General features: G+C 40.5%; 1 protein-coding gene across 1 annotated transcript; it reads right to left on the bottom strand.

The window, feature by feature from the left end:
• Nucleotides 1–27,391: 27,391 nt before the first annotated feature.
• Nucleotides 27,392–57,533, bottom strand: MTMR8 (myotubularin related protein 8; the record flags this gene model as incomplete). The annotated part of the gene is given in 8 exon segments (XM_081081635.1): nt 27,392–27,463; nt 28,019–28,122; nt 28,125–28,143; nt 37,857–37,966; nt 40,911–41,043; nt 46,168–46,349; nt 47,623–47,785; nt 57,420–57,533. Coding segments are annotated over 8 exon segments (897 nt in total).
• Between the last annotated feature and the right edge of the window lie 14,556 nt (nt 57,534–72,089).

The raw sequence follows: 72,089 nt of genomic DNA on the forward strand, positions 1-72,089 counted from the left end.
TGTGTCCAGCCTGTCTTGCTCAGTCCCAGTTGGCCAGACCCCAGCAGCAGGCTAACCTCCCAGTTGGAGCATCTGCCCCCTGGTGTTCAGTGGACATCATAGTGACTGGTCAACCAGTCGACTGTCTGCCCTCTGGTGGTCAGTGCACGTCATAGGGAGTGGTTGAGCGACCTTAGCATATCATTAGCATATGCTTTTATTGGTTGAATGGCCAACCAGATGACTGGACACTTAGCATATTAAGCTTTTATTATATAGGACTAGAGGCCCGGTGAACAAAAATTTGTGCACTCGTGGGGGGGTCCCTCAACCCGGCCTGTGCCCTCTCGCAGTCTGGGACCCCTCAGGGGATGACCACCTGCTGGCTTAGGCCCGCTCCCTGGTGGATTGGGCCTAAGCTTGCAATCAGACATCCCTCTGGCAGAATGGGAGGCCTCAGGGGATGTCCACTTGCCAGTGGGGAGCAGGTCTAAGCTGCAGTAGGACATCCTTAGTGCTGCTGATGAGGTGGGAGAGGCTCCCACCACCACCCCTGTACTGGCAGCCATCAGCCTGACTTGTGGTTGAGCAGGGCCCCCCCTGTGGGAGCGCACTGACCACCAGGGGGAAGCTCCTGCATTGAGCGCCTGCCCCCTGGTGGTCAGTGTGTCATAGTGACCAGTCATTCCCAGTAGTTCTGCTGTTAGGGTCAGTTTGCATATTACCCTTTTATCATATAGGATAGAGGCCTGGTGCATGGGTGGGGGCCGGCTGGTTTGCCCTGAAGGGTGTCCTGGAACAGGGTGGGGGTCCCGCTGGGGTGCCTGGCCAGCCTGGGTAAGGGGCTGATGGTGTTTGCAGGCTAGTCACACCCCCTTCAAGGTGGGGGTCCCCACTGTGGTTCTTGGCCAGTCTGAGTGAGGGGCTGATGGCTGTTTTCAGGCTGGTCAAGCCCCCCCCCCCCCCGAGTGGGGACCTTCACTCCATGGAGGTTTGGCCAGCCTGGGTGAGGGGCTGATGGCTGTTTGCAGGTTGGCCACAGCCCCTTCAGGGTAGGGGTCCCCCCTGGGGTGCCTGGCCAGTCTGGGTGAGGGGCTGAGGGCAGTTTTCAGGCTGGCCAAGCCTACCAGCGAAGGAAGCTCCCAGCCTCTCCTTTTATTCTTTTTTTTTTATTATGAGATTTATTTACCTTCTGTAATTGAAACTTTGTTCCCTTCAGTGGAGCTCAGAGCCCGCCAGGATGGGCGGGAAGCTTGGCTTCCTCCATCACTGGAGCAATGAAGCCTCCTGCTCGCTCCAGCTCTGTGGCTGCTGGCTGCCATCTTGGTTGGGTTAATTTGCATATAGTCGCTCTGATTGGCTGGTGGGCGTGGCTTAAGGCATAGCGAAGGTAGGGTCAATTTGCATGTTTGTCTTTTATTAGATTAGATATGCATAGCCCATGGACACAAACAATAAGGTGGTGAAGACCTGGGAGGGTAAGGGCTGGGTGGAGAGGGCTAAAGGCAGGGAAAATAGGAGACAGCTGTAATATTGTCAATAATATCATAAAATAAAATTTATTCCTAAGTATGTTATTGTTTTTTATGCTGAATTATTTATTTTTCATATAGTCTAACATAAGTGTACAGAAAAGCAGCTAATTTTTCTGTTGATTTTGTATCCTAAAACTTCACTGAATTTGTTTATTAGTTCTAACACATTTCTGTGCAGTCTTTAAAATTTTGTGTATACAAGAGCTTGTCCTCACCAAACAGACAATTTTATTTCTTCCTTTCAAATTTGAATGCCTTTTATTCTTTCCTGAGTCTCTATGGCTAAGACTTCTAGTACTAACGTTCAAAAGGAGTGCTGAGAGTCAGCACCCTTGTCTTGTTCCTTATCTAAGAGAAAATATTTCCAACCTATCACTATCTATCTATATAAAAGGCTAATATGCTAAGTGTCCAACCATATGGGTAATGACATCACGTAGCAACACCCAGCTTCTTCTCCCTAGCAACTAGCCTCCTTGCAGTTTCTTCATCCCAAGAACATGACTTGCTTTATAGCCAGGTAGAAACATTTCACACTTTAACCAAATGTCTGTGAAGTGTTTTCCCATGCCTCATCTCATTTGATCCTCACACAAGTCCTGGTGTAGGTAGATAGGCGACCTGGTGAAATCCTATTTTCTTTTCACTAGCCAGAAAATGGAGATTTAGAAAGCTTAGAAACTTGATCCGACTGAAAAGAAGTAAGAAATGGTGGACTTTGACAATTACTTCAGGTTTTCTCACTGTACAGAATATAGTCAAACACTACTGCATTTAAAAATTTACCTTTTGTTCACCCTGCATGATCTACAATAATAATCTGCTTCCTGTTGATATTTACTGCTGTGTTGCTGACAATTACTTGAAAGAGAAGTTGGGGTGCTTCCCTGGGCTGGAAAAAGTTTAGCTACATCAGAAAGCAGGTCTAATTAACCAAGTTTATTCTATATATATAAAAGGCTAATCTGACTCACGCATGCGCTATATATATAAAGCTCTCACTGGCACCAATCGCTCGCGTGTGTTTCCATCTGTCATTGTCAATTGTGAATTTTGTTGACACTTCTATTATAGAGAAAGGGCGAATAGAGATATTAAAATATTTCTTCTAGTTAGTTTCCTTTCAATGTGCATGAATCCATGCACCAGTCCACTAGTTTAATATATTGTTACCTGTGGGCCATTATTAAGTTGAGATATGTTCTTTCTATTCCCATCCTGTTGACAGTTTTTATCAGGAATGAATGTTGAAATTACCATATCTGTTGAAGTGATCATAGGGTTTTTGTCTTTCATTCTATTAATATGATATATTGCATTTATTGTTTTGTGTATGTGGAAACATCCTTGCATCCAAAAAATAAGTGCCATTTGATCGTAATTTATAAGACTTTTCATGTGCTGTTGAATTTGATTGGCTGGTATTTTATTGAGAATATGCATCTGTATTCATCCGGGATAAAGCCTGTAGTTATCGTTTGGTTTAGTATCCTTACCTGACTTTAGTATTAGGGTATTGCTGCACTTATTAAATGAGTTTGGGAGTGTTCTCTACTCTTAAATTTTTTGGAAGAGAATGAGAAGAATCTCAGTAAATTATTCTTTAAATGTTTGGTAAAATTCACCCTTCAAGCATTCTGGTCCTGTGCTCCTCTTTGGAGGTTTTTGATTACTGATTCAATCTCTTTACCTGTTATTGGTCTGTTAAGATTTTTCTGATTCAGATTTTTTTCTCCAAGTACATGTATAGTTTATTTTTTAAGTTTATTGTTGAAAGTATTGCAGATGTCCCTTTTTTTTCTCCCCACTAACCCATCCACACCATACATGTCCCTTCCAGAGGCCTTCATCCCACTAGTGTCTGTGTCCATGGGATATGCAGATATACATATAAGTTCTTTGATTGATCTTTTCCCTGTCCTCCCATCTATGACCTCCTGAGAATCCTCAGTCTGTTGGATGGTTCCATACCTCTGAATCTATTTCATTTGTCAGATTACTTGGCTCATTAGATTCCACAAATAAGTGAGATCATGTGATAGTTGTCTGTCTCTGACTGGCTTATTTCACTTAGCATAATACTTTCCAGGTCCCTCTAAGCTGTCTCAAAGGTTAAGATACCCTTATTTTTTTTATAGCAGCATAGTATTCCATTGTGTAAATGTACCAGTTTTTTAATCTATTCATCTATCGATGGGCTGTTTCCAGATCTTAGCTATTGTAAGTAATTCTACTATGAACATAGAGGGGCATATTTCTAATTGGTGTCTCAGGTTTCCTAGAATATATTCCTAAAAGTGAGATCACTGGGTCAAATGAAAGTTCCACTTTTAATTTTGTGAGGAAATTCCAGTTTTCCTTTGTGGTTGTGCCAGTCTGCATTCCCACCAGCAGTGTAATAGGGTTCCTTTTCCTCCACATCCTCCCCATTTGATTCTGACAGGTGTGAGGTGTTATCTCATTGTCGTTTTAATTTGCATCTCTCTGATGATTAGTGACCCTGACCATTTTTTTTTTCATATGTCTCTTGGTTATTTGTATGTACTCTTTGGAGAAATATCTATTTAGGTGCTCTGTCCATTTTTTTGATTGGATGGTTTGTCTTTTTTTTTGAGTTTTATGATAACTTTTTATAATTTGGAAATTAACCCCTTATCAGGTGTAACATTGGCAAATATGTTTTTCCATACAGTGGGTTCCATTTTCATTCTGATGCTGGTTTCTTTTGCTGTGCAGAAGCTTTTTATTTTAATGTAGCCATGTTTGTTTATTTATTCCTTTGCTTCTCTTGCCCTAGGCATTGTATCAATGAAAATTTTGCTATGTGAAATGTCTGATATTTTGCTAACTACTTTTTCATAAAAGATCTTTATGATTTTGTGACTTATATTTAAATCTTTTATTCATTTTTGAGTTTATTTTTGTGTATGGTATAAGGTGCTAGTTTAGTTTTTTTTTTTTTTGCATGCACATGTCCAATTTTCCCAACACCATTTATTGAAGATACTATCTTTACTCTATTGTATATTCTTGCCTCATTTATCAAATATTAATTGAGCATAATGGCTTGGGTCAATTCCTAGGTTCTCTGTTCTGTTACATTGATCTATATGTCTGTTCTTGTGCCAGTACCAGGCAGTTCTGAGGACAGCAGCTTTATAGTATAGCTTGATATCTGCTATTGTGATCCATCCAACATTGTTCTTCTTTCTCAAGATTGCTGCAGTTATTCGAGGTCTTTTTTTTTTATTCCAGATGAATTTTTGGAGAAATTTGTTCTAGGTCTTTGAACTATGCCATTGTTATTTTAATGGGGATTGCATTGAATTTATAGATTGCTTTGGGTAGTATGGACATTTTAATGATTTTGATTCTACCAATCCATCAACATGGTATATTCTTCCATTTATTCATGTCTTCTTCTGTCTCCTTTTTTAGCATCCTGAAATTTTCTGAGTACAGGTCCTTTGTCTCCTTGGTTTAGTTTATTCCCACTCTGATCTTTATTATTTCTTTACCTCTGTTCACATTGGGCTTTTCTTGCTGCTCTCTTTCTAATTCTTCAAGTTGCAGAATTAGATGTTTTATTACCTGTTTTTCTTGTTTTTGGAGGAAGGCCTGTAATGCTATGAACTTCCCTCTCAGGAATGCTTTCACTGTGTCCCAAAGATTTTGGATTGTTGTGTTTTCATTGTTGTTTGTTTCTAGGTTATGTTTTATTTCTTCTTTGATCTCTTTGGTAACCCACTCATTGTTTAATAGTGTGCTATTCATCCTCCAAGTGATTGAATTTTTGTGATTGTTTTTACTGTAGTTGATTTCTAATTTTATGCCATTGTGATATGAGAAGATGCTTGGTATAATTTCAATCTTCTTGAAATTGGAGAGACTTTGCCTGTGACTTAGTTTGTGACCTAACATGTAGTCTATCTTTGAAAATGTCCCATGTGCGCTTGAGAAGAATGTATATTCTGTAGTTTTGTGGTGGAATGTTGTAAAGATGTAAATTAAGTCCATCTGATCTAGTGATTCATTTAAGATTGATGTTTCTTTGCTAATTTTTTTGTCTAGAGGATTTATCCAGTGATGTTAATGGGGTATTAATGTCTCTTACTATGATTGTGTTGCTGTCAATCTCTTCCCTGATGTCTTCCAGTTTTGTTTTTTTTATGTATTTGAGTGCTCCTGAATTGGATGCATAAATGTTTACCAGAGTTATATCCTCTTGTATCGATCCCTTTAGGATTATGAAGTGGCTTTTATTGTCTCTTGTTGTGGTCTTCACTTTGAGGTCTATTTTGTCAGATATAAGTATTGCTAGCCCAGCTTTTTTTAAAATTTCCATTTGCCTGATAGATATTTTTCCATCCCTTCACTTTCAGTCTGTCTGAGTGTCTTATTCTGAGGTGGGTCTCCTGTAGACAGCATATATATGGGTCATGTTTCTTATCCATTCACTCACTCAATGTCTTTTGATTAGAGCATTTAATCCATTTACATTTAATGTTATTATTGATAGGTACTTGTTTATAGTCATTTCTGTACTTTATGCCTGTGTTCCTTCTTCTCATTCTATTTCTTCTTTTTATAGCATTCCCTTTATCATTTCTTGAATTGCTGACTTGGTAGTGATAAACTCCCTTAGCCTTTTTTGTCTGCAAAGCTCCTGATTTCCCCTTCAATTTTGACTGGTAGTCTTGTTGTATAGAGTATTCTTGGATTCAATCCTTTGCTTTTCATCACTTTGTGTACCTCTTTACATTCCCTTCTAGTTTGATGTGTTTCTGTTGAGAAATTATTTGATAATCTGATGGGGGATCCTTTGTAAGTAACTCTCTGTCTCTCTCTTGGAGCCTTTAAGATTCTCTCTTTTTTGTTAACATTTGCCATTATAATTATGACGTGTCTTGGTGTGCGTCTTTCATCTTGCTTGGGACTCTGTACTTGTGTACTTCCCCCACCACCCCCATATCCGGGAAGTGTTCTGTCATTATTTCTTCAAATAGATTCTCTAATACTTCCTGCTCTTCTTGTCCTTCTGGCAGCCCTATTATATGTATGTTACTTACTTTTTTTGTTGTCCCAAAGCTCCCTTAGGCTCTCCTCCTGCTTTTTAATTTTTTTTTCCAGTTTCTGTTCAGATTGAGCTTGTTTCTCTACCTTATCTTCTAACTCACTAATTTGGTCCTCCACTTCTTCTAGTCTACTGTTGAAACCTTCCATAGCGTTTTTGATTGTAGCTATATCACTTTTGATTTCTTCCTGATTTTTGCATAAGTTGATTTTCTCATCCCTCCGGTGTATGAACTGTATGACCATTACTCTGAATTCTTTTTCTGTCATGTTGCATTCCTCCACGTCCCTTATTTCCTTTCTTGGCAACTCCTCATTTTCTTTCCTCTGGGGATTATGTCATCTCCCCATTCTGTCTTTCAACAGAAGGTTCAAGCGTTGAGTTGCGAGGGCCTGGGCCATGTTCAGTGGGAGCTTCAATGGGAGCTTCACACCACTCGAGTGTCACTGAAGAGCTCCAACACCAAGATGTGTGGCTGCTGTGGGTTGGTGGCAGCCATGCTCGCCTAGGATCAGAGTCACGGGCACTCAGTGTGGCCTTGTGTGTGCACCTAGAACAGGGGTGGGCAAACTTTTTGACTCGAGGGCCACAATGGGTTCTTAAACTGGACCGGGGGGCCAGAACAAAAGCATGGATGGAGTGTTTGTGTGAACTAATATAAATTCAAAGTAAACATCCTATCTAATAAAAGAGAAACATGGTAATTGGCGTACGACCGCTACCCTTCCCATTGGCTAATCAGGGAGATATGCAAATTAACTGCCAGCCAAGATGGCGGCTGGCAGCCAGGCAGCTTGAAACTAACATGAGGCTTGCTTGCTTCAGTGACGGAGGACTCCAATGTTCCCCGCCTGCCGCTGCAGGCCTCTGAGCTGCAACTCTAAGCAACTATGTAACAAATATAGAAGCTAAATAAAACCCCAGAAACCTGCTTTAGTCCCGGGCTTCAGCCAGCAGGATCGCAACATTGTAAACAAAGGCCAGAAACCTACTTTCAGCAGCGAGACCTAAGAGCTGGAGCCAAGCCTCAAAGCTAAAGCTGGCCCAGAATAAAAAAAAAGAAAAAGAAAAAAAGGAGCAGTTGGGAGCTTCAGTCACCCGCCAACCTGAAAACAGCCCTGAGCCCCTCACCCAGACTGGCCAGGCACCCCAGTGGGGACCCCCACCCTGAAGGGTGTGTGACCAGCTGCAAACACCCATCATTCCCTCACCCAGACTGGTCAGGCACCCCAGTGGGGACCCCCACCCTGAAGGATGTGTGACCAGCTGCAAACAGTATCCCCTCACTCAGGCTGGCCAGGCACCCCAGTGGGGACCCCCACCATGATCCAGAACACGCTTCAGGGCAAACCAGCTGGCCCCCACCCATGCACCAGGCCTCTACCCTATATAGTAAAAGTGTAATATGCCTCCCAGCACCGGGATCAGCAGAGCTACGAGGCCTCCCAGCACCGGGATCAGTGTGACAGGGGGCAGTGCCCAAACCCCCTGATCTCCCTGCGGCTCTGTGTGTGACAGGGAGCGGGGCCACAACCTCCCTATCGGCCGGCCCTGCTCTGTTCCTGACAGGGGAAGGCGCCCCAACCCCCTGATCAGCCCTGCTCTGTGCCTGATAGGGGGGAGCTCCCCAAACCCCTGATCGTCCTGCGGCTCTGTGTGTGACAGGGTGCGGTGCCCCACCCCCCACCCCCCACGGGCTCTGCTCTGTGTGTGACGGGGTAGAGCCATAACCTCCCCATCCGCCGTGCCCTGAGTGTGAGAGTGGCGGCGCCCCAACCCCCTGATTGGTCCTGCTCTGTGGGTAATAGAGGGCGGCGCCCCACCCCCTGATGGGCCCTGCTCTGTGCGTGACAGGGGACAGCGCCCCAACCCCTTGATTGGCCCTGTGATTCTGTGTGTGTCAGGGGGTGGGGCCACAACCTCCCTATCCGCCCTGCTCTGTTCATGACAGAGGAAGGTACCTCAACTCCCTGATTGGCCCTGCTCTGTGGGTGATAGAGGGTGGCGCCCCAACCCCCTGATGGGCCCTGCTCTGTGCGTGACAGGATACAGAGCCCCAATCCCCCTGATGGGCCCTGCTATGTGAGTGACAGGGGGCAGTGCCTCAACCCCCTGATTGGCCCTGCTCTGTGCACAACAGGGAGTGGCGCCGCAAACTCCCCATGGACCCTGCCTTGAGTGTGACAGGGGGTGGTGCCCCAACCCCCCAATCGGCCCTACCCTGAGCGTGAATGAGGGTGGCATCGTAACCTCCCAAATCCACCCTGCTCTGTGCATGACAGGGGGCGGCGCCCCAACTCCCCAATCAGCCCTACTCTGAGCCCGACCAGGGGCTGCACCTAGGGATTGGGCCTGCCCTCTGCCACCCGGGAGCAGGACTAAGCCAGCAGGTTGTTATCTCCCGAGGGGTCCCAGACTGCGAGAGGGCACAGGCCGGGCTTACGGACCCCCCTCCCCCCCAAGTGCACAAATTTTTGTGCACCGGGCCTCTAGTCATTACATAAAAGGGTACGGTCTTTTTTTTTTTTTTTAGTTTTATTCATTTCAAATGGGCCGGATCCGGCCCGCGGGCTGTAGTTTGCCCACGGCTGACCTAGAATCAGGGACCCCACCTACGCTGCGCCAAAACAAAGACTCCGCTGGCAGGTGCCAAAAATCAGAGTTCCCTAACACATGCCAGGAGTCAGAGTTCCCCAAGAATGGAGTATCATAGTCTCTGTTGCTTGGTGCAGCCTCGCACCAAGAATCAGGGTCCTTGTGTGTGCTTGCTCTAAGAATTTGAGTCACTGGCTCTTAGTGCGAATGCATTGGGAATCCGGGATCCCAGGTACACACCATGAGAAACAGAGTCAAGTCACTGGTGCTCAGTGCTGCCTCTCCCATGGAGAATCAGGGTTCCCCTTCTGCTTGGGGGACCGGGTTTCCCAGTAGCACTGTGTTGGCAGTAGGTCCACTCCTGTGCTGTGGAAAACAGACTTCCGTGTGCACTTGCCCAGAATTGAAGTCAGGTGGCACTGCCGCCCTGCGTGGGTGTGGGGTTTGGTTGCCCGATTGCATTGTGGGGGAACAGATTCCCAGTTTCCGCATGTCTAGGCTCAAATTCCTGTGTCGGCGTTGAGGCCCTGTGCGAAGGGTGGGTCTAGCAATTCCTATGGTGCTGCCAAGAGCCTACGGGGAGGGGGATGGGCTCTGTGACTCACAGAAATTTGCAGCTGGGATGTCTGGATTCTTGGTGTCTGTGGGTCTGCAGCTGTGGTCACAGGTCTCTGTCCCCAGTGGCTGTAGGGTCCCGGTTTGCATCTGAGACCAGACTGGGTAGTGCTGAGGCCAGGATCCTAGTCTCAAGCAGCTCTGTTTTTCAAGATGGCATGGTCTCTGCACCTGCGCAGACCGCCCCCAGAATGTCCGCGGTGGCAGCATGGCTCCGCCGTCTAAGCCTGCCCGGTTTGGCCACCCTTTGGAAGACCTGCAGGATCTAACTGTCCGTAGCTCATACACACACATACCACACACATCCACACACTCCTCTATCGCTCCCTCATTCTCTCACACTCTCTCCATCCCTACCTTCCTGATGGTTGCCATCTTCCAACTCCTCTTAGTTTCTATTTTTGAGAGTTAATTATTGCTATATAAAAATGACAATGATTTCTGGGTGTCAAATTTGTATACTGCTACACTTTCAAAATAATTTATTAAGTCTAGCAGTTTTCTGGTGGAGTCTTTAGGGTTTTCTATGTCAATATGGTGTCATCTTTGAATTGTGAGTTTTCCTTCCTCCTTTCCAATTTGGATGCCTTTTATTTTTCTCTTGTCTGGTCGCTGTGACTAAGACTTCCAGTATTATCTTAAATAGCAGTGGTGAAAGTGCACATCCCTGTCTGGTTCCTGATCTTAGGTGAAATGGCTATAGTTTTTGTCCATTGAGCATGATGTTGGCATTTATTATGTTGAGGTATGATCCCTCTATTCCCACTTTGCTGAAAGTTTTTATTAAAAATATGTTTTGTATTTTGTCAAATTCTTTTTCTTATCTATTGATATGTGGTTTTTGTCTTTCAATTTGTTTATGTGATGTATCATGTTTTTTTATTTGTGAATATTGTACCAGCCTTGCATCTCTTGGGTTTGTGTCTCTATGTCTTAGGTAGATCTACTATGACTCCCAGTCTCTAGTGCAGAACAATATCAGATGCTGTTTGTGACTGGCCCTGAGTACCCTGTTTGGAGCTATCAGCAATTGACAATTTTTGGCTCCCTCTGCTGGGGATGAGTGCCTTTGGAAAGGACTAAGATGTGTACCAAGGTTTTTCCTTTTCCTGGGTCCAGAGGAAGACCAGGCAAGAACTCAAAGCCTCCAGAGATCCACCTCTGCCTATAGTCTGTTATTCTCAGTCTTAATTAGCCTCAAGCTATTGATCACAGCAAGGCATAGACTCCACAGGGTGGGGCAAGATGTTTTACAACAGGGTGGGGCGATTGTTTCCCACCCCAGGCAAAAGCTGCCCAGATGGTAACAGTCTGCCTGACAAAGGTCCTCTGTAGTATGAGGGAATGACTCAGCTCAGGAAACCAGGGCAGCTGGCTTCCCAGCTCTATCCCTAGAGCCCCAACCCTGGGTTCTCCTCACACAGCTCTAGTTAACTCTGCCCTTCCTCTGCTCGAACTCAAGGTAAGTGGCTGCACACCAAATTTTGTGCATTGGCCCTTTAAGAGGGTGCCTGCATTTCCAGCTGTCTCTCCCTGGCAGACAGCAACCCTGCTGCTTTTCACAGCCAGATATTATGTGGGCACCTTTCTAAGTTCTTGTATTCTGGGCTGGGGATCCCAGCTTAGGGTTTAGACCCCAGAGTTCTCAGTGGGTGCCCCCCATGCTGAGATATCCCTCCTTAACTTCAGCTGCTGTCTATGGCAGCCTAGCCAGCCCTTTCACACCTCTACACTTCCTACCAGTCTCTATGCTATCTCCACTTTCTGTCCTTGGTTATCAGGGTTCTCTCCATATAGTCTTCAGTTGATTATTCAGGATGTTTTTTCTGTATTTTAATTGCAATTCCAGTTTAGTCCTGGGAGAGTGTCAGTGTAGCCTCCACTTTCTCCACCACCATTTTGGAACTCTTCTCTAAAAGAATTTTAAAATCTTAAGATGGATTCTCTTCATCTGAATGCCCAAATGACTTGTGAGACCAGATACTACTAAAGTTAAACACATGTACATATATAAACACTCTTACTATAACTTACATTCCAAAAGGACTAAAGTTGTCAGGTATTCCTAAACCCAAGGAACTGTTAACTATAATAAAGGACATGCTCTATATCAGAACTAAGATATGTGATCTTGTTCCTACTTGCATTCACAAAATACAAAAACAACCCTATCTGCAAATGTAGGTTAAGTGGAGACATGGAGATACTTATGTGAATCAGTGTGGCCAATTGCAAGTGAGGAGGGATCACCTAGTGACTTCAGTGTATATATTCCACCCAACTGATGAGTCAAATGATGTTTTAGCTACAAAGAAGGAGCTTCGTACTCATCTGCCTTATGGACATATTAAGGGGGGGGGGAATGTTATCCACCATCCTTGACCCTTTAAAAGAAGAAGAAAAAAAACATGATCACATACCCTAGCTGAGAAAGTATTGACAAAGAAAATATGCAACTCAGAGCATTTTTAAGGAAAAATTTTCCATCAGTGTAAAGAAGTCTTAAAAGAAAATATATAAGCCATACTACTTCGTGAAAAAGAGAGCCAAGTTTGGACCTTATTGGAGCACATGGAATCTTAAATAACTAGAATGTTCATCATCCTAAACTGGCATATATCCCTTTGCTTAACTGGCCAGATGCATTATTGTATTACCTTCTTTTCCATCCTGCTCTCGTCCCACATCCTCCACAACTGGGATTCTGGATTTGTTAGAGAGCCCTACATCACCCCTCACAGAATCCCAGTTGTGGAGGGGTGATGTAGGGTTCTCTAACAAATCCAAAGCCATGAAAATGATTGAAAGGCAACACAACTTTGGAAGAGAAAGAGGCTTTTAGTTCAGCACCAAAACTTTAGAAAACACCAAGAAATAGGACACTGAACTTAACATGGAAGCTGTTGGCTTCATACAGGCCAACTTCTGAACATGTTTTTGTTTAGTCCCAGAAAGTCACACGGGCCTAAATTAAACAACTGCCTGCAAAATACACTTGTCTTTTGTGATGAGAAGTTACAAATCAGAGCATATAACATATTTTATTTGCACTGACATCTCAACAAGATGTGAACTGCTGTGACTGGTGACAAATCCAATGCCTCCTATTTAAGGGCAAAGACAGACTTAGTCTCTCAGCCAGGGAATCAGGGAAGATATATTCTGTATGGCTTGAAATTACTTTTTTTTTTGCCTTGGATAAACTTCTATGATGTCATTAAATGCTTTGAAAATAGAAATGCCTTTAAAAGGACAACCCCATCCTAGCAAGTTTGGCTCAATGGATAGAACATCAGCCTGCAGACTGAAGGGTCCTGGGTTCAATTCCAATCAAGGGCACATACCCAGCCCTGGTCTGGGCATGTATGGGAGGCAACTAATTGATGTGTCTCTCACATTGATATTTCTCTCTCTATGTGTCTCTTCTCCTCTCTTCCCCTCTCTCCAAAAAATCAATGGAAAAATATCCTTGGGTGAGGAATAACAAACAAACAAAAAGACAACCCCAAATATTTTTTCCCTTTTTCTATATATATACTAGATTCCCAATGCACGAAATTCGTGCTAGGGGCTTGGCCCTCACAGCCTCAGCCGGCCCTCGCAGGCCCTTGCAGCCCCTCGCAGCCTCGGCCAGCCCTTGCAGTCCTGGCTTCATCCAGAGGGTCGTCTGGACGGTCATCCAGAAGGATGTCTGGACGGTCCTTCTGCTGTCTGGTCTAATTAGCATATTAGCTCTCACAGGAAACCTTTAAAGCTAAATTCATATCTACTTATTAATTGTTTTTTAATATTTTTATTGATTTCATATAGAGCAAGGGAGAGAGAGAGATAGAAACATCAATAATGAGAGAGAATTATACATTGGCTGACTCCCACATGCCCCCTACTGGGGATCAAGCCAGTCCCAGGCATGTGCCCTGACTGGGAGTCGAACCATGAACTCCTGGTTCATGGGTTGAGGTTTAATCTCTGAGCCACACCTGCCAAGCTTATTGTTTGTTTTTAAATGTGTATATCTAAAGACAGATCTAGATTGAGCACTTACAAGAAAGCAACTAGATTTTGTTGGAATCATATCTTCCTGTATCATACATAGAATTCTGGGAAAAAGAAGTCTGAGAGTGGTGGAAAGATTAGGTACAACAGATATCACTAAACCATACACATTGGGAATTAAGAGAGAAATTGAAAACAATCTTCCCAGGTATAAACCAATCTGAAGTATAGTATATCCCCTTTGAGAGAAGTATTTTTATTAAAGATAATTTACATTTCCCTATACAACTCTGAAAAAAAGGCCACTTTATAAAATTCTCTCATAGAAAGATTTCTCATTCAGATGGCAAATAGACATATGAAAAGATACTCATCACTAATCATCAGAGAAATGCAAATTAAAACCACAATGAGATATCATCTCACACCTATCAGAATGTCTATCATCAATAAATCAACAAACAAGTATTGGTGAGGATGTGGAGAAAGGAGAACCCTTGTGCACTGTTGGTGAGAATTCAGATTAGTACAGTCACTGTGGAAAACTGCCTTTTGACCTAGCTACTATCCCACTTATGGGAACATATCCTAAGAATCTTTAAACACTAATTCTAAAGAATATATGCACCCCTATGTTCACTGCAGCATTACTTACAATAACCAAGATTTGAGAGCATCCCAAGTGCCCATCAGTAGATGAGTGGATTAAAAAAAAAAAAAAAGCTGTGCTACGTTTATATAATGGAATACTACTAGGCTGTCAAAAAGGAAATCTTATCTTTTGCAACAGCATGGATGAACTGGAGAGTATTATGTTAAGTAAAATAAGCAACTCACAGAAAGATAAATACAAATATGATTTCAGTTATATGTGCAATCTAATGAACAAAATAAACTATCAAACAAAATGGAAAAAGACATAGATACAGAGAACAGGCTGACAGTTGTCAGATGCGAAAGGTGTTGTGGGGGCTGGTTAAATAGTGAAGGGATTAAGCAAAAGACAACAAAAAAGAACATTTCTCAGTGGTATATCAAAGCTCAATAGCATCAAGAAAAGGTGTGTTTCATAAAAGCCAGTAAGTAACAAAGATCTGATACCATTATTAAACTTCTCTTTCTGCTAAATTCAGGCCACATTAAATATTTACCAATTTGGTTTAAAAAGCACTTCTTTTTTTATGATGATGCAAAACACATAACATACAATTCTCCATCTTTTTTTTCCATTATAGTTCACATTCAATATTATTCTGTATTGATTTCAGGTGCACAACATTGTGGTTACACAATCATATGCTTTACAGAGTGGTCCCCCTAATATTTCAAGTACCCCTCCTGGCTCATACATGGCTATTACAATATTATTATTTTTTTCCTCCATTGACTTCTTTCCAGCCACTCCCACCCCCCAGCACATGCCCTCACTCACCTAGTGACTGTGTCCATTGATAATGCTTATATGCATGCATACAAGTCCATTGGTTGATCTCTTACCCCACTCCCTCTTCCCCCTCTGCCCCCGCCCACTGCCTTCCCTCTGAGGTTTAACAGTCAGTTCGATGCTTCTCTGTCTCTGGATCTGTAGAGGGCCGCCTGGGAGGCACCTAGGCATTTTCTTATATTATTGTCAGCTGAACTCAGAGCTTAGGCAGAGCCACGCCCTGGGAACATGCTTCCCCAATAAGGCTGGACATGTTAATCAGGCAGGGGCGGAACTAGATATGTAAATCTAGGCCTTTAAAATAAACCTGCTGTGTGTCTCAGCCCGCTTTTTGCCGCCTCTCCATCAGAGAGGATGGCGCCCAACTGGCCCCAGCTTAAAACCTATTTCTGAGTCTTGGTCTTTCTTTAATTTCTTAATCCCCAGCTCCTCCACTCAGCAAATGGACTGTTTCCTTTTCCATGCGGGACATGGAAGAGAGAGAAACAGCCCCCCACAGGATCTATTTTTGTTCATCGGTTTATGTTGTTCACTTTATTCCACAAATGAGTGAGATCATGTGGTATTTATCTTTCTCTGATTGGCTTATTTCGCTTAGCATAATGACTCAATTCTTTCTGGTTGGAAGAGGTAAAGATCTTACTTCAGTGAAGTGTGAGGTGTGTCTCATATGAAAGTGTCCATGCATGGTGACAGCCAATGACAACAGACGTGGTAGTTATTGAACACAATTTCTGGAGTGACTTTCCAAGGATACATGTGCTTAATACATGCACCATAAGCTTTATATTCTTGCCATTTTAGTTCCAAATAGAGTTTCAGTTTTTCTTTCATAGAGCAAACCCTATCCCTGAACTTCTTTGAAAAGTCAGACTATTAGCTGTTACTTAGCTTTGTTATTTAGGATTGTTTTATTATTACCACGAGGAATTTGTCATTCTATTAACTGATTTAATAATTAATTAGTTTGTGAAAAGGTGTCCATACATAATTTCTCCCACACGCATGGTCACAAACACAGACACAGAGCCTGCCTCATGCTTAGAATATAATAAGCAATAATTCCAGGCCTGTGAAACTTGTGTTGGAAACAGGCAGATGTCAGATTACTGGATGAGAAAGTGACAGGTGGTTAAATGCCTTCCTATTTAAGTGAAGCAGTCACATTAGAATGGAATTTCTACTCAGTGAACTGGAAGGGTAGGACTGGGGCAGAGAGAGTCACATTTCTTTTACAGCCTAGGTGCTATATGAGGCTATGACATGAAAGCCATTAATAGATATTTTTTTCTAGTACACCGAACAACTTCTTTCTATAGTTTATTCTCTGTCACTAGGCTCCTGACTAAAGACAGCTACTAGGTTTTTATAGTGCATAAATATTTTGATCCTACTGAACTTTTTTTCCTCTCTCATATTTTCAAATTCAACTGTAAAACAGGGTGGTATTAATGAAAAATGTTGAAAAATAAAATGAAAAACAGCCAAACAAGTGACCTCACAGACATTTAGGCTGAAATTGATTCCATGGGGTTAGTTTGTCAACAAAATAAGATAGTATTTTTAAATTTTGGTAATATCAGTGTTGTTCCTTACCAATTCTCAGTTTAGAACTATATTGAAAAGACCTTGGCACAACTGCTTAATTTTGTTTTAGATTTAAGAAATAAGGTTTGGTACTCTGTACTGTCCTTGTTCATGTCTGTAAAAATACATCTGAATAGATCCAGAGACAGAGAAGCATCAAACAGACTGTCAAACTTCAGAGGGAAGGCAGGGGAGGGGGTGAGGTGTAAGAGATCAACCAAAGGACTTGTATGCATGCATATAAGCATAACCAATGGACACAGACACTAGCTGGGTGAGGGTATGTGCTGGGGGGTGGGGGTGGCCAGGGAGAGGTCAATTGGGGGAAAAGGATACATATGTAATACTGTATGTAATACTTTAAACAATAAAGAATTTTTAAAAAATACATCTGAGACTCTTAAACTATTTATAGGACTTTGAAAATGACTAAGTTTTGCCATTTGCCTTTTTCCTTTCCCTGAAGAAAAAAATTAACACACTGTATTTAGAATATCATTCTGGTTAACTGACTGTAAAATTCATATTGAGATATAATGCAAGACCCTGGGTATAAGTAAGACACAGAATAAACTTATTTGTGGCAGATGATTGGTACTGTCACCCTCTTTGACATCTTCCTTCACAAAGCCAGATTAGATGGAATAGTCAAATCAAAATTACTTGTAAAAATCACATTTTTTCCCCCTAAGTAAAAAGTCAAATGAGTTAACTGGGAAAAAAATCTCCTGATTTAGGTTATATAAGCCAATGAACAAATTGTGGAAATGTAAGGACCAGAGAAGATACAATAGAAAAATCACCTTATTGCTTTAAAACGACAGGAACAAGGCAACTACGGAAAAGAGGTAAAAATGGTCCCTACTTATAAATGGAAAAAATTCAAATGAAGTAGTTCTTTAAAAACACAGAATTTAAAAGATATCAAGAAGTAAGTAAAAGGGACACATTTACACATTAAAAAGAGGGTCAAAAGTATTTAGTGTTCTTTCTCTAAAAAGGAAGGTTGTTTGGGTCTATAGTTTATCTGTGTATGGTTAAGTAATCAAGGAGCCATAATGTCTCTTCTCTTCAACTTCTAACACTTAAATCAAAAGGCCACTCCTTCTTACAGAGAAAAGTAACTAAAAGGCGAGCCATTAGAAATGTCTGTGTTGACAACTGAATCTGGTAATACCAGAGATGACTCTTTCACTAAGATATCTCATTTTTTTAGCTTAAACCAGGCATACAGTATTTGGAATAGACATCTTGGGTGAGGACCTGGTTTCTGTTGACAATGGGAATTCTGAAAACGCTGATGATATATATTACATGACCCAAACTTCCAGAGGCGTACCCTACCCCAGCATGTGAAAGTGGATAAACCATGACTGATTATCCAATAAGAAAATGTATAGCAAGTGTATCAATCTCAGGAGGAAAAAATCTGGTTTTTAAACAAGAAACACATCCTTTACCCAAGGAGTATTTAGGCCAGTGGTTTTCAACCTTCCTAATGCCGTGACCCTTTAATACAGTTCCTCATGTTGTGGTGACCCCCAACCATAAAATTATTTTTGTTGCTACTTCATAACTGTAATTTTGCTACTGTTATGAATCATAATCTAAATATCTGATATGCAGGATGTATTTACATTGTTAGAAATTGAACATAATCAAAGCATAGTGATTAATCACAAAAGAATATGTAATTCTATATTGTGAAATATTTATTTCTAATTACAAATAAATGAAATTTTGTCTTGAAGCATGGTGTAATATGGGTAACAGTCTTAATATAACAACAGTAAACTACATTGCTACATTTTGCAACAGTATGCGTAAAAAGCCAATGTCAGTGCGAAGGTTGAGATTGCTTCTTTCTCACCAGATCAGAAATCCTTGGGACAGTCTTTGCAAGAGCACAGTGAAGATCATCTTCCACAACAAGTCTACTTCTATATTTAGACTTGATAACCAACAAGCTGGAGAGCCCTGTTTCACAAAGATATGTTGTTGGAAATGGAAGAAGAAGGCACAACACAGTCTCAGACAGAACAGGATATGACTGCAAACACTTGATCCAGAATTTTGTAACTGTCATTGTAGAGAAATCAGTTCTTGCTGCATCATTGTTAATAAGTTCAATGAACTCCTCTTGTGCTGTCTCAGGAACATCTTTGACTGTGAATGGGCTTCTGGCAAGTGCAAATGGGGTGTCAGTAGATTTGGAAAGTACGATGAAATTTCGTCTGCAAGCATGTGCTAGTGTTCTTTCACAGAAATTATCATCGTAATCCTTTTGTCTGGTTCAATGTCATGTTTCTCAAAGAAAGCAGATAAGGTAGGCAACATATAAATTTTATTTTCATCCAATTTCTTTTTTTTTTTTTGCCAAAGCTGAAGTTTCATTTGGAATGATTGGACCTTTCAGACAAATCGAGGCATGTTGCATTTGGTCCTTGCAGTGATAAATTTAATTCATTCAAGATGGCAAAGATGTCAACCAAGTAAGCTATTTTCTGCAGTTCACTTTTATCGCTGAAAAGTGCTTCAAACTGAGGTCTTGCTTTCTGATTAAAAAACGTTTTGAGTTCATCACAAAGCTCAAAAATACTTTTTAAAATTTTTCCTCTCGACAACCATCTCACTTCAGTGTGAAATAGCAGAGCATTGTTCGGCGCATCTAACTAGTTGCACAGTTGTGAAAACAGTCAACTGTTTAAAGTGCTCGCCTTTACAAAGTTGACACAACTTATGCTGCTTTTCATTACTTCTTGTAACTCTTGTGGCAGTGTCTTCATTGTTAATATTTGCCGATGAATCATACAGTGAGTTCTGATGACTTTTGGTGACTCATTCAGTACCAAACGTTGCAATCCAGATCGACATCTTAGCATAGCTGGAGCACCATCTGTGCAAACACCACAAACCTTTTCCCAAGAGATCTTACACTCTTTCAGAAATGAACCAACTGTGTCAAATATATCACGTGCAGTAGTTACCATTTCAAGAGGTTTGCAAAAAAGAAACTCATCTTTAAAGTCGCCATCATTAATATACCTCATGTAAACCAGTAACTGTGAACAGTTTGCTACGTCTGTAGATTCATCAAGCTGGATACTAAATATTGGAAGTGGAGCAGATTTAATTTCCTGGATTACCTGATCAAGAATATCAGCAGACATGTCATCTATTCTTCTTCGGACAGTGTCGTTAGAGAAGGAAATTGCACTCAATTTCGTAACAAATTCGTCTCCGATCATAACTCGAACAATGTCTTTGGCCACTGGCAACAGTAAATCCTCAGCAATGGGGTGAGGTTTCATAGCTCTGGCAATTCTGAGTGCCACCAAATATGAAGCTTCAACAGCTGCTACGTTTTTTTTGCAGTACTTGCCACCAGTGTCAAGTCTGGTTTTCTTGAGTCCATCAGCTTTGCTTTTAAAATAGTTGGTATCGTTGCTGGCAAAGCTTGGATGCTTGCTATCAAAATGGCATTTTAGTTTGTTCGGCTTCATAGATTCGGCTGATAGAACTTCACAACAAATAACACATTGCGGTTTCTCAATTCCTTCTGTAATTATTGAGGTAAAACCATACTGTAAAAAATCCTCACTATATTTTCTTTTCTTAACATTCTTCTCTACAAGATCCATTGCCACGGGATGGTTTGCTAATGAAAATAATATATAACAATAGCTTTAATAATACAAAAGATGATACATGGCATAGCTCAGTCAATACAGTTCATTAAAGTTTCCTATGATTTACCATTCTCTGTATTGTTTTTTTACATACCTGTTACTATCACAAGGGGGCAGTATTCACATAAACCACAGCTGAATATAAAAAGACCAATTAGCATCCAGATTAAGTTCCCATGGTACAGATATTTTTTTTTTGCAGTAGTTGATGATTTTATAGTACATGATTTTACATTTACCCAGTAATTATAATTCATGAAGTGTCGTTTTACCTCCAATACTGCTGCTTTCAACACAGTAGCTGCTTTTAACAGAGTAGCTGCTTTCAACACAGCAGCTGCTTTCTACACAGTAGCTGCTCTCTACAGATGTGTGACTGGTCCGCATAAGTACATTATGGCGCCAACCCTGTCACATACACCTGTATTTGTACGGGGTGTATGTGATGGGGTTGGCGCAATGATGTCATCACACTGGGTACTCGTATGTGGGCATATCTGCATGTGGGCAGACCCGCCTGGAGACGGATAGAGGAGCAGTGTCTCGGTTCCTAAGACCATCGAAAATATGTGTTTTCTGATGGTCTTAGGTGACCCCTGTAAAAAAGGGTCATTCAACCCCCAAAGGGGTCGCGACCCACAGGTTGAGAAACGCTGATCTGGAGGTTTATGTGGTGACGGATTGATGCATTATGGCATGCAGCATGATGACTTGGAAATTCCAAAGGAGGAAATTCTGAGTCTATCCAGTTGTTTTTTGGAGGGGGTCTTTGGATAAGTATAAGTCCTCTTTATGGGCCATGATAGCTAATGCTAAAACAAGAAGTCATAGCTGCCCTATATTTAATAGAAACTCATGAAAGACAAAAACTTGGAGTCAAGTGTTGCTTATTAATTTTGTAAGCGATACTCCATTTGGCCTAAATTGAAATTTTTATCAATAGTGATTCCTCTCTCCTCTAGGCCAAACAAAACACCTGCAACCAGGCCCCCACTTAAATGTGAACTATGAGATGAATGAGAAGATATACTGAATCATAATAGACAGGGATAATTCAAATTGGATGATCTTTGGGAAATTGGTAGAGCAATTACAGTATTTACTAGGGTTAGATTACAATCCTCGGAGGGCATCACTTCAAAGACAGCCTCCCCTTTGAATCCTACCCCTGATCTTCTCCCATGGCAGGTAACCTCTCCACATAAAGATCTGGCAGTCACAGAAGGGATGGTTGCAGAAGCTGGCCACGTCTAGCAGACAATCATCCCTTTAACCATATTAACTATAATTTGGGCACCCCCCAAAAAAATCACTGGCTGGCTCTGTTGGACATAGTTGCCGAAATCTCCCTAACACTAGGAATCACACTCATGCTATTAAGAGACCCCCCACAACCCTCTCCACCCAGGAGGTGATCAGGTTGGAAAGAGTAATTAAATTAAATAAAGGATTAATTACCCACTAAACTACTAAAATTATCTTAGTTCTGCAAAAATATGCTTCTGTCCTGTTTTTAACCATTCCTCAGCCCCACCAAGACCATCCCTAATCCCATTACTGGCTTGGACTCCTACGGTCAGCAAGTACCTTATAGAAGAACCTTAAGGCTTTTACACTATTGTCGGGCACCACACAGTGGAAACCAATTACCTTCTATTGTTGGTGCAGGTGGTAAATATGGCACAATACTGTCCAAGGCAAGATACTGAAGGATTATGGCCTACCTAAGATGATTTAGTTAAAGAAGGGTACTGATTCCTATTCTCTCACCTTTCAACTCCCTGGTATGGCCTAGGCTATAAAGTTACTACTAATAGGTGGAAATAAGCTAGAGAGAGTTGAAAAAGCCTGTTCCTTTTGTTAGAATACCTCTACCAGATATCTTCACTTTAACATCCAAAGCAACATCTACACTAATAAAAGAGAAAAATGGTAATTGGCGTATGACAATACCCTTTTCATTGGCTAATCAGGGCTATATGCAAATTAACTGCCAACTAAGATTGGCAGTTAACTGCTAACTAAGATTGGCAGTTAACTGCCAACAAGATGGTGGTTAATTTGCATATGTAGGCACAATGCAGGGAGGCGAAAGGGAAAGCAGGAAGAAGCCCCCTGCCACTGACAGTGATCAGAAACCCAGGGGTGAGCTAAGAGCTGGGGGGCAGTGCAAAGGTGGCCCTGGGGCCGCCTTTGCCCTGCCCCCCAGCCATGATCAGAGAATCAGGCGCCTTTGCCGCCCTGGCCAGTGATAGCAGGAAGGAGGGGTGGAGCCAGCGATGGGAGCTGGGCACAGTCGAAGCTGGCAGTCCCAGGAGCTAGGGGCCCCTTGCCTGGGCCTAAAGCGAAGCCCACAATCGCGGGGCCGCTGCAGCTGTGGGTCCCCGCTGCCCGGGCCGGATGCCTAGGACAGAGGCGTCAGGCCTGGGCAAGGAGCCGATCCTGTGATTGGAGGGTGATGGGGGTCAACGCCTGAGGGCTCCCAGTATGTGAGAGGGGGCAGGCTGGGCTGAGGGACACTCCCCCCCGCCCCACACCCAGTGCACGAATTTCGTGCACCGGGCCCCTAGTATATAAATATTTTGGAATTACAGACTTGACTAACATGTTCTATTCAGTAAAAATTTTGCAGGACAGTCAACCACAATTTTCACCTTCACCTTTGAGGGTCAAAGCATATCTTTTCTTGGTTGCCTATGGGATATGTAAATAACTCTGTGAGCATACATATGCTTTGAAGACAGGACCTAGATGACAGTTCCACATACCAATAGAAACTCACTTTTGCCATTGTATTGATGACATCTTCCTCAGTGGATCTGACCAGGACTCTCTTTCACAGGCCATCACAACCGGGAATAAACCCCTCATGGACAGGGGATGGGCAAATGCCATGCATAAGGTACAAGATTTCTTCCAATCTGTTAAATTTTCAGGCTACATTTGGAATTCAGAAGGGTGAACTGGTATCCCCAATCTGGTAAAAGACAAGCTCCTAGTACTTCAACCTCCCACATTAGTACCAAAGGTCCAACATTTGATAGGAATATTTGGATTCTAACTCCAACACATCACTCACATACTATTGCATTTAACAGGTCAAAACCCTGAGAAATGCCTCTGACTCTTGCTCAGTGGGGACTGAATGTGGGGTGGTCAGTACTCACTGAACAATAAAAGTAATAGTTTTTCTTCATTAATGGCGTGAGCACAGAATATATGGGGGCCAGACAATTCAATTTGCCTTTATTAAAACCTTCAATTTCTACCCAAGTGCCCATCAGTAGATGAATGGATAAAAAAGCTGTGGGATATTTACAGAGTAGAATACTATGCAGCTGTAATAAAGAGGGCTCTCTTACTCTTTGGGACAGCATGGATGGACCTGGAAAATATTATGCTAAATTTGAAATAAGCCAATCTGAGAAAGTAAAATGTAACATGATCTCACTTATTTGTGGAAGCTAATGAACAGAATGAATTGACCAACAAAATAAGACTTGAAGCATGGAGGCATGGAACAGACTGACATACCTCAATGTGGGGTTGAGGGGATGAGAAGAGATAAACCAAAGAACTTATATACTTATAGTCATAGCCCATGGACATGGGCAATAGGGTAGTGAAGACATGGGGGGTAGGAGCTGGGAGGAGGGGGGGAAAGAGGGGAGAGGGGAGATATCTGTAATACTACCAACAATAAAAAGTATATTAAAAATACTTCCATTTCTATATAGGAATAGACCAAAGTACCCAATGGGCTGACCTTCATGCAATACTCATAACAACAGAGCATGCCCTTGACAAACATTTTCCTAAGGTCCACATTTTCAATAATTCCTGGATTGTGGATAGTGGGCTATTTGGTCAGGGCTTCAGCAAAATCAAGTCTAAAAAATATAAGAAATTTGTGGTAAAGAGATGAGGAGGGAAAATTACCACATTGGCTCCCACTCTGTGCATCCTGGTGCACCATACTTTGGCTCATGCCAAATAAGACATAGAGGAGGTACAATATAATGTCAATGCTGGTCACCAGCAGGCACCTAGGACCCGGGCTTCCAATAAACAAACACAGTGAAGTTGAAGGATATAAAATCAATGTACAAAGTCCACTGCTTTCCTATATACTACCAATGAAACTTAGAAAGAAAAATGAAAAATAACAACACAATTTCTTTTGCAGTTGCAAGAAAAAATAAAATACATAGGAATAAAATTAACAAAGGACATGAATGACCTATATACTGAAAATTATAGGTTACTATGCTCAGCGAAATAAGTCTGTCAGAAAAAGCTAAGAACCATATGATTGCACTGATATGTGGGATACAAAACTGAAACTCATAGACACTGACAGTATTATGCTGGTTACAAGAGGGAAGGGGGTGGGGGAGTGGTGGGAGCATAAAAGGGTCAAATATTTGGTGATGGAAGATGATATAACTTTGGGAGTGGACACAATGCAATATACAGATCATGTATAATAGAAATGTACACTTAAGACCTGAACCATACTATTAAACAGTGTTACCCCAATAAATTTAATAAAAAATGAAATAAAGTCTCCATACTCAGCTAGAATTGTTCCCCCATAAGCTTTATGTATGTCCTTAACACTTTCCCCCCCCCCATCAACCTTACAGCTCTTGCAAAATTTAAGCTATCTTCTCAAACTCCTAATCTATTTCACTCTGGTGTCTATAGTGTCACTGAAAAAAATCAAGGTCACCAAGTAAAAATAGCTAACTTCTGCCTTTGACAGTCACGCACTTAATTCCTTCACTGCCTGTCCTTCCATCCAGTCTCCATGGAAGAGGTGACCTTAGTTTTAGCTTTAGCTAACCTTTTCCTTTGAATTATAGCTTTCACTCCCTCTTGTCTCCTAAGGAATCTTATTCTATCAAACACCTACTGTCTCTTTCAAATCCTCAACCTATATTCTTGAATGTTCTAAAATGCCACCAATTTTAAGAAGCCTTCTGTGCCCCAGAATGGGTTAAGTTATTTTTTTTATGTTTCCCTTCGTCTTAACACTTATCAAACTAAACTGTCATCATTGATATTCTTTCTATAAAAGAAGAGACAGAAATCATATGTGATTCAACATAGTTTCCTTAAAACCTAGTGTATTGCCTGGCCCAATATTTGTTGATGAAGGGAAAGTGAATGAATAGAAACAAATGTCTAGGAATGGCAAACAAATGAAATTAAGTGGATATACACCAATGGAAGAAAATAGGTCCTGAATTTTAACTTCTTTAAAGGTAAAGAATTTTATGGGCCTTTAGAACCAGCTCAGTGTCTATAGAACATTGTTAGGTATTTGGTAGATATTTCTTGATTGTTCTGATAACATAGTTAAAGCCTCAGTGAGGCTGTCTACCTTGTAGCAGACACTAGATTAATGTCAGCCCTTGTACCACCCCTTCTAAAGAACAGAAATCTGCACCTTTCTTTATTTTTATAAAAGGTTAAAGAGTGAATTTTCTTAGATGTTATTCCCTCTGCCTGGATGCCCTCCTCAACCCACTGTTCTGTCTAGCAAATTCCTATTCATCCCCCAAAATTCATCTTCAAATGCTGCCTATTTCTGGATGCCCGTCCTGACTTCTTCAAGCATAATTAAGCAATTTTTCCTCATGGTCTTTGATACCTTGTTCATCCCTGAAATATTTAACAATTTGATATAATTATTTATACACTTTAAAGGCAGATATAGTATTCTAGTCACTTTTGTAGCCTTAGTTCCCTAGCACAGTATCTGGAATACTTATTTCCTGATGAAAAGAGATATATGCCATGTTCAACTTACTGTTCCTTTATACACAAGACCTTATAGTGTTTTGATAAACCTAACCCTAATGACCTTTTCTTAGTCTCCTCACTTAAAATTAAGATATTTTTACCTTTGGGAAAAACTTGTGGCCCATGGATATCTATTCCCTTTCAATCAGGATCTTCATTTTTATACCAAAAAAAAAAAGTTTGCATTAGGAAAATCATAAAATAAATTAGCCATCCTATATAATAAAGAGATAATATGCAAATTGACCATCACACCCTCATCCAAGATGGCCACCCCCATGTGGTCACAAGATGGCCAGCAGGGCAGGGCAGTTGTGGGCGATCAGGATAGCAGGGGAGGGCAGTTAGGGGCAACCAGGCCAGCAGGGGAGGGAGGGCAGTTGGGGGGACCAGGCCTGCAGAGGAGGGCAGTTGGGGGCAATCGGGCCTGCAGGAGAGGGCAGTTGGGGATGACCAGGCAGCAAGGGAGGGCTGTTGGGGGGACCAGGCCAGCAGAGGAGGACAGTTAGGGGTGACCAGGCCGGCAGGGGAGGGCAGTTGGGGGCAACCAGGCCAGCAGGGGAGGGCAGTTGGGGGGGACCAGGCCTGCAGGGGAGCAGTTATGCATCAATCAGGCTGGCAGGGGAGTGGTTAGGGGGTGATAAGGCTGGCAGGCAGAGGCAGTTAGGGGCAATCAGGCATGCAGGCAAGTGAGTGGTTGGGAGCCAGCAATCCTGGATTGTGAGAGGGATGTCTGACTGCCGATTGGGATGTCTGTGCGATCAGGCCTAAACCGGCAGTCAGACATCCCCCGAGGGGTCCCAGATTGGAGAGGGTGCAGGGACACCCTCCCCTCTCCAGTGCATGAATTTTGTGCACCAGGCCCCTAGTACAGATAAATCAAAGCACTTTGCTAAAATGGACTTTATACAAGTTTAGGTTGAACTGATAATAAATAAGTTAATTACCCAAATGATAACTAAGTGACTTGTATTTCTTTTAACGGCCTGTACATTATTCCTTCAAATTTCAAATGCTCTCAGGAAAAATTATTCTGGATGTGTATCCAGTATCACATTTCTTTTGGCTTTTACATGATGTGTGACAAGCTATTTGAGCCATAGATAAATGCAATCTTGATAAACATGATATTAAATTCAACCTATAAAAAAAACAGATCTCCAAAATTAGTACTTGGGATGATATTATATTCAACCTATGAAAAAAAAGGACTCCAAAGTTAGTACTTGAGTTTGTACCAAGATTTGTTCTTGGTACAAACCTATTTTCAGCCTTTTTTTAAAAAAGCATTCTTAAAAACCTATTTTTTAGAAAAATCAATTAAGAAGCCTTAGATTCAGAACCAGAAAACAATCATGAATCTGACATCCAATCAGCTGATATGTTGAAGATGATGAACCCATCTAACAGCCTATTTAACAGTCATCCTCTCAGCTTTGCAAACTTTTTAGTCTTTCCTATCATTTATAGCAACCTATTACATATAACTGACCTTCTGATAGGTAAACTATGTTGAATATACAACAGAAAGCATATAGACTGCAAATGCCTAATTTAGTAGGAAGAACCAAAGCTGAAAAAGAGATTTTGTAGATTTGGAACTTCTTGTAGAAAACAAATTGGTTGAAAGTTCTTTCTTATTTATCCATAATCTGTCATTTATGCAAAGTAAAATATCAATTGTTTACTCTCTTACCATGAGACCTTTGAATGTCCTATAAAATGGATATAAGAGGATTCTGGCCACAGAGCAGACCTGTGCTGTGCGGTCCCACCCATCAAAACAGTGGACTAAGACATTGCCTTTTCTACCTTCACTGCCTATGAAGACAAGAGATAAAAAGTAACATAGATAACTTTTACATAGCATGCTGGGTTAATAAGTAGGCCAAATAGCATCACTATAGCACAGAGAACCTGGTTTTACTGGGCTACATTAATTTATTCTCATAATATTGGCATCCTCTATAGGGAATGAAATATATATATAAAGGAGTGCAACAAAAGGAGAACTTACCTAATGGGAAAAGAAAATCAAAACCAATACATGATTTAGGATAAAAAGAAAAATAAGTAAGTTCTAAATGCACCAAACTTCTGAAGAAGAGAAGGATCAACTCTAAGAGAGAGGAGTGGGCAAGAGAAAAAATTCATGCCCCAAAACATGCATTCCAGAAAAGTTTTGCATCCCAAACCTAGGTCTGACAAATAATTAACTCTGAAGTCTTTAGACACTTAGTTTTACTAACATAAATTCTTCCAACTTAAGATGGAGAGGTTTACCTGTTTTAGTACAGTTTCTGTGCAATCAGAATGACGTAAAATCTGGGCAGTTACTCAATCTGGGTAATTTTGGCAATGATAGATAATGAGCATTCACTTATTCATTCTAACACTTAATTATGTATCTCTCTGTGCCACTTATGTGTTATGTATTAGAGATACAAAGATGAGACTCAGTTCTGCTTCAAGGAGCTCACAAACTAGAGTGACCAAAGATAGATAAATACAATATAGCGAAAAAATGCTGGTATAGAGCAATGCTTAGTAGTTATATCTTTTTGTAGGATTCAGGGAAGCTTGAGCCTTAAAGAAAGAGTAGGATTTCCTCAGGTGATAAAAGAGAAGAAATTAATTTATTCACTCATTCACTCCTCCACACATATAACCAGTAATTACTCTGTGACTATACAAGAAACACTATGATGTGCACTGGGGATACAAAGGAGTCAAACACATGGATGACTGCAAACCAATGGTAACTAAAACAATAACAGTCCATACCAAGTATAACAGGCACAAAATAACCAAAGAAGAAGAGACAACTAAAGTGGACTTGTCAGATGATAGGCTTTTGTCATATTGAAAAGACATTCCAGGCAGAGTGCACAACATGACAGCATGTAGAAAGGAAAGGAGGTATGACATTGGTGAGAAATTCTAAGTAACTTGATTGAGGCTAGGTGTAGAGTGAGGAAGTGGGGAGAGACAGGCCTGCACAGGAGGGCAATGGTCAGACTAACAAGTGTGCATTTCATCTGGTGACAACAGGGAACCATTGAATTGTTAAAAAAAAGAGGAGTTCCATGATAAGATGTGCTCACTGTGGTGGCAGTAAGGAGAATGGATTGGGTGGACATGAGTTTGGATTTAGGAAGACCAGTTAGAGAGCTACTAAAATTGTGAAAAGCAAAAAGGCCTGAAATAAGATAGTAGTATTGGGTCTAAAACAGGAGAAGGGGGAAGTTAAGGATGATTCTGAAATGTGTGGATAACAGCACCATTAGTCTGAACAGTGAACAGAGAAGGAGAGATAAGTTTTAGTTTGTGTAGAGAGTTAAGATTTCAGTTTGGGCCATGGTGAGTCTCAAGCAGTTAAGGGACATCTAATGGAGAGTTCAGTGGATAATTGGATATGTGGGTCTAAAGTTCAGTAGGGGGCTGGAAACTGGGCCTGAGTGTAGATTTGAACATTATATAATTAGAGATAGTAGTGGAAACTGTGGGTATGGCTGGTGCTGTCTAGGCAGAGACCAAAGTAAGAAAAGGAAAGACCTGGAAAAGCAGTGACCTTTAAAGGGAAAGTAGAGGAAAGGGGGTTATACAGGAGTCAGCCTGTGAAAAATCAGCCTGAAAGATAGAAAGAGAACCATGAAGGAATAGTTTGGTTAAAGTCAGGATGAGAAAAGAAGAACAATGTTGGAGGGATCACAATACCAGATATCAAGCTATACTACAAAGCCACTGTCCTCAAAATGGCCTGGTACTGGCACAAGAACAGACATATAGACCAGTGGAACAGAACAGAGAACCCAGAAATCAACACGAGCCATTATGCTCAATTAATATTTGACAAAGGAGGCAAGAGCATACAATGGAGTCAACACAGTCTCTTCAATAAATGGTGTTGGGAAAATTGGACAGATAGATGAAAAAAAATAAAACTAGACCACCAACTTACACCATACACAAAAAAAAAAAAAAACTCAAAATGGATAAAGGACTTAAACATAAAATGGAAACCATAAAAATCTAAGAAAAAAGCCATAGACAGCTAAATAGCAGACATTTGTCATAGCAATAACTTTACCAATACAGTTCTTAGGGAAATGGAAACTAAGGAGAAAATAAACAAATGGGACTACATCAAAATAAAAAGCTTCTGCACAGCAAAAGAAACCATCAACAAAACAACAAGAAAGCCCACTGCATGGGAGAACATATTTGCCAATGATATCTCCCCTAAGGGTTTAATCTCCAAAATTTACAGGGAATTCATACAACTCAACAAAAGGAAAATAAACAATCCAATCAAAAAATGGGCAAAGGACCTAAATAGACACTTGTCAAAAGAGGACATACAGAAGGCCAAGAGACATATGAAAACATGCTCAAAGTCACTAATCATACGAGAGATAAAATCAAAACAACAATGAGGTACCATCTCACACCTGCCAGAATGACTATCATCAACAAATAAACTATCAACAAGTGCTGGAGAGGATGGGGAGAAAAAGGAACCCTCCTTCACTGCTGGTGGGAATGCAGACTGGTGCAGCCACTGTGGAGAACAGTATGGTGTTTCCTCAAAAAATTAAAAATTGAACTGCCATTTGACCCAGTAATACCATTTCTAGGAATATATCCCAAGAAAACACAAACACCAATCAGAAAGGATATATGAACCCCTATGTTCATAGCAGCACAACTTACAATAGCTAAGATTTGGAAACAGCCTAAATGCCCATCAGCAGGTGAGTGGATTAGAAAACTGTGGTACATCTACACAATGGAATACTACACTGCTGTAAAAAAGAAGAAATGTTTACCATTTGCAACAGCATAGATGGAACTGGAGAGCACTATGCTAAGCAAAATAAGCCAGTCAGTGAAAGATAAATATCATATGATCTCACTCATTTGTGGACTATAAAGAACATTATAAACTGATGAACAAAAATAAATACAGAGGCAAAGAAGCATCAAACAGACTGTCAAACTACAGTGGGAAGGCTAGGGAGGGTTGGGGGGTGATTAAGAGATCAACCAAAGGACTTGTATGCATGCATGTAAGCATAACCAATAGACACAAGACCCTGGGAGGGGGTGAGGGCATGTGCTGGGGGGTAGGGGAGGCCGGGGGGAGGTCAATGGGGGGAAAGGAGACATATGTATTACTATTTGTAATACTTTAAACAATAAAATAAAAAAAAATAAAATCAGGACTGGAAAAGTGGTTGAATGCTGTCAAATGCAGCAAAGAGGTCAAAATAAGAACAAATATTAAAGAATGGCCCTTAGATTTGACAGGTCGGGGTCATTAGTGACCTCAGCAAGAGTAGTAGTAATGGTATGAAAATAGTATCACAGTGAACTGAAGACTGAAGGGAGATCAGGAAATGCTAATAAGGAAGATCAACTACTTTCAAGAAAGTTTTAACCAAGAGGAAAGAGGATAAGAGGACAATAGCTAGAAGAGGATAAGAAAATGTAGAAGAAAGATTCCTTGAAGAAGGAGGGGATGGGATTTAGAATACAGGTAAAGAGATAAATCTTACACAGAAGATATACCATTTCCTATGAGAGAGCAAGGAAGGAGACACAAAAAGAGTTGGTAAGTATAATAGTAGAAGATGAGAGCTATCCTTCATTTTTCTTCATGAAGAGACATGCTTACATGTGCTTATGGAGAGGGGAGTAAGAGTGGAGTAGCCAGCATGAAAGGTAAAAATTAGGAATACCTGCTTGGTGGACAGCACTCAAACAGAGACACATAAAATGATTGCTAAGTGGCTTTAAGACTACATAACTACAGCTAAGATTATGGAGCATAAACTTGTGATAGTACCAATCAACATAGTTATGGGATCTATTTCTTTGTAGCAATGTTTAGTCATTAGGGTGTAAGCATCATCTATCATACTGGCAAACATGTAAAAAGATTGATGAGTCCAGCCAGTATTGCTCAGTGGTTGAGCATAGACCAGGAGGTCACAGTTAGATTTGTCATCAGGGCACATGCCTGGGTTGCGGGCTCAATCCCACAGTAGGGGGGCATGTAGGAGGCAGCCAATTAATAATTTTCTCTCATCATTGAAATTTTTATCTCTCTCCCTTTCCCTTCCTCTCTGAAATCAATAAAAATATACATATTTTTAAATTAAATTAATACATAAATTGATGATAATCATTACTGACAATGTGGAGAAATAGGTATTCTTGGTAGGAATGGAAACTGATGTGATCTATTTGGAGGGCAATTTGGCCATGTCTAGTTAAAGTTCGAAGTATTCATACTCTTTGACTCTGAAAATCCACTTCTAAGAATGTTTACACATATATGTTCAAGGGAATTTTGTGCAAAAATGTCTGCATTTGTTAAAGAACTGGGAATAGCTGAATTGCCCATTATCAGGGAACTATGGCAAATTCACATAATGAAAGATGGTATAGTCTTTGAAAAGAATGTACTGACTAAACTGACCTGGAAAATGTCATTATACCTTAAGTATAAAATATCATATGCAGAACAATATGCACAGCATAATCCCATTTTTACAAAGTAGTAATAATAGTATGTAAATCTGTATGTGTAAAAGCTCTAGAGCTGCACTGCCCAATATGGTAGTCACTAGACACAAGTGACTATTTAAATTAAAATTCACCAATATTAAATAAAATTTATAATTCAGTTTCTCAGTTTCACTAGCAAAATTTCCAGTATAAAATTTCCACATGTGGCCCTGCTGGCATGGCTCAGTGGTTGAGCATCAAGCTATGAACCAGGAGGTCAGGGTTTGATTCCCGATCAGGGCACATGCCCGGGTTGTAGGCTTGATCCCCAGTGTGGGGCTTGCAGGAGGCAACCAATCAATGATTCTCTCTCATCACTGATGTTTCTATCTCTCTCCCTCTCCCTTTCTCTTTGAAATCAATAAGAATACCCTATATAATAAAGAGGGAATATGCTAATTGACCATCACACCCTCACAAGATGGCAGTGCCCACAGCCACAAGATGGCGATGCCCAGTCCCCTCAGCCCCACCGGGGGCCTTGGGTCCTCCTGCACCCCCCACTGACTGAGGCTCAGGCAAGCAGGGCTGGCCAAGGTACAGTCAAGTCTCAGATGACAGCTACCGAGCCGCCTGGGGCTGGCCTGAGGTGCAGGCAAGCCTTGGATGGAGGCTGCCTAGCCTCCCACGGTGGCCCGAGGCGCAGGTAACCAGGGCCAGCTGAGGATTGTGTTGTCGGCAGTGGCAGCAGCAGAGGTGTGATGGGGGCACCGCCTTCCCCTGATCACTGGGTTGCCTCCTGCCCCTAAGGACTCCCAGACTGTGAGAGGGAGCAGGTGGGCTGAGGGACCCTCCACTCCAGTGCATGAATTTTCATGCACCAGACCTCTAGTCAATATATATAAAAGCCTAAGCGACCAGCTGACCCACTGACCGTTCAACCAGCCTACCGGTAGCTATGACATGCACTGACCATCGGGGGCATACGCTCAACATAGGAGCTGCCAAGCTGCAGTGACATGGCAGCTGTGGTTCTCCGGTTCTCTGGTGATGCACCTGGAACTAGAGAAGAAGGAGCCTGACTCCAGTGTGCGTCACCTGAGAACTGCCCTCTCACAATCCGGAACCCCTCAGAGGATGTCAGAGAACTGATTTCAGCCCGATCCCCACATGTCAGGCCGAGGGACCCCACTGCGTGCACTGGTCCTCTAGCCCATTGGATCCCCACTTCAGGTCTGGCTCCCCACCAGGCCTTTAGCCCATTGTAGAGGTTGTGGGTTTGGCCCTCACAGAAACTTTTTGACTCCACTAGCTAAATGATGAGATGTGCAGAACCTACTGGCTGTGGCCTGACATCCGGCGCCCACACCGGCCCATCTGCTTAATATTTCTAGCGAATTTTCCTGCTACCACTCTTGGCTGGGAAACCTGCCCTGCCGCTGCTTCCCTCCTTCCGGGAAGACAGTAGCCCTAGCGGGCAACCTCCAGGGAGATAAGGAGGCGAAGGAGCAGCTCAGGTGGGAAGAAGGAGGTTCCCACTGCCAAAGGACTCTGCCTGGGAGAAAGGACCTAGGTGGGAGCCTGACATTGAGCAGGGTCCTGCCCTAGGCCAATTAGATTCCAGGCTAAGTAAATCCTGTTTGCTAAATAACTGCATTTTGCAGCTAAATGCTCACAAGTTGTCAACTACTGCTAAACTTAGGGTAAAGTGAGATGAAAGAAACGAGACAGATACAGAGAGCAAGTGACATAATATTGGGAGAAGAGAGGAGGGAGCCGAATTTCAGGGTGCCTCAGGAGATGAAGAGCTGGTTTCAGCCCTATCCCTGCAGGCCAATCTGAGGGACCCCACCAGTGCACGAATCCATGCACCAGGCCTCTAATCTATCTATCATCTATCTATCTATCTATCTATCTATCTATCTATCTATCTATCTTTTATATATATACATATATATATATAAATATACATATATATAAATATATATAAATATATATATATATACACACTAGAGGCCTGATGCACAAAATTCGTGCAAGAGTAGGCCTTCCTCTCCCCGGCTGCCTGCACTGGCTTCCCTCTGGCACCCAGGACCCGGGCTTCCCTTGCAGAAGGTCGTCCGGAAGGACATCCGGTCTAATTAGCATATTACGCTTTTATTATATATATATATATATATATATATATATATATATATATATATATAATAGAGAAATATGCTAATTAACCGGGACACCCTAATGGGTCAATTGGACAGGAGGTTGGGTGAGCAGCATGGGGGGCGGGGCGGCAGGGGCCTCGGTGACGCCTGCGCTGGAGAAGGGCCTGATCAGCAGTAGCTGTGGCTGCTTCAAGAGCGGGAGAGGGAGGCAGGGCTGGACTGGTAGCAGCCGTGGCTGTTGGGGAGCGAGGCAGGGCCGGACCAGCAAGCTGCGGAGTCCCGGGAGTGAGGCAGGGCCGGACCAAGAGGCTGCAGGGCCCGGGGAGCAAGGCAGGGCCAGACCAGCAGGCTGCAGGGTCCAGGGGTCCAGGGGTCCAGGGGTCCAGAGGTCCAGGGGTCCAGGGAGTGAGGCAGGGCCGGACCAGCAGGCTGAGAGGCCAGGGATCAAGGCAGAGTCAGGTCAGCAGTGGTTGCAGGGGCTGCTGCGCTGTGGGCCCAGGTCAGGGCTCATGGAGGAGGCAACCAATTGATGTGTCCCTCTCACATTGATGTTTTTCTTTGTCTTTCCCTCTCTCTTCCATGCTTTCTAAAAATCAATGGGAAAATATCCCTAGGTGACTCGAGGGTGGGTGGCACCGCATGATTTCCAATTGTGCACTGGGCTCCTATATATTAGGATATGAATATATATATGGATCTGCAAGGGAAGCCCGGGTCCTGGGTGCCAGAGGGAAGCCAGTGCAGGCAGCTCGGGAGAGGAAGGCCTACTCTTGCACGAATTTCGTGCATCAGGCCTCTAGTGTGTATATATATATATATATATATATATATATATATATATATATTTATAATTTTGCAAATTTCTGCATATATATTTGCAGAAAGTTCAAATAGTGCTGATCTACAGGCATACACATTAAACTATTATAATAATTATGTGTATGTTGTAGAGCAAACTACAGGAATCATTCACATTTGATGTTATATATTTCTGAAATGATTACTTCTTTGATAATTTACATGTACAACTTTTGTAATGAGAAAAAAATAAAGATAATAAAAGAGAAAGAGAGGGGCACTCTATGTTTTTGGGAGCAATAAGAAGTTCACTATTGCCAGGGTCTTTGGGGAACCTTTGGAGCATTTGAGCTTAAAGTGACATTATCAAATGTGCTTTTAGAAGTAATTTGGTAGCCAAGTTGGGGAGTAACTAAGAAAAATGCAAACAAGTAAACAAATTAGTCATGGGGATATAAAATACAACGTAGGAAATATAGTCAATAATAGTGTAATAACTATGTGTGGTGACAGTTAGGTACTGGAAATATGAAGAGGAACACTTTATAAAGTGAATAATTGTCTAATCACTATGCTGTACACCTGAAACTAATACAAGATATTTAATGTAAACTTTAAAACTTAAATATTTTAAAAATAATTTTAAAAATATAAAATAAATGTGGCAAATAATACAAAAGTAAACAAGTTAAGTAGTTATTATAGTACTTTAAGCAAGGAATGATAAATGTCTTAACTAGAGAAGTAGCAGTTGAGGCTGGGGAGAATGAATAGATTTGAGAAACACTTCTGAGGTAGAACTGATAGGAGTAGGCAATTGCCAGATGGAGGGGAAGAGAGAGGATTCAAGGCTGAGTTTTCAAGCTTGGAATAGGGGGCAGGTGGTGCTGGAGATGAGGAGCACACTATAATTGTGCAATCTGAAGCATATCTTTTTCAACCACACATTCTAATTCAACCAATATTTATCAGGTTGTACTGTCTATCAAATTGATCCCTCTTCTCCATCCTCACTCTCTTTGGCATAATCAAGTTAGTTTCAGAAAGGGAATGCAGATGTACAGGTATAGGGCATGTGAAAAAGGATTAGTATGAAGAATGGTTAGAACTGGGCTTAAAACAATCAACAGGTCACATAGTAAACATTAATAACATAATATAATAAAAAGTATAGACAATAAGACTAGGACAGTGAAAAGCGTTAGGGTTGGATATTTAAGGCTGTTAATTACATATACTCTTCAAACATTTTAAGCCAGAGACTATATATCTCATTACTTTTAACTGAGAAAATGACATTAGAGGGGTGAAAAGTCATTCTCTCCTTTACTTTACTTCTACAAATAACAGAGTAGGGTGAAGAGGGAGAGTTCTCATGTAGGAATACATATAAACAAAACCTCAAAATGAGAAAATGTACACTCCCAATTTCTTCTTCTTCTTTTTACATCATTGTAACTGATACAGAGGCCAGGGTTCTGGAGTTCAGAAAATAAGTAAGTCAGCATGAATGAGTAATGAAGCCTGCCTGGACTGCATTCAGAGGCAGACTCTAAAAGGAAGTAAAAAAGGATCTACTTCATACTCAGAGCTCTGAATACATTCTGCATTTATTTTACACTCACTCTTATTTCCACTTGATACCTTAGAATCAATACAAAAATACAACAGAGTATTTGAGCAGGAAAGACCATTAGAGATCATTTAAGAGTTTTTAACATGAGGTAAAGGGCTCTGTGAAATCATTGACATTAAGCCTATTTTCTGCATGTATGGCCATATGTACTTTTTTTTCAGGAGGAGAAAGTCAATACTATTCCCAAAGAGTTCTGTGGATCTTACAAAAATTATAACTTTAGATTCTAGTCCAACCACCTTGTTTTACAGATGAAGAAACTGTGGCCTGGAAAAGATTTGCCCAGGGCTCACAATGAATTAGTAGCAGAGGTGAATCTAGAAACTAAGTTTCTTTTCAGTATTCTTTCCACCATGATACAATGGCTACCTCAATAGATCCCATAGTTAAAGTCAGTACAAGTTCTTAAAAGTCCTGATTATTACCTTTGCAGTGAAAATTCCAGCATCCATAATAGTTTTAATGTGTCTCAACCACCTGGAGCTCTCCAGGCCACTAAGAAACTCACTCATTGTTGGAGTTTTCAATTCACAAACTAAGGTAGACAGGGAAATGTCAGGGGCAGAAATAGAGTATTGGGGACTAGCTACAATTATAGGAAATATTAATCATGCTCTGTTAACCATGATGGTTCTGTTCTGATTAGAAAGCACATTTTCACTTGGCTGGGAGTTGTGCACCCTGGGACGTGGGAGCTAATATGAGAATTCAGTCCACCTTCCTGTCCTGAGAACTGCCTATCATTATGCAAAGATTTACAACCTTATTGCTGAGACAATCTAGTCCTGGAAGCACCTGCTCTTTACAACCCTAGCCCCTGTAATCTGTTCCTGGAACACCTGGGGGCACCCGCCCTCTGTGACTCCCTCTCTCCAGCCCACATGACTTGTAACCTGTAATGAATATTCCATGCCCACTTTCCCATACCTATAATTCCTACTTTCCCACATAATCTTTGTCCTTCTACCCAATATAAACAGCTGGCTTATGGTGGGATGGAGAGCAGATTTTTGTGGATTACCTGCTGCTATCCCATAATGCCAGCATTATTGGAATAAACGCTCATATACGATTCAACTCTCTCTGCTTAATTGGCTGAAGTAGTGACAGGCAGCCTGAATTCCTTGGTTGTCCTGTTACAGAAGCAGAAATTGAAATTCACAATAACCTCTATTTATTCACCAAGAAAGGTGAAAAAGTGGATCCTAATTTTGTAAATGAGGAAACTGAGGCACAGAAAGGTGAAATGATTAGTTATAAACCACACAGTGAATCAGGGACAGGATTAGGGCTAGAGTCTACCATAGCTTCCAGATCCAGTCCCTTCTTTCTTGAGTTGTACAATCTACCCCCAAGCCAACAAAAATCTCTAAGAAAAGAGCCAGAAGAATGAGTCAGTATCCAGAGGAAAACACTCACATCTCCTCTTATTCAAAAACACATTTATTCCTATGCCCTCACCCTGGCTCTCAGTCATCTGTTTTTTACTGTGCATGTGGCAGCATAAGAATTTCTCCTCCTGCCTCTCTGCTAATTTAGTACTTGCCCTGCAGCATCCCTGGGGAGATTTTCCTGTCCATTGTGAGAATTAGGTCTCCTAGTGGCAGTCCCCTGGAATATGTGAATGAGTTTGTTTACTCTAAAGTTTCCCAGCACACTAGATGGAATGATGCCCTGCTACCTGCTTCAGCTTCCCATTTTATTAAGCTTAATAGAGGCCCAGTGCACGAAATTCATGCACAGGTGCAGTCCCTAGGCCTGGGCAGTGATCGAAGCGTGAGCGTCTGGCGTGGAAGGGCAGGTCCCAGGTGACCTCTAGGCCCTGGGCAGCACCTGGACCCCCAGGCCTTCACACGCCCCCCTCTGCCTGAGTCACAGAACCTGAGTCCCCACATGGAAATGTGGTGAGCATAGCCGGACACCGTGGGCCAGGGTGCAGCATGGGCCTCTGGAACACCCAGCAGTGCCACATGGAAGCCAGGCAGGCCCTGCGCAAACCCACGGGGAGCTCAACCAGCCACTGTAGTCCCAGTGGCTGCAGCCTAGCTCACCCAGAAGGTGCAGGGGTGGGCTTCTCCCAGGTGCCTGGCACCTGAGTGGGGGGCCGGGGGAGAAGGGGCCTTCCCCAATGCATGAGCCCTGGTGTCCTGGGGGAGGGTAGCAGGGGGAGTGAGCACAAGCTTGGCAGACACCCTGCATTCTCACTGCACCTCCGTCCCCATCACCCCCGTCCCCAGGTAGCCAGTGAGAGGTAGCAGCTGATTGCTGAAACCCACCATGCTCCACACGGCCCTCTGGTGGTCAGTGCATATCATAGCAAGTGGTCAAACTCCCAGTCTCCAGGTTAAACTCCTTGCCTGAGGGAACAATTTGCATATTAGGCTTTTATTATATAAGATTATTTAGTTCCCTTTTGCGCTTTACCTTATATTAATTAATAACTAGCTTTCTTATATTAAAAGCTAGCTTTCTACACTTACACACTCACTCATCCTAACTCTGCAGCCCCCTAACATCTGTCTGTTCTCCCACACCCTCACTTACTCCTTGCATCCTTGTGCAATCTCAACACATTGGGGAGGGAAAAGGTTAATTTTCATAAACTTTGCACTGGTTATCCAGCAGAGGGCAATCTTTTGCTTCAAAAAAATCAGTAAGAAGTCCTGTTCTCTGCTACACATATTCTGTGACAAAGAGAAAAAAAGAAGAGATTTAAGGAAGAGGAACACTAATATCCTAAATAGGATGCAGACTGCTGAAACAGGATCTGATAAGGGTCATGTAAGGGAGAGGTCTTGGCCTATAACATAAGTATAAAATTGACAAAAAGAGAGGAAGAACAGAGAGTTCACTAAAGAAGGCAGATTTTCACCATCTCTTCCTGAGTTGACATAGCACATCATGGAATCCTGGGTAGTGGCTTTGAGAGAAATGTTTGAGACTCAAGAGTCCTGTAAGGCTCCAATCTCGCCTTGCCTCTACTTTGACCCCAATTATTTTTCAGTGATGACAGATGACCCAAATTGTATGGCATTAGCTTCATTCTGTTGAAGTCTAAATTTACCCTCTTCATCAGCACAGTGATGAAATCCGAATGACTCCTTACAGTAGGTTAAATGAGGTGATTTCTCACCCCGAGAATGATGCAATGAATCTCCAATTCATTTAAATTTATGTTGACCTACACTCCTAAACACCAGCCTCTATAATTCTATAGAGATGAATTATTTACACAGCAACTAAACCCAGATGGACTCCACCAATTTATGAAACTGAGCATCTTAGCTCCTCTGCCAGACCAAGACTGCTATAATTCATACTATGTAAGCTGGATTCATACTATAGCCAAAAACCTTATCACCTATTGAACCTGATCATCCGGTTGCTTTTATGGTCTACATCAAATCAGGCATATATATATATATATATATTAATGCAAAGCTCTGGCCTCTGGCCTATTCAAGGTGAAATCCTTCTACCTTCTAAGAGTTTCTGCAGGCTGCTCCGCATCACATGGATGTTCTCAGTGACCATGCACCTGAAGTGAATGTTGGCATAGTTGTTTTCATTTTCATACCCCTTCCCAGCTGCTCTGTTGGCCAAGGCATTCAACTGTAATAGTTGAGTAATAATAGAGCAGATTGGGCAGATGATAAAGTAACAGGATTCATCAATCTCAATACCTTATTCTAAACAGTTTTAAATCTTACCCGTTTAAAAAGATGTTAAATCAGACAAGGCACATTCTGGGATTGAGAGAATTTCACTGGTTTTTAGGTCAGGTTACATTGAGTAACAGAGGAGTATAGAGGGAGATTTAGTGTTTTGTGTTATTACTAAAACCCTGCTTAAGAGGTTGAAGGCTATGGAAGCTATGAGGATATCTGTCCTGAAGAAATGAAATTATTTTGAGCTTCCTATCACAAACAAATGTTTTCTCAGCTGAAGGGGCTTTATACTGGGAAACATGTGAAAGTTAAAAAATCTTTACATCTGAGAAGTTCTAGGAAGAAGTCTAAGAACTTCAGGGACAATGAATTTCAAATAGCTATTCTAGAAAAATGTCTAAAACATGCATGAGATAAATCACTCATTCACTGATAAAATTGACCTTTGTTAACACTATGTTCAGCTTGTGGTAATCAGAATATTTATTTCTAGGTCATAAGAAGAATGTTGGGCAGGGTAGGGAGTAAATGAGATGTAATCAGGAGACATTAAAACAATAACTAGAAAAAAAAAAGCCAAAATATTCCATGATGATAACCATCTTACTAATCAAATAGTTTTCTTTGTCTGGGCCTGTTTTCTCATCTCCCAGTATTATTCATTTCAAAAGACAGGAGGAGCATATATGTGGACAGCATGTAGTTTCTGTATTAATAGAAAAGAATGCCATTAAAACTTCAAAAGCACAAATAGTTCATATTAACACATTAAGGGAAAATAGTCTGTGTCAACATATTCTGTTTACAATGCAAGATACTTTTAAACAGAGGTGGGGAACCTTTTTTCTGCCAAGGGCCATTTGGATATTTATAACATCATTCACTTAATATAATTCACTTAATATACATTTATGTTGCTATGAAAAAAAGCTCCTACATTTATTGAATTTTGAGTCCCACCTGCAGTTGCCTTGGCGGGGCCAGATGTTCCCCACCCTTGTTTTAAAGGGAGAAGCATGAAGGTAATTTTGATTACTTATCACACAGACAATGCCACTGATATTTCATTACATTAATAACAATGTCAAAGGGACATCTGTGGAGGTACAAGCAACAGCCATCTTGTAGCAAGTAAATTTTCTATGACTGATAAATGTTTCAGCAAACAAAACAATAATTATAGTAGTCCCTATCCCAGTCTGGGCAGCAGTAGAAAGACCAGCTACTGCAGATAGTTAGCTACATGGAATCACTATAAAATCTTTGAGAATATGTCTGGCAGAGTTAAGGTAGAGCTACATATTAGCAGCCTAATGTTCAAGTAAGGAAGAAATATAACATTTACTGACCTCCTAGTATGTACCAGACACTGTGCTAGATCCTTTACCTATATTATTTCATGTAATCCTCACTTAAACCCCTCAAGATAGGTACTATTATTATTCCCATAAGAAAATAATCTCAGAGAGGTAAAGCAATTTCAACCAAAATCATATGGAAAAGGACTGAAGACAAGATCTGACTCCAGGTTTATCTAACTCTTAAAAATGTATTTTTGTACAACTACATTACAGTTTCTACTAAAAGTATAGATCTAGCCATCCAGAAGACAGATGCTGCTAGATATTTATTGCTAAGCCTTCTAAGAGAGAAAAAAAGGTACCTGTTAAAAGGGCTTTTTGGTCTTGGGTTTGGAAAAAAGGCACCAATCCTTTAGTTTTTCAAAAGCTTGGTATGTTTTCAATTACCATTTTAAGATATTTATTCTGATGAAAAATAGAGATTTGATTAAACTCTTTCCAATGTGGAATGGCACATGCAGTTACAGTTGAAGCAAGACAGCAAACTTCAGAGAAACTCAAAGATAGTGCCTGAGCAGAAAGGGAAATTAGTTTCTCTCTTGAACCCAGAGAGTCTTAGAGCTCTGGAGAATGGCCAGTGAAAGATCCCCAAAATGCAGGAAGCTGTCTAAGGCCACTATCTGATTTCATGCACAGCCAATTGCTCAACTGTGATGCCACAACCTTCTGGCTTAGGCTTAGATCTAAATCACTGGCTTAGCCATCACTAGTTAGTAATGGAACCTCCTAGTTTGCTACACTCCACACATCAAAATACAAGCAAAATTATTTCTGGCGTTCTAATGAAACCTCCTCGTTAGCCATACTCCACCCATCAAATTACAAGCAAAATTATTTCTATCTGGGGCTGTTTGTATAAAAAACAAACATATTTTAAGAAAAGTGAATCTGTTTTTTATTTGCCTTATTGGGCACAATTAACTCTTTGACAATCCCTTACAGAGCTATACAAAATGTAGAAGGTCAAAGAATTAATACAAAGAGTTTAGGGCAGGGGTCCTCAAACTACAGCTCGCGGGCCACATGCAAATACAAATATTGTATTTGTTCCCATTTTGTTTTTTTACTTCAAAATAAGATATGTGCAGTGTGCATAGGAATTTGTTCATAGGTTTTTTTAAAACTATAGTCCGGCCCTCCAACGGTCTGAGGGACAGTGAACTGGCCCCCTGTTTAAAAAGTTTGAGGACCCCTGGTTAGGGTGATACTTAGGTTGCTCTGAGGATCCTCCTTTCTGTGACATTCACATGTGAAAGAGACAGAGCCTGAGAAAATACATTATAACAAATAATGCAGTACCTGGCTCTTGGAAAGATGAAATAATTTCACTAGGCCCGTGTCCACTGCCAAAATACATGGTAAATTATGTTCCTGTTTTTCTCCCCTCTGGGGTCAAGTTTTAAACTTGACTTCTTTGAGTTGGGAAAAATCTAATCAGTTAATAGTGCTAAAAAATCACTGCTACATAAACTAAAGAATTTTCGTTAATCATATAACAGTCACATTTGTGAACCCGACTCCTTCAGGAGACATCAAAATATTATTAACCCACTGTGGTTTAAGACATTACTTACAAAAAAAGATATGTAGGTATTAATGTTTCCAGTGTTAGGTTTAAATGCTTTATCTGATAGTAAATTTATACCACAGAAGAAAAAAAACTGAAAATTCTGATTGATGAACAGATTTAGTAAAAAAGATGAGGGAACAACAAAGAGTCTTCAGGCATTCAATACAGAATTCAGATGTCACAATTTCAAGAAGTGGCAAAGCCAGGTTGTTCAAAGTACCTTCAAAAAATTCAAGAATATCTCACAGTCTTGCTTGACAGTGAATGGCATGATACAATAACAGGAGCTCCAAATGGCTTGCTCAAATGATTTTACACAATGTCTGACACAATAAACCCATATACACAAACCTAATTTGCCTGCATTTTGGGAATCTTTCACTGGTAGATTAGATTGAATGTTCTCCATAACTAATTAAAATCAATGTCCTCAGAATGCAGAACTGAAAGAGACAAAGTTCTACACCCATCCTCTTACCTCGACTTAAACTTTGGAGAAGTGGGTCATACAAAGAAATGGAGCTTCTCTTTCAACTCGGAGGCCACATGCACCCAAAGTGCCAACACAGATATTTCAGAGCTCATTTGGGGGAATTAGACACATATTAGAATTGGAAAGAATTCACTTTATCCCTACCCATTCCTGTCAAGTATGATCCTAACAAGCCATTTCACAAATGGCACTGCTAAATGACACCTCATCAATCTTCCTATCTAGCAGATATTCAAAACTGTGTTATCAGAAAAGCATTGCAATTACTATATTTTTATGATAACAAAAAGCTGTAAATAAAGACTCAATAATTCAGAGATATCACTTAAGCACCAATAAATCCCTGTGCAGAAAAGTTATCATAGCAAGTCTGACTGCTTGGAAGGGTTCCCTCCATCTGTTAACTGATAAGAGTGACTACTTGTGCCTAAACTGTTTGAATAAACAATGTGGTTTATACCAAGCACTTTTTTCCTGCTGGGCATCTAAAACTTTGGTATACTAGTACACTAGGCAAAGAGTGCTTACATGACCAGCTGCCAATAAAAATCCTGGGCACTGATTCTCCAATGAGCTTCCCTAAAGATATTTTCTACACGTTGTCACAATTTGTTGTTAAAGGAATTAAGCATGTCCTATGTGACTTCACTGGGAGAGAACTCTGAAGCTTGTGCCTGGTTTTCTCTGGAATTTGCCCCTTTTCCTTTGCTAATTTTGATTTATATCTTATCATTTTAATAAATCACAGCCACAAGTACAACTATATGCTGAGTCCTGTGAGTCCTCCTAGTGAATCCCTAAACCTGAGGGATGGTCTTGGAAACCACCAATACATTCCCAGACCTCTTTCTTAAGATCCAGACTTAAATACTTGATATCTTTTGAATCACCTTAAACTTAGTCTAAAACTAAAGACACTGGTGTCTTCTCATGCTCCTTATTTTGGTTACTAGTAACATATCAATTACCCACTTGGCCACCTAAGCCAGAAACCAGGAAACCTGTGTTCCTATGAAATTCTCCCTCCTTATCCCAGCTACATTAATCTGTCACAGGTTCTTTCAATTGTACCACTTAAATATCTCTTAAAACCATCTCCTCCTCTCCACCCATAGTCATTGCCTTAATTCAGCTTCTCATATCATTCTTCTGCATTCTTAGCAAAGCAATTCTTCACACCACTACCAAAGTTATCTTTCTAAAATACAAATATACTCACATTACTCTGGCTGAAAATACTCTGGTGAATCCTGTCTTCAGGATAATGTTCAAAGTCCTTAATGTGGCCATGAAGCCCTTCATAATCTCACTTCACTTCCTGACTTCTTTCCTTCTCTCCCTCTATAAATTAAGACAGATTTCTTCCTCAAAGCTATTCCCCAAAGTGTCAAGCTGTTTCTGGCTTCCCAGTCTCAATTCCATATCCTTCATCTATGTTTCCACAGCATCTTCTGCTTTAGACTATGAGAACTCTTATTCAGTGTCTTGAATGCAGTAGATACTTAATAAATGCTTGTTGCATAACTAAATGTTGAATGAAAAGGAGAGATTATGACTGATTTTTCTTTTTTCAAAACCTTGTTTGCTAACATTCTTCTGTTTTAATTTAATAGGCCTAAAGGAAAACAACAATGACAAAATTACCTCATAGTTTCTGTTGGCATCTGTTATGGTACTGGACCACACGCCCATATCTGGACCATATCTGCTGGGTATTCCCATATGCCCAAAGTCTGATATTGGGTCAATCAGTTTCCATCCATTTTCCCTCATTTCTTTTGAAGATTTGGGAGTATAAGGAAAAGCATACAAATCTTCAGGTAGATAAACATGGAGAGGGAGATAAACATGAAAGCAAAGAATAATGAGTAAAATTTAAAGAACAATAGATAATGCTAAAAAATGCTAGACTTCCTTTCTCCCAAATGAAATGATTTTTAAATAGACCCAGAAAAGGACAATGATCTGTGTAAAATGGTGCCTTTATGTAAGGAATAAGAACTGGCACATAGTTTTCGAGTCTTCTTTTAAAAATGATTTAATTTTTTCTGATACCAATATAAGCAGGAACATTCTGTCTGGCTTCCTATGGATTACTAGATAATGGACTGAAATGAAGCTTCAAGGCCTCACATGTTTGGGAAGTGGTCCTTACAAAAGTTTTTGTTATTTTTAAATTGAGCTCCAGTGTCTTAAGGGCACTGTTTGTTGTAACAAGTTGCAAAATATTAATATTGTTCTTAAAATCTATTTATTAGGCCAATACCTACATCTGGCTGGTGAATGGCTATTTCTTCTTTTATTCCAGTCAACCTCACTTCCTCCCTTCACAAGATGCAACATGCAACCAGTAACTCATTTGACTAATTTATGTGGTAACAACTCTTTCAGAAATGGATGGAATCTGTCAGAGTCTTACCAAGTATTGGGCCAACTGACAGATAACTTCCGTTAATAAAATACCAGCAATTCTCAGAAATTATTCTGGGTAAAGGGTGGAAGAAAGTGAAAGAGAACGTGTAAAAACATGAAAATTCCACAGATTAAAAGCAGAGAAAGCTGATGGGTTAGACACCTAGAGAAGGCGCTAGGGTATGAGACAGTGAGGCTGGAGGAAGCAGAGATAATCAATTATTAAGGATGTTCATAAACCATCCAAGTCTTCTAGCTGGAACTGAAGGTAGGGTTGGGAATAGTGGGCCAAAAATAAAGCCTACAGGACAACAGGAATCAGATTTTGCTCCAAAGTAGACTTCCTTCCTGAACTGATGAAAAAAATCACAAATTAATACTTAAAAGGAGGGAGTGAAAGAGAAATTAATGACATAGATTAAATATCTACTATATATAGCAAGTACAGAGTAAAATGCACAAATACACTTAAACCTCAAAACAACCCCTGTGGGGTGCTTGTACTATCACTACTTCTACAGGTGAGGAAGCTGTGTTCAGAGGTTACATAACTTGCCCAAATAGCATAGAGCAGAAATCAGATCCAAACCCTGCCCTGTTTAACTTCATAGCCCATGATCTCTCCAGTCTGCCATATTTGGGAAAAAAATCTAAAATGGTGTTAGGTAAAAATACTATCATACCTACCTGGCTGAGAAAGCTTGATCAGTGAAATATAAACCTGATGGCACACAGTGTCAGAGTCTAAAACAAAGTGGGCCACCTGGAAGTTCTTGCCGCTGAGAATCAGTGACCAGCCCAAGCTAGTAATGGTCAACTTCTCCACATTGGCAATGTGATGCAGTGCAATCTACAAAGCAGAAAAGAACCAAAATAAATTCACAGGCATACACTAGTTCTGGTGTAATCAGTGTGCCTGACCCTCAATAATGGTAACAGAATAACCAGAGATGTGATCACATCTACAGCCATCAACCATCCTTTGTAAGACACAACTGGGTTTCTTTCAAATAGAAGTAAATTGTGGTAAAGCAATAAGAAGGAAATCGCAGTGTTATAAAACTTCTCCCGTCTTATGGATATAAGGCTACCAGGTTTGTGGGGTAATTTGTGGTAAGTTGTCTCAGTACAGATGGCTTCTAGCATTCTATGGTGACATGTACAATCATAGTAGAATAAATAGAACTTCCTTTTGTTCTACCAAATGAGTACTTAAAATTAATAACTAGTATTGTGCTTTATTTCTCATAAGGTCATCCATGACCATTAACTATTTAATCCCTACAAGAAACCTTTGAGGTATAATCATCCCATTTCAGGAATGAAGAAGCCAAACTTCTGAGAAGTGAATTCCTCATCAGAAGTCACACAACCAAGAAGTGGCGCAAACAGGATTTGAACCATGGCAGTCTAACTCCAAGTCCAGAGTTTTATTTACCTAAGAATTCTAAAAACTGATCCTGGAATTAGGCTTTAACTAGAAATATTAGGGGGAAATTTTCTCTTCCACATTTCAGACTCTAGTGACAATAAAGCAAAGAATGAGATGGGGGAAAAACTGACCTATGTAACTTAGGAAATGAGTAGATACTATAAGACTAATGAATGAAGGAACTATACATGTTATATGTATAGTGCATCACCCATGATAAATACTATTGAATAAGTATAAAATTGAATGTACATATGCAATAAATAGAGTTGATACTATATTATAGTTAATAAAGTGTTTCCTATGAGAGTACAAATTAAGGATTCTGATTTTTTTAAAGGATGACTAAATCTTTAGTCATATTACTCCTGCCCATGCTGATGCTAGCAAAAAAGATATTTGTGGAAAGTAAACTGGTAAAAATAAATTGTATTTAAATAATATAATTCTTGCTTTATAGACTCAGAAATCTATGGAATCTTAGTTTTACATGTTAGTCTTTGGTGTTCTCCTATCTGTGTCTCTGATGTTTCCTGCAACTAGAACCTGGGTGTAATCTTTTCATTCTTTGGACTACTTGTCCTGTGCCTGGAATGACCTTCTGGTTATCATTGTCTTTTCTTTTCCTCTATCATGCACACTTTTTGGGGGGTAAATAAGCCTCCTTTGATATGTAGAAATAATTAACATAAGTTCTCTCTTCCAGATCTAGTCCCTTGGGTTTGAAATAATACCCAGTAGGAACATATCTAGGGAAATGTGTGCTGTCTATAAATATAGGTTAGCAAGGAGAAAGGCTCATGGCAAAGCACTAAAGAAATGTTTCCTAAACTGTTAGAAATGGAAGAATCTCACCTAATTATATACTCTAATCACCTCATTTTACAGATGAAGATATTAAAGCCCAGAGAGTAAGGGTTACTTACTTAAGCTCATACAGCCAGTTAGTGCATAGTTGAGTCAAGCTAAAACCAGGTCTCCTGATTCCTCTTTTGGCATTACTTTCATCACACCAAAAGGAGCAAGTACAATATCAAATGAGAAAAGCTCATGTTGTTTTAAAAAGGAAGTATTAAAATACAGCTGACCCTTGAACAATGGGTTTGAACTGTACAGATCCACTTATACATGGATTTTTTTTCCAATAAATATACAGTTAATCCTCTGTTTCTGCAGGTTTTGCATCCACAGATTCAACCAACAGCATATCACAAACAATATTTTTTTTTAAATATATTTTATTGATTTTTTTACAGAGAGGAAGGGAGAGGGACAGAGAGTGAGAAACATCGATGAGAGAGAAACATCAATCAGCTGCCTCCTGCACACCCCCCACTGGGGATGTGCCCGCAACCAAGGTACATGCCCTTGACCGGAATCGAACCTGGGACCCCCCAGTCCGCAGGCCGACGCTCCATCCACTGAGCCAAACCGGTTAGGGCCACAAACAATATTTTCAATCCATGGTTGGAAATCTACAAATGTGGAGGGCCAACTGTATGTTTAAGTCCTTTATATGGCATACATCAAAAGATGTTGGTATTCATAGGGGATTCTGGAATCAATCATTCATGAATACTAAGGGAGTTTTGGGGAGTCAAAAGTTATATGAAGATTTTCAACTGCACAGGGGTCAGCACCCACTAACCCCCACATTGTTCAAGTATCAACGGTATTTATTTCATATGTACATTCAATTTATTTTATACTTATTTATTTATACTTATTCAATAGTATCATGGGTGATGCACTGTTTTAAGCAATTATAACAACTTTTTAATTTTCATAATAAGGTTATTATTACTATCCCTATTTTACAGATGATGGAAGTGAGACACAGAGAAGTTAAATAATTTGCCCAAGGTTATAAAGGTACTAAATGTTGAATCTGGGATTGTAACCTGAATAGACTGGCTCTAGAGCCTGTGATCATAATCACTATGCTATGCTGTATACCAGAAGCATGTGGTAGTTCTTATAAAGCTTCTCAAGAATAAATCTGGTTAATGATTAAGTTAAAATTAAATGATACTTTAGGATGAGGAAGGCAAAAAGTAATGCTAGGGGTACTAAGCTAATCAGAAAACATTGTTTAAAAAATAGAAAACATTGTTTAAAAATGTAACAGGTCACACACACACACACACACACACACGATCCTCATCCTGTCTTAGGTCATAAAGATGGTCAAAATCATTGATAGCCAAGGTGTAGTCCGCAGGCCATCAGCATCATCTGTGAGCTTTTTAGAAATTTAAAATGTTAAGCCTGAGATTCTGCATTTTTACAAGCTCCAAGGTAAAACGGATACTGCTAGGTATTCACATTGTATGGGTAGCAAGGCTTTCAATTACTTCCAGTTGATAAGGATGCTTATCAACTACTAGAGGCCTGGTGCACGAAATTTGTGCATGGGTGAGGGGAAGTCCCTCAGCCCGGCCTGCACCCTCTCGCAACCCAGGACTGCTGGCTCCTAACCACTGGCCTGCTTGCCTGCCTGATCGCCCCTAACCGCCTCTGCCTGCCTGCCTGCCTGCCTGATTGCCCCTAACCACTCGCCTGCCTGCCTGATTGCCCCCAACCACTCGCCTGCCTGTTACTTTACTGAATTCATTTACCAGTTCTAGTAAATTTTTTGGTGGAATCTTTAGGGTTCTCTATATACAATATCATGATATCTGCAAATAATGAGTTTTACTTCTTCCTTTCCAATTTGGATGCCTCTTATTTTTTCTTCTTTTCTGATTGCTGTGGCTAGGACTTCCAGCACTATGTTGAGTAAGAGTGGTGAAAGCAAATATACCTGTCTTGTTCCTGATCTTCAGGGGAACACTTTTAGTTTTTGCCCAGTGCGTATGATGTTAGCTGTGGGTTTGTCATATATGGCCTTTATTATGTTGAGATAGGTTCCCTCTTTCCCCACTTTGTTAAGTTTTTATCATAAATGGGTGTTGGATATTATCAAATGCTTTTTCTGCATCTATTGATATGAACCACAAAAGACCAGAATAGCAACAGTGGTAATGACAAAGGAGAACAAAGTTGAAAGATTCATGTTACCTGATAGAAAACTATACTACAAGGTCATAGTAATCAAAACAGCCTGGTACTGGCATAGGAACAGGCATATCAACCAATGGAACAGAATAGAGACCCCAGAAATAAACCCAGGCCTTTATGGTCAATTAACATTTGAAAAAGAAAACACAAACATATAATGGGCTAAAGACAGTCTAGTCAATAAATGGTTCATAGCTAAGATCTGGAAACAGCCTAAGTGCCCATCAGTAGATGAATGGATTAGAAAACTGTGATACATCTACACGATGGAATACTATGCTGCTCTAAAAAGGAAGGAACTCTTACCATTTGCAACGTCATGGATGGAACTGGAGAGCATTATGCTAAATGAAATAAGCCAGTCAATGAAGGAAAAATACCACATGATCTCACTCATTCATGGATAATAGAGACCATTATAAACTTTTGAACAATAATAGATACAGAGGCAGAGCTGCCTCAAACAGATTGTCAAACTGCAGCAGGAAGGCCGGGGAGGGTTGGGGGGCAGGAGGTAGGGGGGTAAGAGATCAACCAAAGGACTTGTATGCATGCATATAAGCATAACCAATGGACATAAGACACTGGGGGATAGGGAAGGCTAGGGGACTGTCTAGGGCGGGGGGATAAAATGGACACATATGTAATACCTTTTGTAATACTTTAAGCAATAAATTAAAAAATAAAATAAAAAAATAAAAATAAATAAATGGTGCTGGTAAATGGGAGACATGCATGCAAAAAAAAAATGAAGCTAGATCACCTTCTTACACTACACACAAGAATAAACTCAAAATGGATTAAAGAGAAATGTTAGACTCAAAACCATAAAAATTTAGAGGAAAACATAGGCAGTAAAATCTTAACATTTATTGTGGCAATATTTTTTCTAGTATTTTTCCCTTGGGTAAGGGAAATAAAAGAAAAAATAAACAAATGGGACTACATCAAACTAAAGATTTTTTTCACAGCAAAGGAAACCATCAACACAATGGAAAGACAATACACTGAATGGGAGAACATATTCACCAAATGACACATCTGATAAGGGGTTAATATCCAAAATTTATAAAGAACTTATAAAACTCAGCACCAAGCAAACAAACAAACAAAAACAATCAAATTAAAAATGGGCAAATGACCTAATAGCCAATTCTCCAAAGAGGACATACATATCACCAAAAGACATATGAAAAGATGCTCAACATCACAAATCATCAGAGAAATGTAAATTAAAACCACAATGAGATACCACCTTCCACCTGTCTGAATGACTAGCATCAATAAATCAACAAAAAGTGCTGGAGATGATGTGGAAAAATGGGAACGCTTGTGCACTGTTGAAGCACGAAACACTAATTCAAAAGAATATATACAGCCCAACTGGCGAGGCTCAGTGGTTGAGTGTCAACCTATGAACCAGGAGGTTATGGTTTGATTCCCAGTTAGGGCACATGCCCAGGTTGTGAGCTCGATCCCTGGTAGGGAGTGTGAGGGAGGCAGCCAATCAATGATTCTTTCTCATCATTGAAGTTTCTATCTCTCTCTCCCTCTCCCTTCCTCTCTGAAATCAATAAAAATATATGCACCCTTATGTTCAATGCAGCATTATTTATAATAGGCAATATTTGCAAGCAGTAGATGAGTAGAGAAAACAGCTATGGCACATTTATACAATGGAATACTACTTGGGCATTAAAAGGAAGAAAATTTTACTTTTTGCCGCAGCATGGATGGACCTGGAGAAAATGATGCTAAGTGAAATAAGGCAGTCAGAAAAAGACAAGTACCATATGATTTCACTCATATGTGGAATTAAATGAACAAACTGAAATAAGCAAAATAGAGATGGATAAAGAAAAAAGAACTCATAGACATAGAAAACAGTGTGGTGAGTGCGGGAGGGCAGAGAAGTGCTAGGCCGATGGAGATGACAGTGGGTAGAAGAAAGATAAATGGTGATGGAAAAATAAAATAACAAAATAAAATTTACAAACTACAAAAAAGACAGAAGTGCAGACTGGATTAAAACAAAGTACTCAACATTATTCAGTCTAGAAGATATACACTTAAAATAAAAAGATATAAACAAGTTGAAAATAAAGGGTAGAAAAGATATACTAGCCAAATATGAACCAAAACACAGGTGAAGTAGCATTCTCAATATGTGACAAAATAGAATTAAATGACAAAGGACAATAGAACAAGAACATATATGCATATATGCATATTACAATAAAATTTCAAAATATATCTTGCTTGATGTACTTGCCTGAAAAAAATTGCAGAGAGAAAATGAACACTCTAATTAGCAATTGATAGATCAAGATAAGAAGTAAAACCAAAAAATATATAAATATAGAACACTTGAACAGTATAACTAAAAAGCTCAGGCTATTAGATATACAGAGTAAAACTCTATATCCAACAAAAAGATAATATATACTCATTCAAGACAACAAACAAAACACTGCCAAAACAACATGATAATGACTACAAAGAAAGCCTTAATAAATTCCAAAAGCTCAATAGCACACATTGTTCAACAATTAGAAATTATTAACAAAATAATATTTAAAAATCAACATACATTTAGAAACAAACTGGAATTATTATTAAAATAACTGTGAGTTAAAGAAATAATAAATAAAATTAAGAAATATTTTAAAGTGAAAAGGAAATCATCAATAAAATTTTAAATTATTTAAAAGTGAAAGAAGAAAAACACATCTGTGGTACACAGCTGAAGCAGAAATAAAAAGGAAATGTATAGTTTTAAGTATATTTATCATGAAACAATAAAATTTAAAAATAAACCAGTTAAGTATGCAATGCAATGAAAAGAACAAAAGTCAGACAAAGAATTTAAATTAATAAATAAAGAAACCTCCCACACACATACACAGACACAAATAATAGCAGAAAAGATTAACAAAGTTAGAATCTGATTCTTTAAAAAGGTAACAGGATAGGTCTATGACAAGACTACAGGAAAAAAGGGGGGAAAGGCAAAGAAACAAAATACAAAGGGAAAAATGTAACAAAAATTTTAAATAAAAAATATGCTAATAAATTAAAAAACTTTCACAAAGTGAAAAAATTCCAAGTAAAATGGCAATGATAGTCAAAGATGTTCCCTACCCAAAGGACTCAGGGCCAGATGATTTTATATGGGAATTCTAAGAAACTTCGAAAAACAGCTAATGAATACCTTATCTAATCTTTCCTCTAATTAGAGAGAGAAAAAGATAGTTACTTAATCTATTTTGAGACGAGTTTATCCTTGATTCTAAAACCAAATAGATAACTATAAAAACACAAAATTTAGATCCATTTCACTTGTGAAATGTAGATGCAAAAAATCTAAAAAAAATTAGTTAATAAATCAGAAGTATATTTTATTTTTCAAGCAGTTTATATTCAATGTTATTTTGTATTAGTTTCAAGTGTAGAGCATGGTGGTTAGATAATCATATACTATACGAAGTGTTCCACCTGATATTTCTAGTACAAACCCAGCACCACACATAGGTACTGCAATTATCATTGATTATATTCCCAATGCCGTACTTTACCATATCGTCATGGCTATTTTTTACTACTACTTTGTACTTAATAATCAATCACCTTTCACCAAGTCCACCAACGCCTCTCCCATCTAGCAACCAACAGTCTGTTCTCTGTGTCTAAGAGTCTGATTCAATTTTCTGTTTGTTTATATTGTTGTTTAGTTTCCACATATAAATAAAATCTTATGGTATTTGGCTTCCCCTCACTGACTTACTTCACTTTGTATAATACCCTCCAGGTCCATCCAAGAAGTGGAATTACTAGTTAAAAGACAATTCCATTTTTAATTTTTCAATGAACCTTCACACTATTTCCACAGTGGCTGCACCAGTCTGCATTCCCACCAGCAGTGCATGAGGGTCCCCTTTTCTCCACATACTCTCCAACACTTTTTGTTTGTGGACTGATTTATGATAGTCATTCTGATAAGTGTAAGCTGATATTTCATTGTGGTTTTAAAGTGTATTCCCTTCAATTAGAAACATGGTGGCCAGCAGGACTGGAGTGAGAGAGAGGGTGAGTCAGTAAGGGAATGAGAAGGGAGTATGTGAACATCTGTGGTATGGGTGTGTGTGTGAGGGAGAGTTAGATCTCACAGGAGTCTCGGGACTGGCAGATCAGGCTCTCCTGGACAAAGAGCCACTGCTACCACTACAGGCACTACCAGGGTGGGTGTGGCTCTGGCAGGGAAACCATGCAATCTTGAAGGTGGAGCAGCGATGACTATGAGCACAGCCTCACCACCACCCAGACTGACCTTGGATACCACCCTGGATGCAGGAAGTGAGCTGCACACTAGCAGGACCTCACAAGGGACTGACCCCTCACCATGGGCTCCTGGATCCCCATAGTGAGTCACATGCCAAACCCGCCACAGCTTCCTTGTCACAGAGGCCCATGCCACCCATGTTGCGGACTCCAGGACAGCACAGTGAGTCTCACCTTAGTGGGACCTCACAGGAAACCCTCCCCAGGGGAGCTGGGACCCCAAGCACATACACAACAGCATGCATAACAAGGTCAGGGGTGAGCCACATAGCCAGACAACCTGTGAGGAGACTCTATCCACAAATGGGGCAATAACATTCAAGAAACAACTACATCAGGAGGACCCAAATAACTTAAGTAGGGGGTTTTCCTAGAACACCCAGCTCAGGAGATCTGAGAGACAGCACCACTGGGTCCCACAAAACACTGACTACATAGGACCACCCCCAAAAATCTGGGTGGCATAGCAGTTTGATCTAAGACATAGAAACAAATTCAAAGGGTCAGAAAAAATGGGGAGACAAAGAAACAATACCCAAAGGAAACAAAAGGAGGAATCACTAGAAAAGGAAGTAAATGAAATGGAGGCAAGTAATTTGTCATATAAAGAATTCAAAGAGGAGAAGGAAGATGGAAGCCAGTAGGAGAGAGTATGAGAGAGTGAGGAAGCGAAAGGGGAGTGTGTGGGCGTGTGGTGTGTGTGTATGTTTGTAAGCGAGGGACAGTTAGATCCTGCAAGACTTTCTGGGGCTGGCAGACTGGGATCTCCAGGCTCTCACAGATGGGGACCACCTGCTACCACTCCAAGCACTCTATCTTGAAGGGCAGAGCTGCTGTAGCTAGAAACCCAGCCTCACCACCACCCAGACTAGCCTCAGATGAAAACTGAAACCCTATAGCCACCCTGGACAAAGACCTGCTACCATAACTACAGACCCACGGACACAGACTCAAGCCACTCTGATCTCAGGCTCCTGTGAGTGTGTCCTGGAGGGTGTTCCACTCCCTCCTACCCACCGCTGGGACATAGGTCCCATGCATCTCAAGCCACCCCTGACTGTTGGTGGGTATGGCTCCCACCGGCCCTTAACTCTCAGTGTGCGACTCCTACAGGACTGTAGTGGCCGTGGTCTCCAGTGCACTTAAGCCAGCCCTGACTGTTGGCATGTGGGTTCCTGCTGGCCACACCTCCTAGGTACCTGAGCCAGGTCCGTGGGGCTCCCACTGGCCATGCTTCCTGGGCACCCAAGCCAGCCTTGACCATCAGCGCACTGGGTTCCCACTGGCCGTGCTTCCCAGGCACCCGAGACAACCCACACTGTCAACATGAGTGTCTCCCACTGGCTGCGCTTCCCAGGCACCTGAGCCAGCCTTGATTGTGGGTGAGCGGAGCTCCCACCAGCCTCGCTTCCTGGACACCCAAGCCAGCCCTGACTGTTGGCATGTGGGACTCCCACTGGCCACGCCTCCTGGACACCTGAGCCAGTCCTGACTGTTGGCGCACAGGGCTCCCACTGGCAGAGCCTCCTGGGCACCCAGGCCAGGCTCATGGGGCCCCTGCTAGCCGCACTTCCCAGGCACCTGAGCCAGTCTGACTTTGGGCACATGGGGCTCCCTCCAGCCATGCCTCCCAGGCACACAAGCCAGTACTGACTGTTGGCATCCATGGCCCCCACTGGCCATGTCTCATGGACACATCAGCAGGTCCCTGACTATCAACGGCCATATCTCCTGGGCACTCGAGCTGGTCCTGAATGTTGGCATCCATGGCTCCCACTGGCCAGCTCTCACAGAAGCCCCAGCCAGCCACTATCAATGGCCATATCTCCTGGGCACCTGAGCCAGACCCTGACTCATGGTGCACACAGAGCTTCCGCCGACCTGTGTGGCTGGGCCTCCCAATAGCCTGAGCCTGCCTTTGTCTGTTAGGGTATGCCACACTCCTGCCAAGCCTGCCGCAGAGCTCAGGTCCAGCACAACTCAGTGATAGGACCCTTCAGCGACAGTAAAAAGGGGGAGACAAAAAATCAACCCCCAAAGGAAAGAAAAGGAGAAATCACCCCCCACCACCATGCCACAGGAACTAAATGAAACAGAGGCATGCAATATGTTAGAAAAAGAATTCAGATCATAAACCAGATGGACGAGAAAATCAACAACCAATGTAAGAATCAAGAAGAAATAAAAAGTGATATAGCTATAATAAAACACATGATAGAAGGTTCCAACAGTACACTAATAGAAGTAGAGGACTGAATTAGTGAGCTAGAAAATAGGGTAGAGAATCAAGCCCTATCTGAACAGCAACTGGAAAAAAAAATAGAAAGCAGGAGGAGAGCCTAAGGGAGCTTTGGGACAACATGAATGAAGTAACATACATATAATAGGGGTTGCAGAAGGACAAGAAGAGCATCAAGGATTAGAGAACCTATTTGAAGAAATAATGACAGAAAACTTCCTGGATACGGGGAAGAAAAAAGTGACACAAGCACAGAAATCCCCAAATAAGTTGAACCCCAAAAGACCCACCCCAAATCACATTGTAATTACAATTGCAAATATTAATGACAAAGAGAGAATCTTAAGGGCTGCAAGAGAGAAACAGAGAGTTACCTATAAAGTGTATCCCATTAGATTACCAGTATCAAATGATTTGTCAACAGAAACACTTCAGGTCAGAAGGGAATGGAATGAAGTATACAAAGTAATGTAAAGCAAGGGACTGAATCCAAGAATACTCTATCCAGCAAGGCTATCATTCAGAATTGAAGGGGAAATAAGGAGCTTCATAGACAAAAAAAAAAACAAAAAAAAACAAACAAAAAAAAACCAAAAAACAAACAAACAAACAACTAAGGGAGTTTATCAATACCAAGCCAGCAATGCAAGAAATGCTAAAGGGACTGTTGTAAAAAGAAGAAGAAAAAGGCGGGGGTGGGGGGAGGAACACAGGCACAAAAAATAAACATGGCCACAAAAAATTACCTACCAATAATAAATTTAAACATAAATATATTAAATATGCCAATCAAAAGACATCAAATGGCTGAATGGATAAGAAAATATGACTCATATGCAAGAGACCCACCTCAGAACAAAGGACTCACACATACTGAAAGTGAAATGATGGAAAAATATCTTTCAGGCAAATGGAAATGAAAAAAAAGCTGGGGTAGCAATACTTATATTTGAGAAAACAGACCTAAAAGTGAAGGCCATGAGATAAGGAAGGCCACTTTACAATACTAAAGGGATCAATACAACAACAGGAAAGAACTCTGGTAAACACTTATGCACCCATTGCAAAAGCACCCAAATACATTAAAAAAATTCTGGAAGAAATTAAGGGAGAGATCTACAACAATACAATCATAGTAGGGGATTTTAATACCCCATTGACATCACTGGATAAATCCTCTAGACAAAAAAAAAATCAGCAAAGAAATAGTAATCTATTTCTAAGTGACCTAAGTGACTCATTAGATCATATGTACTTAATTGACATCTACAGGACATTTCACCTCAAAGCTACAAAATATACAGTCTTCTCAAGTTCACATGGGACATTTTTAAAGACAGACCACATATTGGAGCACAGGCAAAGTCTCTCCAAATTCAAATAGATTGAAATCATATCAATAATCTTCTCAGACCACTATGGCATAATATTACAAATCAACTACAATAAAAACAACTAAAAAATTCAAACACTTGGAGGCCCAATAGCATGCCATTAAACAATTATTGGGTTACCAAAGAGATAAAAAAAAAGAAATTAAAAAATATCCTGGAAACCAATGACAATCAAAACACAACAATCCAAAACCTATGGGACACAGTAAAAGCAGTCCTGAGAGGGAAGTTCATAGCTCTACAAGCCTATCTCAAAAAACAAATAAAAGTAGAAATGGATTATCTAACTCTACAGTTAGATAATGAGAATTAGAAATAATTAGAAAGAGAGCAACAGGAAAAGCCCAGAGTAAGCAGAAGGTAGGAAATAATAAAGATCAGACCAGAAATAAATGACATAGAGACCCCCCACCCCCAAAAAAGTACAAAAGATCAATGATGAAACCAAGAGCTGGTTCTTTAAAAGGATAAACAAGATTGATGAACCTTTAGCCAGGATCACTAAGAAGCAAAGAGAGAGTACCCAAATAAACAAAATCAGAAATGAAAGAGGCAAAATAACAACAGGCCCCACAGAAATACAAAGGATCATAAAAAACTACTATGAACAACTCTATTCCAACAAACTAAACAACCAAGAGGAAATGGACATATTCCTAGAAAAATATGACCTTTCAAAATTCAACCAAGAAGAATAAAAAAAAAATCTCAACAGACTGATAACTAAGGAGAAAATTGAGGTAGTCTTAAAAAAAACTTCCAGCAAACAAAAGCCCAGGGCCAGACAGCTTCACAGGGGAGTTTTACGAAAAATTCAAAGAAGAAATAAAAGCTATCTTCCACAGACTATTCCAAAAAATGCAAGAGAAAGGGACACTTCCAAGCTCTTTCAGGGAAGCCAGAATACCCTAACTCCAAAACCATACAAAGAAACCACAAAAAAAGAGAACTACAGGCCAATATCCTTGATTACCATAGATGCTAAAATTCTCAACAAAATTCTAGCAAATCGGATTTAGCAATACATTAGAAAGATCATACACTATGACCAAGTGGGATTTATTCCAGGGATGCAAGGATGGTACAATATCCATAAGTCAATAAATGTGATACATCACATAAACAAACTGAGAGACAAAAATCACATAATCATATCAATCAATGCAGAAAAAATATTTGAAAAAATCCAGCACCCTTTCTTGATAAAAACTCTCAACAAAGTGGGAATATAGGATCATGCCCCAACATAATAAAAGCCTAATATGACAAACCTACAGCCAACATCATATTCAATGGGCAAAAACTAAACTCATTTCCCCTGAGAATGGGAACAAGACAGGGTTGCCCATTTTCACCACTTCTGATCAATATAGTACTGGAAGTGCTAGCCATAGTGATCAGACAAGAAGAAGAAATCAAAGGCACCCAAATTGGAAAAGAAGTAAAACTGTCCTTATTCACAGATGACATGATACTGTACATAGAAACCAAAGACTCCATCAAAAAACTTACTAGACCTATTTGATTCCCAGTCATGATACATACCCGGGTTGCAGGCTCGATTATCACGCAGGAGGCAGCTAATCAATGAATCTCTCTCATCATTGATGTTTCTCTCTCTCTCTCTCTCTCCTGTCCTCTCAGAAATCAATAAAAATATATTTAAAGAAATAATTGGAGGAGCAAGATGGCGGCGGTATAGGCAGACGCGTCCCAGGTCGTGTCCCGGAGCAAATGGAGTGAGCAGCTGAAACTAGTAACATCCACCCCGAATTGGCGAAATTGCTCAGCTGGTGAGATGGTTTGCAGCCAGGAAGAGCAGAACTCTTCTGGAAAGGTAAAAAAAAACAGGGATTTGGGCAGGAAAGTTTGCCAGACCTCTGAACCCAGAGAGTCAGAGGGAGACCGTGTGGCAGATAGCTGCGTCCCTTGGGACAGGCACAGCCCCTGACAGGGGAAAGGAGAACCGCGGGATTCCTGGCACCGCCGCCGGGGGAATTTAGAGCTGGGTTCTGTGATCACAGAGGACTGAGCCTAAAGGGGGCAGCCTGAAGAGCTGACCAGACCATGCAGTCCCGGTAAGAGAAGAAGCTTACAGAAACCAAGCCTTTCCCATTTCCGCGGCCAGCGTTTGTTTGTTTGTTTTTACTGAATCCTGTTCATGGGACATTTCGGATACACACACTCACCTGTGCTGAAGAGAGGGAGAGTGTGCGGAGGAGTGGAATCTGGGGAGAGACTGAGGAGAGAAGGGGGGCCGGGAGAGGTGGCAGCGAATTGAGTGCTGAGACACCCCCGAGCCCAGGTCTGGGGCAGACATTCTCTCCAGAGAGTGAGACTCCTCCCCCCAGCCCCCAGGCAAGGAACACAGCCACACCCAGATTCCACCCTGTAGGAGATCAAGGATTAAAATAACCTGATCAGTCCCTGGGAGTTAACAGGGTCTGGCCTATAGAGGGATTTTCAGTCCCAGCAACAACACAGCGCCAGTAACTAACTATTACGCAGCCAGCTCTGGGCAGTGAACCTCCACTGGACAGAGAGGCCCTATAGCCTCAGAGGCCAACCCCAGAACACTGCCACCCAGAGGCTGACCCACAAACTGACTCTTTGCTAAACACAAAATAAGGCAGTCTGGGAAACAAATGCGGCTTGCTTTAAAATAAGGACTGTGGTTTACAACACAGAGGAACAGTGTATCGCAGGGAAACTCAACACTCTCCTGAATACCTGGCAGGTCTAAGGCGAGCCACACTGAAGAATAGAAGAACCGAAGGACCTTCACTACTGCAATTTTTTTTCTTTTTTTTTCTTTTCTTTTTTATTCCCTTTCATCTTTTTTCCATCACCTGATTTTACCCTTTTAATTACTACCTTCTTATTTTTAACCAGTATTATTACTGCTACCATTTTACCATTTTTTTTAAAGTGCCATTTTATTTTCTCTTTATTTTATTTTGGGATTAGTGTTCTCCATTCTATTTTCATCGTTATATTATTGGTTGTTTCTAGTTTGCATTCATCTCCAGGGAGTTGTTGCTGGAATTTGTTGGGATTAATGGCTGTTCTATAGGAGTATTCTCCTCATATAAAATAAGTCTCCTCCCCTCTTCCACTTCATTCTCTCTTTTCGCTCTTTTTTTTTTCTTTTCTTTTCTTTTCTCGCTTTTATTTTCCCCCCTCCTTTTTCCCAATTTCATTTTTGCACTCCTTTTTATGGTCCCTACTTTTCTTTTCTTTTTTCTCTTTTATCTTTTTCTCTTGCTTCTTCCTTATCCCCTAATTCTCTTAATTCAGGTGATCACCTTTTTTTGGGGTTATTAATATCGTGAATATATTTGTGTTTAGTGCCTGGTACATGGTGCCTTGTTGTGTTGTATTATGTGCTTTTAAATCAACGCAGCAGATCCAAGCAAACAGCAACCTCCTGAGCACCAACACCCTCTGCTGAGGAACAGCAGCTGTACATGAAACCTCGCCCCACCAGCCAGAAGAGCCACCACAGCTGTGAACAGCACCCACAAGAGGAGCTGCTGCCAACTGAAGAGCAGCTGCTACCGCAACCGCCCGAAGAGCAACCATAGACCAAGGAGTCACTGCCACCAAGGGAGCAACCACTGAACGACTCAACGTCTAGATATGTCAGTGAGATCAAATATGGGTATACAAAGAAACCCCCAAAGGAAAGAGAAGGAGGACTCTCCAGAAAAGCAGCTAAGTAATACAGAGGCATGCAACATGACAGAAAAAGAATTCAGAATAAGGGTCCTAGAGTGCATAAACCAGATGGAGGAAAAAATCGACAACCTCTGCAAGAAGCTAGAAGAAACAGATGAAAAAATCAACAACTTAAGTAAGACCCAAGAAGAAATGAAGAGTGATATAGCTGCAATGAAAAACTCCATTGAATGTATTAACAGTAGACTAGGAGAAGCGGAGGACCGAATTAGTGAATTAGAAGACAAGGAAGCAAAACACACCCAAAATGTACTGCAATTGGAGAAAAAAATTAAAAGACAGGAGGAGAGCCTAAGGGAGCTTTGGGACAACATGAAACGAAACAACATATGAATAACAGGGGTACCAGAACAACAGAAGGATGAACAAGGATTAGAAAACCTATTAGAAGAAATAATATCAGAAAACTTCCCTGAGATGGGGAAGAAAAAAGTCACACAAGCCCAGAGAGGCCCAAACAAGGTGAACCCGAAAAGACCCACACCAAGACACATCATAATTACCATGGCAAACGTTCAGGACAAAGAGAGAATCTTACAGGCTGCAAGAGAGAGACGGAAAGTTACATACAAGGGATCTCCCATTAGATTGTCAAATGATTTCTCAACAGAAACACATCAGGCCAGAAAAGAATGGGCAGAAATTTACAAAGTGATGCAAAGCAAAGGACTGAATCCAAGAATACTCTATCCAGCAAAGCTATCATTCAAACTTGAAGGGGAAATAAGAAGCTTCACAGACAAAAAAAGGCTAAGGGAGTTTATCACCACCAAGCCAGCAATGCAAGGAATGCTAAAGGGACTGGTATAAAAATAAGAAATAAAAAGCAAAGAAAGAAAACAGCCACACAAAAACAGAAATGGCTACAAACAAGTACCTTTCAATAATAACTTTAAACGTAAACGGACTAAATGCTCCAAACAAAAGACATCGAGTGGCTGAATGGATAAAAAAACATGACCCATACATCTGCTGTCTACAAGAAACCCCCCTCATTAGAAGGGACTCACACAGACTGAAAGTGAAAGGATGGAAAAATATCTTTCAGGCAAATGGAAAGGAAAAGAAAGCTGGGGTAGCAATAATTATATCGGACAAAATAGACCTCAAAGTGAAGGCCATAACAAGAGATAAGGAAGGCCACTTCATAATACTAAAGGGATCAATACAACAAGAAGATATAACTCTGGTAAACATATATGCACCCAATGCAGGAGCACCCAAATTCATAAAAAAACTCCTGGAAGATATCAAAGGAGAGATCGACAACAATACAATCATAGTCGGGGACTTTAATACACCACTGACAACACTGGATAAGCCCTGTAGACAAACAATCAGCAAAGATACAGCAATCCTAAATGACTCACTAGATCAGATGGACTTAACAGACATCTTCAGAACACTTCACCCCAAAGCCAGGGAATATATATTCTACTCAAATGCTCATAAGACATATTCAAAAATAGACCATATATTGGGTCACAAGCAAAGTATCCCCAAATTCAAGAAGATTGAAATCATAAAAAGCGTTGTCGCAGACCACGATGGCATAATATTAGAAATAAACTACAATAAAAACAACCCAAAATACTCAAACACCTGGAAGCTGAATAGCATGCTATTAAATATTGATTGGGTTACCAATGAAATCAAAGAAGAAATTCAAAACATCCTGGAAACTAATGACAATGAAAACACAACAATCCAAAACCTATGGGACACAATGAAAGCAGTCCTGAGAGGGAAGTTTATAGCTCTACAGGCCTATCTCAAAAAACAAGAAAAAATGGTAGTAAATCAGCTAACTCTACAACTCAAAGAATTAGAAAGAGAGCAACAAGAAAACCCCAGAGTGAGCAGAAGGAAGGAGATAATAAAGATTAGAGCAGAAATAAATGACATAGAGACCAAAAAAACAATACAGAAAATCAATGAAACCAAGAGCTGGTTCTTTGAAAGGATAAACAAGATTGACAAAGCTCTAGCCAGACTCACCAAGAAGCAAAGAGAGAGGACCCAAATAAACAAAATCAGAAACGATAGAGGCGAAACAACAACAGACACCACAGAAATACAAATGATTGTTAAAAAATACTATGGACAGCTCTACTCCAACAAACTAGACAACCTGGAGGAAATGGACAAATTCCTTGAAAAATACAACATTCCAAAACTCAATCAGGAAGAATCTAAAAATCTCAACAGGCCAATAACTATGGAAGAAATTGAAGCAGTCATCAAAAAGCTTCCAGCAAACAAAAGCCCAGGACCAGACGGTTTCACAGGGGAGTTTTACCAAACATTCAAGGAAGAACTAAAACCTATCCTCCTCAGACTACTACAAAAAATTCAAGAGGAAGGAACACTTCCAAGCTCATTCTATGAAGCCAGCATCACCCTAATACCAAAACCAGGTAAAGACAACACAATGAAAGAGAATTACAGGCCAATATCCCTCATGAACATAGATGCCAAAATCCTCAACAAAATCTTAGCAAATCGGATTCAGCAGTACATCAGAAAGATCATACACCATGACCAAGTAGGATTTATCCCAGGGATGCAAGGATGGTACAATATCCGAAAATCAATAAACGTGATACATCACATAAACAAATTGAAAGAAAAAAACCACATGGTCATATCAATTGATGAAGAAAAAGCATTTGAGAAAATTCAACACCCATTTTGATAAAAAGTCTCAGCAAGGTGGGAGTAGAAGGATCATACCTCAACATAATAAAAGCCATATATGACAGGTCCACAGCCAACATCGTACTCAATGGACAAAAACTTACACCATTTCCCCTAAGAACAGGAACAAGACAGGGATGCCCCCTCTCACCACTCCTGTTCAACATAGTACTGGAAGTGTTAGCCATTGCAATTCTGCAAGAAGAAGAAATAAAAGGCATCCAAATTGGAAAAGAGGAAGTAAAACTGTCCTTATTTGCAGACGACATGATATTATACATACAAAACCCTAGAGACTCCATCAGAAAGCTACTAGACTTAATACATGAATTTGGCAATGTAGCAGGATACAAAATTAACGCCAAGAAATCTGAGGCATTTCTATACACCAATAGTGAACTTTCAGAAAGAGAGATTATAAAAACAATCCCGTTTACCATCGCACCAAAAAAATTAAGCTACCTAGGAATAAACTTAACTAAAGAGGTAAAAGACCTCTACTCAGAAAACTACAGGACGTTGAAAAAATATATAGAGGAAGACATAAACAGATGGAAGAACATACCGTGTTCATGGATTGGTAGAATCAACATCATTAAAATGTCCATACTACCCAAAGCAATCTATAAATTCAACGCACTTCCCATTAAAATACCAACGCCATACTTCACAGATCTAGAACGAACTCTCCAAAAATTCATCTGGAATAAAAAAAGACCCTGAATAGCTACAGCAATCCTGAAAAAGACCAAAGTAGGTGGGATCTCAATACCAGATATCAAGTTGTATTACAAAGCCACTGTTCTCAAAACTGCCTGGTACTGGCACAAGAATAGGCATATAGATCAATGGAATAGAATAGAGAGCCCAGTAATCGGCCCGAACCAATATGCTCAATTAATATTTGACAAAGGAGGCAAGAACATACAATGGAGCCAAGATAGTCTCTTCAATAAATGGTGTTGGGAAAATTGGACAGATATATGCAAGAAAATGAAACTAGACCACCAACTTACACCATACACAAAAATAAACTCAAAATGGATAAAGGACTCAAATGTACGACAGGAAACCATAATAATTCTAGAAGAATTCAAAGGCAACAAAATCTCAGACATATGCCGAAGCAATTTCTTCATTCATACAGCTCCTAGGGCACTTGAAACTAAAGAGAAAATGAGCAAATGGGACTACATCAAAATAAAAAGCTTGTGCACAGCAAAAAAACCATCAACAAAACAACGAGAAAACCCACTGTGTGGGAAAACATATTTGCCAATGTCATATCTGATAAGGGCCTAATCTCCAAAATCTATAGGGAACTCATACAACTTAACAAAAGGAAGATAAACAATCCAATCAAAAAATGGACAAAAAGAGGACATTCAGAAAGCCAAGAGACATATGAAAACATGCTCAAAGTCACTAATCATCCGAGAGATGCAAATCAACACAACAATGAGGTACCATCTCACACCTGTCAGACTGGCTATCATCAACAAATCAACAAACGACAAGTGCTGGAGAGGATGTGGAGAAAAAGGAACACTTGTGCACTGCTGGTGGGAATGCAGACTGGTGCGGCCACTATGGAAGACAGTATGGAGTTTCCTTAAAAAACTACAAATGGAACTCCCATTTGACCCTGTGATCCCACTTCTAGGAATATATCCCAAGAAACCAGAAACACCAATCAGAAAGGATATATGCACCCCTATGTTCATAGCAGCACAATTCACCATAGCTAAGATCTGGAAAAAGCCTAAGTGCCCATCAGTAGATGAATGGATTAGAAAACCGTGGTACATCTACACGATGGAATACTATGCTGCTCTAAAAAGGAAGGAACTCTTACCATTTCCAACGTCATGGATGGAACTGGAGAGCATTATGCCAAGTGAAATAAGCCAGTCAATGAAGGAAAAATACCACATGATCTCACTCATTCATGCATAATAGAGACCATTATAAACTTTTGAACAATAATAGATACAGAGGCAGAGCTGCCTCAAACAGATTGTCAAACTGCAGCGGGAAGGCCGGGGAGGGTTGGGGGACAGGAGGTAGGGGGGGTAAGAGATCAACCAAAGGACTTGTATGCATGCATATAAGCATAACCAGTGGACATAAGACATTGGGGGATAGGGGAGGCTAGGGGACTGTCTAGGGCGGGGGGATAAAATGGACACATATGTAATACTCTTTGTAATACTTTAAGCAATAAATTTAAAAAAAATAACTTACTAGACCTAATAAATGAATTTGGCAATGTAGCAGTACACAAAATTAACACCCAGAAATCTATGGCCTTTTTATACACCAATAATGAACTCACAGAAAGAGAAACTAAAAAAAAGCCCATTTACCATTGCACCAAAAAAAATTAAGATACTTAGGAATGAACATAACTAAGGAGGTAAAAGTCCTGAATGGAGAAAACTACAAGAATTGAAAAAAAGAGATAGAGGAAGACATAACAAATGGAAGAACATCGCATGTTCATGGATTGGTAGAATCAACATCGATAAAATGTCTATACTACCCAAAGCAATCTACCGGTTCAATTCAATCCCCATTAAAATACCAATGGAATATTTCAAAGATCTAGAACAAACTCTCCAAAAATTCATCTAGAATAAAATATAGACCACAGGTATCCTGAGAAAGAAGAACAAAGTTTGACGGATCACAATACCAGATATCAAGCTATATTACAAAGCCACAGTTCTCCAAACTGCCTAGTACTGGCACAAGAACAGACATATAGACCAATGGAACAGAATACAAAACCCAGAAGTTGACCCAAGCCATTATACTCAATTAATGTTTAACAAAGGAGGCAAAAGCATACAAGGGAGTCAAAACAGTCTCTTTAATAAATGGTACTGGGAAATTTGGTCAGATACATGCAAAAACTGAAAGTTGATCACCAACTCACACCACACAAAAAAACAAACTCAAAATGGCTAAAGGACTTAAATGTAAGACAGGAAACCATAAAAATCCTACAAGTCTCCATAGGCAGCAAAATTGCACACATATGTCGTAGCAATATTTTTACCGACACAGCTCCTAGGCCAGGGGTGGGCAACCTTTCTGTGAGTGCGTGCCAAAACCAGCAAAATCTCTGACTCAAAATTCTTCTGCCTGCCAACCCTAATTTTTTGAGAACATGTTACAACTACTTGATATCTCTTAAGGTGCACGTATGTGAAGAACCTTGAAGAAATAATAAAATTCATTCGAGCGACAAAAACACAGTATATGATGACGAAAAATACATTTATTTTTAATGTATACATGTACACTGATAGTCCGACAGAAAACTTTATGACTCCATTCGATATTATCAGTGGGACTTTTGCTGCTGCAACACTGATGACAGAGATTTTACATCAGGTTTATATTTCGTGACCTTCAGAGATATGCACGAGCTACTACTTTCATTCGTCAGGCTACTCCTATTACGAGACTTAACAAAATTCATCACTGAGAACAAAGACTCACAAGCATATGTGGATGAAAACATGGAGAGTAATGATGTTGCAAAGTTTTTTAAACAGAAAAAATTTTCTGGAATGACATTCCAAGTCCTCAATAGTTCATTTTTGACACTTTTCTCTGGTATTCCTGTCTCGCTTTTTTTCAATGTTTTCCAAGTCAACTCTAAGGTCAATAAATTTCTGCTTCCAAATTGAGCTACTCTGAAATTCAATCAACTGCATTTCAAAGTCAGCCATGTCTATCCATGAAAACCTTTGTAAGTTTAGTTCCTCCAGTTTCATGCTGTCTGGAAACCTCATGAATTTTGCTGTCTCTTCCAGTTCTCTGAATTTCACAAATCTTGAGAAGAACTGCTGAATAGTTGACTCAATGATGTTTAAAAACAGCTTTTGAAGGCTTTGACAGTCTGTTCTGTAAGCTTTGTTTATTGCTTAAAGTATTACAAAGAGTATTACATATGTCTTCTTTACCCCCTACCCCCCAATTGACATTCCCCGGCCTCCCCTACCCCCCCCCCCCAGTGGCTTGTGTCCATTGGTTGTGCTTATATGCATGCATACAAGTCCTTCAGTTGATCTCTTACCCCCCACTCCCGCCCCCAAACCCTCGATGGCCTTCCCACTGTAGTTTGACAGTCTGTTCGATGCTTCTCTGCCTCTGTATCTATTTTTGTTCATCAGTTTATAATGGTCTTTATTATCCATAAATGAGTGAAATCATGTGGTATTTTTCTTCCATTGACTGGCTTATTTCACTTAGCATAATGCTCTCCAGTTCCATCCATACTGTTGCAAATGGTACGAAGTCCTTCTTCTTTACAGCAGCATAGTATTCCATCGTGTAGATATACCACCGTTTTCTAATCCATTCATCTGCTCATGGGCACTTCGGCTGTTTCCAGATCTTCGCTATGGTAAATTGTGCTGCTATGAATATAGGGATGCAGATATCCTTTCTGATTCGTGTTTCTGGTTTCTTGGGATATATTCCTAGAAGTGGGATCACTGTGTCAAATGGGAGTTCCATTTTTATCTTTTTGAGGAAACTCCATACTGTCTTCCATAGTGGCTGCACCAGTCTGCATCCCCACCGGCAGTGCACAAGTGTTCCCTTTTCTCCACATCCTCTCCAGCACTTGTCGTTTGTTGATTTGTTGATGATAGCCATTCTGACAGGTGTGAGATGATACCTTATTGTTGTTTTGATTTGCATCTCTCCGATCTCAACACCTGATATCAAGCTGTATTACAAAGCCACTGTTCTCAAAACTGCCTGGTACTGCACAAGAACAGATATATGGATCAATGGAATAGAATAGAGAACCTAGAAATCGACCCGAACCAATATGCTCAATTAATATTTGACAAAGGAGGCAAGAACATACGATGGAGTCAAGACAGTCTCTTCAATAAATGGTGTTGGGAAAATTGGACAGATACATGCAAAAAAAAAAATGAAACTAGACCACCAACTTACACCATACACAAAAATAAACTCAAAATGGATAAAGGACTTAAATGTAAGACAGGAAACCATAAAAATACTAGAGGAATCCAAAGGCAACAAAATCTCAGACATATGCCAAAGCAATTTCTTCACTGATACTGCTCCTAGGGCAATGGAAACTAAAGAAAAAAATAAACAAATGGGACTACATCAAAATAAAAAGAAACCATCCACAAAACAACAGGAAAGCCCACTGCATGGGAGAACATATTTTCCAATGTTATCACTGATAAGGGTTTAATCTCCAACATTTATAGGGAACTCATACAACTTAACAAAAGGAAGATAAACAATCCAATCAAAAAATGGGCAAAGGACCTAAATAGACACTTTTCAAAAGAGGATATCCAGAAAGCCAAGAGACATATGAAAACATGTTCTGTCATCTTTTGGGAGGTTTTTGATGTGCCTCTTGAGGTTTGGGAAATATCTAAATCTCTCACCATCCACATACCTCTTAAAGACTTCCAGTTTCTTTTCAAAAGCCTTTATGTAACCAAACATAACATCAAGTGTCTTGCCAGTTCCTTGTAATTTAACATTTACGTCATTCAAATGTTCACAAAAATTATAAATGGGAGATTATAAGAGAGTGTTTCGCATGCCAGCAAAAGTTACTGGTGTGCCATGTTTGTCATGCGTGCCAGGGATTGCCCACCCCTGTCCCAGGCCAATGGAGACTATGGGGAAAATAAACCAATGGGACTATGTCAAAATAAAAAGCTTCTGCACAGCAAAATAAACCATCAACAATACAACAATAAAGACCACTGCATGGAAGAACATATTTGCCAATGCTATTTCAGATAAGGGTTTAATCTCCAAAATTTAGAGAGAACTTATACAACTTAACAAAAGGAAGATAAGCGATCCAATAAAAAAATGGGCAACGGACCTAAGTAGACACTTTTTGAAAGAGGACATATAGAAGGCTGAGAGGCATATGAAAACATGCTGAAAGTCACTAATAATCTAAGAGATGAAAATCAAAATAACAATGAGGTACCATCTCACACCTGTCAGAATGGCTATCATCAGCAAATCAACAAATGGCAAGTGCTGGCAAGGATGTGGACAAAAAGGAACCCTCACACACTGCTGGTGGGAATGCAGACTGGTGCAGCCACTGTGAAAGACAATAAATATGGAATTTCCTCAAAAAGTTAAAAATGGAACTCCCATTTCACCCAGTAATCCCACTTCTAGGACTACATCCCACGAAACCAGAAACATCAACTAGAAAGGA

This window comes from Myotis nattereri (genome assembly GCF_964212035.1).
Source record: "Myotis nattereri genome assembly, chromosome: X".
Taxonomy (NCBI): Eukaryota; Metazoa; Chordata; class Mammalia; order Chiroptera; family Vespertilionidae; genus Myotis; species Myotis nattereri.